This window comes from Phaseolus vulgaris, chromosome 3, assembly GCF_000499845.2.
Source record: "Phaseolus vulgaris cultivar G19833 chromosome 3, P. vulgaris v2.0, whole genome shotgun sequence".
NCBI classification, from domain to species: domain Eukaryota; kingdom Viridiplantae; phylum Streptophyta; class Magnoliopsida; order Fabales; family Fabaceae; genus Phaseolus; species Phaseolus vulgaris.
This window is the reverse complement of record NC_023757.2, coordinates 37,307,687-37,377,468: the sequence shown is the minus strand read 5'-3', so window position 1 is coordinate 37,377,468 and position 69,782 is coordinate 37,307,687. Positions and strand designations below refer to the sequence as shown.

At 31.7% G+C, this 69,782-nt stretch overlaps 5 protein-coding genes and 1 long non-coding RNA gene across 11 annotated transcripts; 4 read left to right on the top strand and 2 right to left on the bottom strand.

Moving 5' to 3' along the window:
• The first annotated feature begins 2,195 nt into the window (after positions 1-2,195).
• On the top strand, positions 2,196-5,075 carry LOC137807455 (uncharacterized). Of its 3 annotated transcripts, none has more exons than XM_068608110.1 (3): positions 2,196-2,373; positions 2,865-4,291; positions 4,392-5,075. In XM_068608110.1, exons 2-3 carry the CDS (start codon positions 3,024-3,026, stop codon positions 4,882-4,884), a joined length of 1,761 nt encoding a protein of 586 aa, XP_068464211.1. In that variant the 5' UTR covers positions 2,196-2,373; positions 2,865-3,023; the 3' UTR covers positions 4,885-5,075. The 3 variants fall into 3 exon arrangements, with proteins under 3 accessions (XP_068464211.1, XP_068464212.1, XP_068464213.1); XM_068608111.1 differs by having other exon boundaries at positions 2,241-2,373; positions 3,037-4,291; XM_068608112.1 differs by having other exon boundaries at positions 2,270-2,373; positions 3,082-4,291.
• A 1,756-nt stretch (positions 5,076-6,831) lies between these two features.
• On the bottom strand, positions 6,832-8,216 carry LOC137807464 (uncharacterized). Its single transcript, XM_068608125.1, has one exon. The coding sequence runs from the start codon at positions 8,107-8,109 to the stop codon at positions 7,030-7,032; it is 1,080 nt and encodes a 359-aa protein (XP_068464226.1). The 5' UTR covers positions 8,110-8,216; the 3' UTR covers positions 6,832-7,029.
• A 16,981-nt stretch (positions 8,217-25,197) lies between these two features.
• Positions 25,198-29,850, top strand: LOC137807463 (NADP-dependent glyceraldehyde-3-phosphate dehydrogenase). The gene is made up of 9 exons (XM_068608124.1): positions 25,198-25,818; positions 26,188-26,381; positions 26,480-26,608; positions 27,562-27,681; positions 27,913-28,049; positions 28,148-28,303; positions 28,654-29,032; positions 29,136-29,252; positions 29,422-29,850. Exons 1-9 carry the CDS (start codon positions 25,671-25,673, stop codon positions 29,533-29,535), a joined length of 1,494 nt encoding a protein of 497 aa, XP_068464225.1. The 5' UTR covers positions 25,198-25,670; the 3' UTR covers positions 29,536-29,850.
• Positions 29,851-33,686: 3,836 nt separating this feature from the next.
• On the top strand, positions 33,687-36,918 carry LOC137807454 (bHLH transcription factor RHL1-like). 2 transcript variants are annotated; one of them, XM_068608108.1, is made up of 7 exons: positions 33,687-34,237; positions 34,326-34,433; positions 34,543-34,653; positions 34,912-34,977; positions 35,515-35,580; positions 35,789-35,857; positions 36,300-36,918. In XM_068608108.1, exons 1-7 carry the CDS (start codon positions 33,785-33,787, stop codon positions 36,615-36,617), a joined length of 1,191 nt encoding a protein of 396 aa, XP_068464209.1. In that variant the 5' UTR covers positions 33,687-33,784; the 3' UTR covers positions 36,618-36,918. The 2 variants fall into 2 exon arrangements, with proteins under 2 accessions (XP_068464209.1, XP_068464210.1); XM_068608109.1 differs by having other exon boundaries at positions 33,720-34,237; positions 34,350-34,433.
• A 5,301-nt stretch (positions 36,919-42,219) lies between these two features.
• On the bottom strand, positions 42,220-43,352 carry LOC137807453 (uncharacterized). 3 transcript variants are annotated; one of them, XM_068608106.1, is made up of 4 exons: positions 43,195-43,352; positions 42,957-43,094; positions 42,797-42,872; positions 42,220-42,460 (listed from the first exon to the last, which is right to left on the bottom strand). In XM_068608106.1, the coding sequence occupies exons 1-4, from the start codon at positions 43,267-43,269 to the stop codon at positions 42,453-42,455; spliced, it is 297 nt and encodes a 98-aa protein (XP_068464207.1). In that variant the 5' UTR covers positions 43,270-43,352; the 3' UTR covers positions 42,220-42,452. The 3 variants fall into 3 exon arrangements, with proteins under 3 accessions (XP_068464207.1, XP_068464208.1, XP_068464206.1); XM_068608107.1 differs by having other exon boundaries at positions 42,957-43,061; positions 43,195-43,333; XM_068608105.1 differs by lacking the exon at positions 42,220-42,460 and having other exon boundaries at positions 42,611-42,872.
• Positions 43,353-67,887: 24,535 nt separating this feature from the next.
• Positions 67,888-69,363, top strand: LOC137807451 (uncharacterized). The gene is made up of 3 exons (XR_011080524.1): positions 67,888-68,030; positions 68,113-68,200; positions 68,962-69,363. It is a non-coding gene; the product is annotated as an uncharacterized lncRNA (long non-coding RNA).
• Positions 69,364-69,782: the final 419 nt, after the last annotated feature.

Sequence of the window (69,782 nt, the reverse complement as noted above, 5' to 3'; positions counted from 1 at the left end):
GTACTGGCATAACATTGTCGCTGAATGCATGTACCATGGCTCGTCGGTGTGGTCAAAACCCACCCTGAATGCATGTACCATCACAAACTACACAACATTTTCCATCTCTAATCCAATTTTAGAAGGCATAGTCGAAATATGATTTATAACTATACGCGTATAAAATAATAATTCTAATCCCAATTATAAAAAAAGGCTGATTCTCCCTGGATCATATCATTTAACCCAACATGATTATGTAAAAAACTTTTTTACCCATAATGAAATAAAACGTAATTAAGCACCGCATTGCACTGCATATTCACCTATAAAAGTTATAAATATGAGTTACATAACTTTTAAGTTAGCAATATCACTTAGTTTTCGTAAGACATACCTAGACAAATGATTTCTATGCATGTGTCCAATTGCAATTATTCGATGGTGAGTCAAATTACTTGGTGCTTGGGTTCTTAAAGAGAAAATAGTGGATGATTGTATCATGGAGAACAAACAATTTGGAAAAGCATTGACACGATCTTCAAAGGCCTTAACAATATCACAATCCCCAAGCTTGCACTACTTGATCCCATGCCTCTCTTGGATGCACCAATATTTTACATTTTGCTTTCACATTTTTATCAATGTGAAATCGACAAAACAAATTATAAGCTTCAAGAAACACAATTATGATTACATTCATTAAGGCAATATCTCTATCACATACCACTAGTTGATGTATTCCCAACAATCTCAAGTAACAACATCCTATACTTGTTCATTTTGTAAGTACTATACACCAATATGACAATGTTAAAGAAGTTAATTAACTTTACTAAATTTGGGCGTGTCCAAAATATATCTAATAATAACCTACACCAATGCACAACATTTGACACATTTTCACACCTACACCAATGCACATATATGTCTCGCTCCAGTAACAACATGAATTGTTGCATTTTTGTTTTGTGACCTTGTTGTGATCTTCAATGAACTCTAATTGCATTATAAATTGTTTTATCCTCGTCACATTCTTCTCATATCTCTTTTTCATGGTTAGTAAAATATTTATTGGCTTCACTAAAATCTTAGTCATATCCTCAACCATAACCTTTTCCTCAACACTTAACCTTCCAGCATATGCATGACCTACTAATGTCTATGCCAAATCATGATTGTGAGAACCATATATTAATTCAACCATCTACCCTTGACCACCTTTGACGGGTTTGCCTCCCAATCTGAATGGACACTCACATTAGTTCCACTTCGACTGATATCTACGTCTTATTTATACTATATGTGTTTACCTCCTCTATCGCAATCTAATAATATGTACGTCATCCTTTTTCATTGCCATGTCCATGTATCTGACATTAATATAATAATAACAAATCCATAACTATAGTCAACACTTATCGTCCACTCTAACAACTCATCTCGATTACAAAATACCTACAATAACATATGCCAAGTTTATAAATCATTCATAAACTACAATTCACACGCCTAACATTTACCTTACCTCATTTGTAGTAAACACCTCACTACAATAATGTGTCCTATGTTCATTATCTAACGCGTTATAGGTTATTGACAGTCCACTGTATCCATTGCCACTGCTGCAAAAAAAAAAAAAAAAAACCACGTATCAACAACCTTTGCTTTCCGGATATTGATATCCATAAGCTTAAGCACACAATTTTGGATATGAGAATCTAAAACTAAAAAAACACTTATGGATATGGAAATTCAAAACTCATAACTCACTTTGAGATATGGTCATCCAGAAGCTTAAATGGAGAATGTAAATGACCTTCTGAATTTCCAAATCTGGAGGGCGTGACAATGAATTCTGGATTCCTACATCCATAAGCATACATGCAGGCTTCCAAATATCGAGATTTGGTGACAACTCAACACAAAAAAAAAAACACAAAACGAAAATGGTGGTTGGTTCCTTATCTCATAAGAGATATGCATTGCAACAACTAAGAGTGACAACTTCGCTCCACCACCACAACAACCCACTACACCACCATCTCTATTCAAAACACACACCACATTACCACAACGCTCCTTTGAAGCTTTTTTTCAAAACAAGAAAGACAAAGACAATATTAAATTTTATGTCGGGTACATATCTTAAATTATTAAATGATATGGTGCAGGGAGAAACAACATAAAAAACTGTAAGCCCATCATTCAAATTTGGGTTAAGGCCCGTATGCGAAAACGGTAATGGGGCCCAAATGGAAGAAAACAGTTGGACGCGTGCCTGGTCTGTGTCTGAAACCTGAAACGAGGGTTTAACGTTAGTTGCATCTTTTTTGCACACACGTTCTCACTTTGCAGTTCAACCCAGCAACCATTCTCCCGCTCATTCCTCTGGTAATGCCTCTTCTGCGCTCCTTTGCTTCATTCTCCTATTCTCTTTCTTCTCTGGAAAATATGATATGATATTTAGGTGCCATTTCTTCGCTTTCTTCCAAGTGGATGGGTATTGTGGAGTTCAATCAAATCTCGTGCTTTTTGGGCACATGTTCCCAATGATCCTTGGGTTTTTCCCATCTATTTTTATCTGAATATTTTCGCTCTTTAATGCGGTTTCAATTATAAAAATCAACTGTTAACAGCAAGCAATAATACACGTTGTCGCTTGTGTATTAGTAATTCTCTGTTCTTCCAACTTGCTAGTTGCAAAACATGAAAAAGCCCTAAAAGATTAGAGATAACTGTGATTAGTCGAGTTCGTTAAAACTTCATGAAATTGAAATTGCATCCGAAGCTATGTGTAGAAACTATAAATGTACTGAAAGAGCCTCTATAGTATGGCTGAGGGTTTATTCATTTCTGAATTAATAAATCAAATTGTTGTTTAGGTTTGTGGCGTCATGCTGGTGTCAGTGGTTTGATAGTAGTTGTCCCCTGGCCTGGCCATTGACTCTCGAGTCTTGAGCCAGTCCCTTTTTCCGGTTGTTGAACATTCCAGATTTTAAAACATTGACTTCTACCAGTCATATTCTTGTCACTTCTAAAATATGGAAAACTCAGATACAGCGCTGACAACTTCATCCCTGCCTCCACCACCTCCATTAGCTGCGGAGGAGCCAGAGCCCAAGAAGTTGAAGATGTCCACCACTTCTGATGATGAAGAATGCACAACTGCCCCAGGCGCTAAGAAAAGATACAAACGCCGTAAGATTGCCATTTTCTTTGCTTACTGTGGTGTTGGCTATCAGGGTATGCAGAAAAATCCTGGTGCAAAGACCATTGAAGGTGACCTGGAAGAGGCCTTATATGTGTCTGGAGCTGTTCCTGAACATGATCGTGGAATTCCTAAACGATATGACTGGGCTCGCTCAGCCAGAACTGATAAAGGTGTTAGTGCTGTTGGTCAGGTTGTCTCCGGTCGTTTCTATATCGATCCACCTGGCCTTGTTGACCGCCTTAATTCAAACCTTCACTCTCAGATAAGGATCTTTGGTTACAAGCGTGTGACAGGTTCTTTTAATGCCAAGAAGTTCTGTGACCGGAGGAGGTATGTCTATCTCATTCCTGTCTTTGCTCTTGATCCATGTTGTCACCGTGATAGAGAGACTGTCATGGCTAGTTTGGGATCTACAAACGAGCTTGTTAAATGTTTGGAGTGTTCTGAGAGAGGCCGAAAGGTGGTAGGATTAGTTGGTAACCGTAAGCACAATCTAGAACTTGAAGCTATGGATGTTGAGGCTGGTATTTCGTCAAACACAGATGTTGTGCTTGATTCTGTAGTTACAGGGGATGTGGAAGCTTCTTTGAGCAAAGGTGATGATAATCATTTAAATGGGGAGTCTGGGATTGATAACAAGGGTAAAGTTTTAGTTGATGGCACAAACCTTAAAACTGGTATTGAGAAAGGGATTCCTGTTCAGGATGAGGTTATGCCTTTGAATGGCGAATCTGTGAATAATTCAGATATTATTGAGGAAGAAAAAATGAATGGAGAGGATAAGTCTACCAGTGGAAGCATGTTCTGTTATGGTGAGAAGGAGAGGGAGAGATTTAATAAGATTTTAAATTGTTTTGTTGGGACTCACAATTTCCATAACTTCACCACCCGAACAAAAGCGGAGGACCCTGCTGCTCGTCGATACATTATTTCATTCAATGCTAACACTGCTTTTGCAGTTGAGGGCATTGAGTTTGTAAAGTGTGAGGTTGTGGGGCAGAGCTTCATGCTTCATCAGATACGGAAGATGATGGGGCTGGCTGTGGCAATAATGAGAAATTGTGCACCTGAATCACTTATCAATAAAGCTTTGCAGCAGTGAGTACAACTTCTATTGTTTGTGTTATCTATAAGTTTCCATTTGAAATGTGTGATTCTCGTTAGATGCACTTTTTTACTTTTGTTTTCCTAAACGCAGGGATGTTAACATTAATGTGCCTACTGCTCCTGAGGTTGGATTATATTTGGACGAATGCTTCTTTTCTTCATATAACCAGAAGTGGAAAGATAGCCATGAAGAGTTGTCAATGAAAGCATACGAGAAAGAAGCTGAGGAGTTCAAAATGAAGTACATATATTCTCATATTTCTTTCACGGAGCAGAAGGAAGGAACTGTTGCTCTTTGGTTGCATTCTTTGAACCATAGAAATTATCCAGATCTGCGTGTTGTCAACGAGGAAGCCATCACTGATAACAAGAGTGCTGATCCTGAACAAGCCATTTCTGATCGCAAGAGTGCTGATCCTGAAGAAATCACTGATAACAAGAGTGCTGATCCTGAAGAAGCCATCGCTGATAACAGGAGTGCTGATCGTGAAGATGCCATCTCTGATAACAAGAATGTTGATTCTGAACAAGCCATCACTGATAACAAGGGTTCTGCTGATCCTGAAGTAGTAGTGACTGAGTGAACTGTGTTCCCAATCGTTTAATGAACCTCTTCTTTCTAGATTTGGGCCTGACTTTTCACTGCTTCCGATTCATTGTTATTTGTCTATCTCCCCTGCTTCGCAACATATACAATATACAAACTATGTGATGTGGTTCTGAGTCCATCACTCGGTAAAAAGAAATGAAAGAATATATCTGTTAGATTTTGTTATTTTTTTAAGTCTACAGTATGATATTTACTTATTATTAAGCCATAGCTGAACAATGATCATCTACTTATTTACGTATCATTTTTCGAGAATGTACGAAAGTGATGTGTTGTTTTTATCTCATTCCTCTGTATGTTCTTCGTATGCATTTCAAATTTCCTATCAAACACTACGTAAAGTTTGCAAACAAGCAGAATTGTAAAAAATTGTTTAGCTTTCAGATTTACGTTCTTTGAATGCAACAAAAACTTAGGTTAAATAAGTACATTTATTACGAGTGGATTTCGTTGTTGACAAGAAAACTGATTTTCATTTTATAGATAACCTCGATGCCATAGCTCAATAGAAACTGCTTTCATTAACATGACATCCAAAATGCTTTGCTGATATATGAAGTAAGGGGACCGTGGTCTAAATACCGGATCATTCATTCAAAAGGACGAAAAAGGAAATAACAGTACAATATAAGTTCAGTTTAAATTGCATTCCTCATATACAAAGAAAAGACAGTACAGATAAACAAAAGTAATCAATTGGAATGTCTCAGGTTCAACCCTTCAAACCCCAACTTAGATTATGTCTCACTTAAAATATTGACTACGTGAGCACCAGGATTACAAGTTTTCATCTAAATTCTGCCTCCCAAGTAAGAGGCCGAATAAACAGATTTAATTAAAAAAAACTCTTCCAAAGCAAGCTTAACGACAGTGATATGTTTGGAATGAAATCGGTAAAACCATCACATGGAAAGTCAATTTTTTTTAGAGCTTGCACTAAATTTCATTCCAATCAACAAAACAAACATTTTTTTAGAGCATGAACTATACAGATGACACAAGTAGTTCCTACCAAAACCTAAAGGTAAAGTTCTCTTTAAGTTCAGACTTTTAAGTGAAAATGGATGCATGCTCATCCTTTATACCATTTGTTGGGGGTAAAAGCAGGCCCTGAAATGCTTTGTAGCACCACTACCACATCACTGTCAACATACATATCAACAATATTACTGTCAACCCACTAATCGACAATATCATATTAAATCTTAAAAAAATAAAATAACCATTGGTCTGGTTGCAGAACAAACAGCCACAAACAAAATCACAAAAAATTTCTTGATTCTACACGAGTTTGCACGAGCCTTGACAGAAACAACTAATTTTACAAGGGTTTCAGCTTGGTACAGGCACCTAGGATCGCAAACTCGTGCGATTCTACAGAATTAAAAACTATAGTTTAACAACCTTCCACATAACCACTCCATCACACAGGTTCATCCTGTACAAAACTTCATTAACAGAAAATCCACCATTTGTTTTGAAGTCAAATTGCTTTACAGAAGCATTGTAATTCAAATAAAGGATCCAAATATGCCATTCGGTGATAGGTTAACAAGGAATAAGCTCACAGAAGACATGTAAGGTTTAAATGGTAGATTAATTAGCAAAAATTTCAATAGCTTTACAAACGAGAATTTATGGCGTATTATTGGAATAAGCTATCTATAATCGCTTCCAAAGGTACTCTCACATTCCTTATCTACAGAAGAAGAAAGGGTAATACTAGTGCAATACTCTACTGACTACGGAGACATCACTGACCTACCCATACCGTCATTCATGAGAAACAAAAGTAATTATCCTGAATGTCACATGTTCAATCCCTCCCCCAACATAGATGACAACTCTCACTTAAACATTATCTATAGCATAATGCACAAGCGGTATATAATCAGAAATATAGGAAAATAACGAGTACAAATTCTAAAATCTATCTCTTTCCAAATAATACATGTTGTGAACAAAACTCCTTCCGAAGCATGATTAATGATAATAATCTGATGGGAATGAAACCAGTAAATCCATCACAGGAAAAACCAATTTCTTGTATAACAAACTAAAATTCAGTACATTCCTCAACAATAAAACAGTAGCGACACCAGCCTACTAGATTCCTCGATCAGTTTCTACCAAGTGGAAGGGACCTACAACTATATGTTTCTTTAAATTCAGACTTCTTAGACGAAGTGAAAATGGAAGCATACACATCCTTGGTAGCATTCGCTGGTGCCAAATCCGTTGCCTTGAAACGCTTCGCAGCAGCAACACCACCATTCAAACCAACATTACCATTAGCAAACTTCCCATTTCCTTCTACCTTAGCTGAGACCCTCTCCACAGCCTTACCATCAACACCATGCTTAGTGCCACTCAACCTAGCTCCTTCCAAACTCACGCCATCATCACTATTCTTAACCTTCCGATTCTTCTTCTCCCTTATCTTAGCCCTCTCCTCCTCCATCCTCTCCCTCAGAACCGCCACCTCCTCATCAGTCCCATTGAGCACAATCTTATCAGCGTCAACATACTCCTTGTGACAAACCAAACACGACGTGGACTTAACCTCCCTCAGAGCTCTGGCACTCAAAACATGCCCACAACTTCTCAGCGCGAAAAACCTATATTTTCCGTTGAATTCAAGCCCCGCAACGGGGCACTGAAACTTTGACCCATCATCAGAGCCAGGAATAGAACAAAGCTGAATATTGATCATGTCTTTCAATCCCTTGATGTACCCAAATTCTTTAGGAAGCTTCTTCCCCAACAAAGCTTCCACCAGCGCTTCCTTGTTGAATATATTCCCCAATTTGTCGATCACGCAGGGCTCCCTCAGGGGCTCGTTTGAGAGAGAGCAATTGTGCCACTTCGAGAGCCGCTGTTCGTGGGGGTCCACCTTATCTGGCTTCTTTTCGGCATACATGTTGAGGTAGCAATCGCGAGACTCCGCGCCGGTGGCTCCGCCATCTCCGCCGCCGCCGAGGAGGCGAGACCGTAGGGAGAGCGTGGAGAGAGGCGCAATTCTCGTGAGAAGGGTTTCGTCGGGGAGGGGCTTGCCATTGAGGGTAAAGTAGTAGGATTGGTATGATTGGGGGAAAAGGCAGTGCTTGACATCGGAAAGGGTTCTGTGATTGGTCGTGGATTGAACGGAAATTCCGAGGTCCGGTGACTGCACCAGGATTTGGAGCGATTTTGGATGCATTTGGAACGATTTTCTAGGGTTTGTGATGTGGAATCGGAGATTGAAAAAGCGATCGATTGGGTTTTTTCGATATACAGCTTTGGTTGAGAATAGGAGTTAACGTGGACACTGCTTCTTATTTATATATTTTTAACGTTTTATTCTCTCAAATCTATTATTATATAATATAACGTGGACAAATATGCTGAAGATTACATATTACTTGTTATATTATTACAAACTTTATAAATTAGTTATAAATTAGTTTTCCCCTTATAATTTAGTTTCATTAAGATTGAGTTAAAGTTAAATTCTTAATAGATTTAACCTACTAAATTATTATTCTAATCTATCAAACATTAATTTAAATTATATTATTATCCTAAATTATTTTTTTCTAATTTAATTTTTTTAAATTATAATAAAGTATATGTAAACACTACAAGAAAATCATGAAATAGAAACCAATTTTAAAAATAAAAAGTAATTAGTTGTTGTAGTGACTAGATTAGAGACTATTTTAAAAACTAAAACTTTTGGTTTTTAAATTAGTTTCTATGATTGTTAAATGGTTTTCAAATTGATATCTAATTAGCTATCAAAGTTTTTACTACCAAAATTTAGAATCTAAATAATTGGTAGTTAAAAACTTAGTTGCTAATTATATACAAATTTAGAAACTATTTAATAATAATAGAAACTAATTTAGAAATCATTTTTTTAGTCTCTAAAATGATCTGTAATTTAGTCAGTATATCAACTAATTATTCTTTATCTCTAAAATTGATTTATATTTCATGATTTTCGTGTAGTGAAACTTTAAAGATTAAGAGGTTAAAGATGTAAGGATCTAGAAAATAACCTTAGAGTAGAAGTGATATATTTTAAATGATACCTGAATATTTTATTATTAAAATGAAAAAGGGCATATAAATAGAAAAATCAGTTATTCAGGTTTCATTTTAAAAGAACCACCAACTCTCTATAAGTTTTATGTTGTGGTTTCCTCATCTTTTTATTAAATACATGTTGGAATTAGTTATTGCTTGTGCAAATTGGTGTGCAAATTGGAAGAAGTTGAGAGCTGTTGGATATAGTGGTAGTTGAGAGATAAATTTTATTTCATTCTCCTTTTATTGTTTCAGATACACTTTGGAACCCTTTTGATTCAAGACATTTATATGATCAGTAAATGAATTGTTGTGTGTTTTGCAAATTCTAAATTGTGGAATGATTTGATTGTTTGATGTTGGAGATTGTGATGTTTAGAATATGAATTTTTAATCAAAACATAGTATTTTCAGGAAAGAAAATACCGTGTTAAGATTGTTTAGGATGTGCATTGACTAGGGATTCGTCTAGAAGGAGATATCCTGACTCTCCTGAGATAATGAAATCATATAGATGAAGTTATTCAGGTGGTGAGAGTCGAAGGAGGTTCATATGAATGGGTAAGTTGTTTGAAAGATAACTAACTTGACCTGTTATATGAGTTAACCCTATCATACTAGGAGAGATATGATATTGGGATTCTTTATGCGCATAACTGGGTGGATTTCACAGTGAGATAGTATGACATGTGCAAATCTCTGAGTCTAAGTCAACGCACGAGTCTTCCGGAAGTAGAGTTAAGTGTCTATGTTATATGAGTCAGCGGAAGTCTGATATGTGAAAGATGAATATAGAATTTGTATGACACTTGATGATTTGAGAAATTGTATGACATTTGATGATTTGAGAATTTGTATGAGACTTATGATTTATGTTTTATTTATTTCAAAGTGAAATTTTATAGAATTTTGTTTTATATGACTAGCTGCTTACCCTGTTATTTGGTTGTGTTGTTTCTCTAACTGTGATGATCGTGTATTTACACGGGAGCAGATGAGATTGCAGGTAATAGAGCTCCTCAGTGAGCAGCAGAAGGATTAAATAGATTTAAATTGAATGCTTTGCTTTGTTTTGTTTTTAAACTTTTTGGATGTATATATTAAATCCCTATGAAGAGGGATATATTTTGAGATACAAATATGAGAAAACAATATATGTTTATATGTTAATTAGATATTGTACGCTAATTAGATATTGTACGCATTTTTATTTTTTTTTAAAAAAAAGAAGGTAAAAGTTAGGGATGTTACATTAAAGTTAGGGATGTTACATTATGGTATCAGAGCTGTTCGAACCTTAGGAGACCTAAGGGTTATGGGGTTGTTTATGTGTGCTTTAGTTTGTTAGTTTAAAATTCTAAAGATTTAGCATAAATCTTTTTTGTGTGTTTTATAGAATGGCTCCTAGACCTCCTACCCCTCTCCAACCTTCTTCTGAGATGAACCAGATTGCCAGGGCTATTGAGATGATGACAAATGCTATCCAACAACAGAATGTGGCAATGACTCAGAATCACCAGACAACAATGCATCATTGGGAGAATGCTAGATCTGCTGCAACAGCTTCCCATGTCAGTTTTTCCCAGGAACAGATGGGACTCACAGAGTTTATGAGGCATTCCCACTGAACTTGGGTGGGTTATGCCACTCCTGATCAAGCAGACCAATGGATAAGGGAGCTAGAGAAGATCTTTAGGGCAACCTCCTGCCCTGAGGATAAGAAATTGGTTTTTGCTACATATTTGTTGTCTGGAGAAATAGAGTTCTGGTGGATGGGAGCTCAACAAATGATGGAAGCCAGAGCTGAAGTTTTGGACTGGGGGTGTTTTAGAGTGAAGTTTCTGGAGAAATATTTTCCAGATAGTGCAAGGTTTGCAAAGGAAGCTGAATTTCTCAAGTTGGAACAAGGAGAGATGTCAGTGAATGCTTATGCTGCTAGATTAGAGTATCTAGCCAGATTCTACACCCAAGCTACCTCTGAGGCTTGGAGGTGTAGAAAGTTTAAAGAAGGTTTAAAACATGAGTTGAAGAAGACTATATCACCTATGTGCATCAGGGAGTTTCCTGCCTTAGTGGAGAAGGCGAAGATGGTGGAGACCTTGGAAAAGGGTGATTCCAGGGTAATGAGATCACACCCAAGAGGATCTTCTAGTGGGAAGGTCAAGGTACAACATCAACCACACAAGCCTTATGCTAGATCTCCACAGCATAGGACAGGTGCAGCTCCACCCCAGTTTCAGCAGCAACAATCATGGAAACCTAGATGTTTCCATTGTGGTGGACCACATACCACTAATATGTGCACCAAGGGAACTCCAGAGAAAAGATGTTTTACATGCCAAAAGATGAGACCTTTTTCTAGAGATTATCCTAACAAGAATAGGATGACTCTATCAGGCGATTTTCAGCAATTTAGGAGTGAAGGCAGTAGACCTCAGGCAACAGGGAGAGTTTTGCTATGTCAGGAGCTGAAGCATCTCAGTCAGGTAACTTGGTACAAGGTCTATGTTATATAGCTGGTAGATGTGTTAAAGTTTTGTTTGATTCAGGAGCGACACATTCTTTTGAATCAAGTTTGTGTGTAGATGAGTTGGGTCTTTTAGTGAAAGAGTTGTTGTTTGAACTGATGGTCTCTACACCTACATCAGGAAAAGTATTGACCCCTACAGTTTGCTCTGAATGTCCACTAATAGTAGAGGGACGCAGGTTCAAAATAAATTTGATCTGTCTACCTACCTCTTCAGGATCTGGATGTTATCCTAGGAATGGATTGGCTATCTGCCAATCACATTCTCATAGATTGTGGTCAACAGAAAATCATGTTTTCAGATTTCAAAGAGTCAGATGTGATATCTGCTCAACATGTGTGGTCAGAATTGAAAGAAGGATCAAGATGCTTTGTAATCTTAACTCAGATGAAAGTGAAGAATGAAGAAGAAATGAGCAGTATACATGTGGTGAAGGATTTCATGGATGTATTTCCAGAAGAAATACCTGGATTACCTCCCAAGAGAGAAGTGAAATTTTCTATTGATCTGGTACCTGGAGCTGGACCAGTGTCAATGGGACCCTATAGAATGGCTCCAGCTGAGTTGATTGAACTAAAGAAGCAAGTTGAAGATTTGTTGGAGAAACGATTCATCAGGCCTAGTGTATCTCCATGGGGGGCTTCGGTGCTTCTAGTTAAGAAGAAAGATGGAGGGTCTCGATTGTGTGTAGATTACAGACAATTGAATAAGTTGACCATCAAGAACAAGTATCCTCTGTCCAGAATTGATGATTTGATGGATCAGTTACATGGAGCTTCAGTGTTCTCAAAGATTGATCTGAGATCTGGATATCACCAGATTTTGGTAAAGGCTGAAGATGTTCAGAAGACACCCTTTAGGTCTCGTTATGGACACTATGAATATGTGGTGATGCCGTTTGGAGTAACAAATGCTCCAGCTCTGTTCATGGATTACATGAATAGAATTTTTCGTCCTTTCTTGGATAAGTTTGTTGTAGTCTTTATAGACGACATACTTATTTATTCAAGAACCAAGAAAGAACATGAAGAACATCTGAAGATAGTGTTGAAGATTCTGAGGGAGAAGCAATTATATGCTAAGTTCTCTAAGTGTGAGTTTTGGCTGAAGGAAGTCAACTTCTTAGGGCACGTAATATCAGCTCAGGGGATCTCAGTAGATCCAGCCCAGGTAGAGGCAGTGCTTCAGTGGGAACATCCTAAGACAGTCACTGAGATAAGAAGTTTTGTGGGTCTAACTGGCTACTATCGGAGGTTCATTGAAGATTTTTCCAGGGTAGTAGCTCCTTTGACTCAGTTAACCCGCAAAGATCAACCTTTTGCTTGGACTGACAGATGTGAGCAGAGTTTCATAGAGTTGAGGAAAAGGTTAACTAGTGCTCCGGTGTTAGTGATTCCTGATACAGGAAAACCTTTTGAAGTTTACTGTGATGCTTCCTATCAGGGTTTGGGTTGTGTCTTGATGCAAGAAAAAAGAGCAATTGCATATGCTTCAAGGCAACTTAAAGTTCATGAGAGAAACTATCCTACTCATGACTTAGAGTTGGCAGCCGTAGTGTTTGCTTTGAAGATTTGGAGGCATTATTTGTATGGAGCTCAATTTCAGGTGTTCAGTGACCATAAAAGTTTAAAATATTTGTTTGATCAAAAAGAGTTGAATATGAGACAAAGAAGATGGATGGAATTTCTGAAGGATTATGATTTTCAACTGATGTATCATCCAGGGAAGGCTAATGTAGTTGCAGATGCTTTGAGTAGAAAGTCAATACAAGTGTCAGCTATGACGATTGAAGAGCAGAAGTTGATTGAGCAGTTCAGGGATTTAAATTTGGGAGTGGAATTCCATGTTAATCATATTAGTTGTAGTAAGTTAACTATAACTAATGATTTCCTTTGAATAATAAAGGAAAAGCAGTTAGAGGATCCTAGTCTAAAGCGTACTGTGGATTTACTAGGTACAAATCAAGCTAAAGACTTTGTGATGGGAGAAGATTGGATTTTGAGATTTAATGGCAGAATTTGCATTCCTGCAAATGAAGAGCTGAAGAGAATGATTCTAGAAGAGGGTCATAAGAGTCATCTTAGTCTACATCCTGGTATGAATAAGATGTACCAAGATTTGAAGGAGTCCTTTTGGTGGTCAGGCATGAAGAAAGAAATAGTTCGGTATGTTGTTGCTTGCTTAACATGTCAGAAGGCGAAGGTAGAGCATCATAGACCTGGTGGTTTGTTGTAGTAGTTAGATATTCCTGAGTGGAAATGGGATAGCATTGCTATGGATTTTATTACTCATTTACCAAGATCAGTAAGGGGTCATGATGCAATATGGGTAATAGTTGATTCGACTGACAAAAAGTGCTCACTTTCTCCCAGCTAATTTGAGGATATCTATGGCCAAGTTGGCACAATTGTACATCAAAGAGATTGTAAGATTGCATCGGGTGCCTTCTAGTATTGTTTCGGATAGAGATCCCAAATTTACTTCACGGTTTTGGCAGAGACTACAAGATTCTTTGGGAACTAGATTGAGAATGAGCTCTGCATATCATCCTCAAACAGATGGGCAGTCTGAGAGAACGATCCAATCCTTAGAAGATCTGTTAAGGACATGTATCTTGGATCATTTGGGAAGTTGGGATGAGATGTTGCCTTTGGTGGATTTACTTACAATAATAGTTATCATGCCAGTATTGGGATGGCACCATATGCAGCTTTGTATGGGAGGAAATGCAGAACTCCTTTATGTTGGTATCAGGACGGTGAAACAGTTTTGGTCGGGCCAAAGTTAATTCAACAGACCACTGAGAAGGTGAAGCAGATACAAGACAAAATGAAAGCTTCTCAAAGTAGGCAGAAATCATATGCAGATCAAAGGAGAAAGCCTTTGGATTTTGCAGCTGGAGATCATGTGTTCATGAGAGTGACACCAACCAAGGGTGTAGGACGAGCTATCAAATCAAGGAAGTTATCTCCTAAGTTTATTGGACCATATCAGATCCTAAAGAAGATAGGTCCAGTGGCTTATGAGATTGTTCTACCTCCTCAATTAGCAAACCTGCATAATGTCTTTCACATATCACAACTAAGGAAGTACATCCCAGACCCTAGTCATGTGTTGGAAGTGGATAATGTGCAAATCAAGGATAACTTGTCTTTTGAAGTAATCAGAGTAAACAGCTCAGAGGCAAGACCATCAATATGGTGAAGGTAGTGTGGGATGATAAATCGGGTGATTCAACTTGGGAATTAGAAGAAACCATTAGAGAAACCTATCCATATCTCTTTTCTGGTAAGTCAATTTTCGGGAAAGAAAATTTTTTCTTGTTGGGAAGAATATAAGGATCTAGAAAATAACCTTAGAGTAGAAGTGGTATATTTTAAATGATACCTGAATATTTTATTATTAAAATGAAAAAGGGCATATAAATAGAAAAATCAGTTATTCAGGTTTCATTTTAAAATAACCACTATCTCTCTAGAAGTTTCATTTTCCTTTCTCTCTCTTCTCTCTAAGATTCTGATCTCTTCGCTCATCAGTTTGACGATCAGAATATACCGTTAGACTCCTGGCAGCGAAGACTACAAGTCTACCCGATCAGAATCTCTTAAAGATTTTGCGATCGGAGTCTGCCGTTGGACTTTTGGTAGTGAACCCTATAAGTTTGCCGGATCAAAATCTCAAATAGAGTTAATTACCTTTAGACTTTTGGTAGATTTGGAGCTCCTAGTGAGCATCAGCTAAAGTTCAGGTAAGTGAAGCTATATTTTTAAATTGCAATAGAACCCTAGGCTAGAAGATCTGGGTGTGGGGTTTACGTGGTCACCCGTTTCAAAATTTTCTTGCAGGATCTCTTGTTTGGTATAGATTGGAAACTGTTTGAGATTGAAATGTAAAATTTAGATATAGTAGATGGTGTAGAATGCATATAAGTTTGGAATTGAATGAATTACTGAATGTACTTGAAAAATGTTTGTGATGATTTTTTTTTCTTAACAATTTCAGAGCATATATTTTGAATACTTCCTGATGATTCAGTTTATGAACTAAAATTGTTTGTGACAATTTTTAAAGTAAATTATGAGTTGATTATTTTGAGAGCTATGTTGATTGTAATCCGAATTCTGGTGTTTTTGAGATAAATTAGTTGTTGGGTTTAACAATTGGTGATCAAACTTTAATTGTCTTTTTCATGTTGTGGCTTCCTCATCCTTTTTATTAAATACATGTTGGAATTAGTTATTGCTTGTGCAAATTGGAAGAAGTTGAGAGCTATTGGATATAGTGGTAGTTGAGAGATAAATTTTATTTCATTCTCCTTTTATTGTTTCTCTTTTGGATAGTAAAACTTGACGTTATTCCGATACACTTTGAAACCCTTTTGATTCAAGACATTTATATGATTAGTAAATGAATTGTTGTGTGTTTTGCAAATTCTAAATTGTGGAATGATTTGATTGTTAGATGTTGGAGATTGTGATGTTTAGAATATGAATTTTTAATCAAAACATAGTATTTTCAGAAAAGAAAATACCGTGTTAAGATTGTTTAGGATGTGCATTGACTAGGGATTCGTCTAGAAGGAGATATTCTGACTCTCCCGAGATAATGAAATCATATAGATGAAGTTATTCAGGTGGTGAGAGTCGAAGGAGGTTCATATGAATGGGTAAGTTGTTTGAAAGATAACTAACTTGACCTGTTATATGAGTTAACCCTGTCATACTAGGAGAGATATGATATTGAGATTCTTTATACGCATAACTGTGTGGATTTCACATTGAGATAGTATGACAGGTGCAAATCTCTGAGTCTAAGTCAACGCACGAGTCTTCCCCGGAAGTAGAGTTAAGTGTCTATGTTATATGAGTCAGTGGAAGTCTGATATGTGAAAGATGAATATAGAATTTGTATGACACTTGATAATTTGAGAAATTGTATGACATTTGATGATTTGAGAATTTGTATGAGACTTATGATTTATGTTTTATTTAGTTCAAAGTGAAATTTTATAGAATTTTGTTTTATATGACTAGCTTACCCTGTTATTTTTGGTTGTGTTGTTTGTGTATTTACACGGGAGCAGATGAGATTGCAGGTAATAGAGCTCCTCCTCAGTGAGCAGCAGAAGGATTAAATAGATTTAAATTGAATGCTTTGTTTTGTTTTGTTTTTAAACTTTTTGGATGTATATATTAAATCCCTATGAAGAGGGATATATTTTGAGATACAAATATGAGAAAACAATATAGGTTTATATGTTAATTAGATATTGTACGCTAATTAGATATTGTACGCATTTTTTTTTTTTTAAAAAAAGAAGGTAAAAGTTAGGGATGTTACGTTAAAGTTAGGGATGTTACAAAAGATGTTTCATTAAAATTAAATTACTAGTAGAAGATGATAAATCTTATATAAGTCTTAAACACGGTTAAAATAATGTGATGATAAGGATATTTTATTAGTTTTGCATAATTATATTTTATGATAAGGATTATTTTTTTTAATATTTAAAATTCATAGATTACATACTATTATGAATCTTTCCACTCATTCTATTTGGATACATTTTTATTGTTATTTCGATTAGGGAGAGGACATTTGAGAAAATAAATTTATATTAATTTGGTATTAGGTTGTTTGAATTCAGGGATGTAGATTGAATTTGTGGTCATTGAAGTTTGTAAATGATATAATAATTATTAAATATTTTTTAATTTTTATTAAAAAATTTAAAATGTAAGTTTATATATGGTGAAAATAACTATTTATCATAAATTACATTATATTAACAAATCTTATAATATGTTATGGTTCAAAGTTTAGATTACCTTAAAAATATTTAAGATTTTTCCTCTCTTATCCACAAGGAGAGAAAATATTTATACAATTATCTTCTGAATTTTAATTAATATTGTTTAATATTTAAAGTTTATATCTTTTTTAAGTGATTTGAAATATAATATAACTTTATTTGACTAAGATTTTAAATAATTTTATTAAATTTTATATTATTTTACACTGATTATATTCATGTGTAAGCAAAATAAATATTTATCCACAAATTTTTACTCATAAATTTATTGTTATTATTTCAAACTAGAAAAAATATGAACGGTATGGATCCAAATTTTTTATTTTATTATTTATATATAATATAATTATATTTAATATTAAAAATGAATAAAAAATGTTATATGTATCTATTTTATATTTAATAAGATTTATTAAAATTAAATCCATCAATTAAATATACAAATGAAAAATAATGTTTTAATAACTTTAATGTCACTATTAATGTTATAATCGAACAAATACAAATATATGATTGCATTATCTTCTAATAGTAATCTTTTTTTCCTTTACATAAAAGAGTCGATGGAAATAAATAAATAGATAAACACTCTTTGTTTCATCTTCATTCTTGAGTTTCCTCTTCTGGGTGTTCTTTATCCTCTGGATTAATGACTTCTACACCTTCGTATTTAAGAAGTCTAAGAACAAAACAAAAACATGTAAATAAGCTTAATAAAACATTTATCTCGTTTTAGTTTTAAAGGCTTAAAAAAATTATTTTTTAAGACAAAAAAAAGAAGTAGTGAATGGTTAATGTTTATAAAACAATCATTTTAGTGCTCTTGATAAGAGGAAGAAAAAAAGCACATTTGAGTCTTTTGATAAAAGAAAAAGGATTTTCGGAGAAAAATAGTGATAAAATAAGCAACTTCACCGTGTGGGTATCTGAAACACATAAAACAAAACATGGTTAAGTTTATACTTGTTGTACCTTATGAAAAAGAAATTGAGAAACTTACTCATTTGAGAGTGGAGGAAACAAAATGAGTGAGGGGAATTGGAGAAGAGAGCGCGTTGGACGAATTATCACTTGTCTTAATTCAACCAATGGACCAAACTTCATGTGTTTGATGACGACAACGGTAAACCAATACAAAAACTATATACAAAATCCGATATACACCCAATTCAAACAAATATTTAAATTACTTGAAAAAGTATAAACATAAGAATATTCAAATAACTTTCTTTTATCCAAGTTTGTTAAATTATTTATTTATTTATTATATATACATATATTTATATTTCTTGAATTATAAAAGATGATATCTAAAATATCTTTTATAACAAGATATAAAATAAGAGTTAAAACAATGACTTTTAAATAATTAGTTAGTTATGGGTCTAAATGCCACTCGAAAAAAAATTAAATAATAAAAATATAAATGAATTGAAAAGAAAAAAACAAGTATATTATAAAAAGTAAATTAAATAATAAAAATGCAAATGAATATAAGGACCAATACATAATTATTGAAAGTAAGTTAAATAACACAAATATAAATTAAAATATAAGACTAATACATAAATGAAAATAAATCAAATATCATAAGTATAAATTAGACTAAATACATATTTTCCTATATTTGCACATTTTTTAATATAGTCCCATGATTTTGAGATATATCAATTTGTTTTAATTTATTTAAAATAGTCAATGTGTGGTCCATTCTATTTAATTCATGTTAATGTCGTGATAAGGTAGAAGAATAAGTATTGTGGGTGACTTATTATGGGACAACAACAACTTACAGGAACACAAAAAAAAAAAAAATGCAACAAACATGCAACATGCCCAAATACTTGGGACATAAAATAATGTTGGTGATATGCCACAACCACAAAGGTTACTTAAATAGTTGAATGATCTCTTCATAAGAGTAATGATTAATAAATCAACAAAACGACCTATTGAATATGCATCAAGAGTTGGGTAATAATGTCCTTGGTTACAATCACTAAATGTCACCACAATCTATAACTCCCTCATTGTTGCTTTACTCACAAATCAACTTTCTTTCATGTTATTCATCTTCTTCAAGCTCATTCGAAATCCACCATCATTGAGACTAAGTGCCTCTTCGTCTGTGCTAGCCTCTTCTCCATCTCTACTCCCTTTTGCCTTCTCCTTTTCTCCCTCCCTAGTATTTTTCTCGCCAATGTACCCTCATCGCCACCTTCTGCCCCCATGACCTTTGGCCCCTCTCTACACCAACACCTTTATCCTCGATGACTACCACCGCCATTTTGATCCTTATATTTTCGATTTATCCTTTTCTATCGATACCATCTCCATCATCTATGCAACGTTGGATACTTATTCTTCCATATCACCACTCTATCAACATTGTTAATATGAATTTAACACAATGATGAATCTTAATAAGGGTGGAGAGAGCCTCGACCCCCTAACCTCGTTGTCGGATCCACTGTTTTCGAGTTTCTTTCTCTGAGAAAGGGGTTAGTGTTGTCGGTGATTAATGGTAGTGAAATTGTTACACATCCTTTGTTCACGTACAAGGTAAGGATGATGGTGCCTTCATGATCTTTGGTAGATTGACTTCTCCCTCTACGCTAACACCTTCATCTTCGACGACTACCACTCTTTTTTTTAGTCCTTATATTCTTGATTTGGTTTTTTCGATCGAGAACATCATCATCATCTTCTCTTATTCTGAATGGTGTCAGTAACCATTGGAATGTGTGAAATATGTTAAGAAATAGTGTTTCAGATTAGAGAATTTGTATAGCTAACATCTTGCTTTAGGAATGATGTAGCAGTGTGTTTTGCAAGTTTGAGGAGAAGTTCTTATGTTAACTAAAGTGTACTTTTGGAGGAGTAGCAACTTTTTGTTGGCGGAGTGCAAGAGGAAAGAGTTAATTTATAAACGGATATTTCTTGCTTTTAATTGTCTGGCTTATTTGGGACCATTGTTATGTTTGGTTAGAGTTGGTGTCGGTAGATCATCATGATCCTTTTTCACACTTCCAAAATTTCAAACTCGTTAATGTATTTGTTTATGTCAATGTTGTTTGGGGAAGTGTCTAGATTGTAGTTGTTGGTGAGATTTAGAGACATAGGAATAAATACATTTTTAAAGGTGGAGTGATTGATCATCCTGAAATTTTTTCCTTGAATCAATTAAAGATATGGTATTGGATTACTTATACATTTGCTTCTGCATGATTTTTTTATTTTAATTGATTCTTTGATCATCTAGTTTGTATGTATTTGATCAAGAGACTTTGAAACTCTAGGCCTTTTGTTTTTTAGAAGGTTGGGATGAGGTTTTAGGTTGTTTCTGAGGTGTCTTTATTTCAGTTTGTTGACTTGTTTTTTAGTTTTTTAAGTAGGATATTTGTGGTAAACTTTTAGGAAAACGTGTTGTACGTTTCTGTTCAGTTTTGTACAACGATTGAACCACTGGTTCATATTTTTTATTTTTGATAAAAAAAAGTATCTTCATTGTCTCTGCCACGTTGGATACTCCTTTTTGCATATCATTACTCTCTCAATGTTGTTAAGTTATGAACTTAACGCAATGGAGAATCTTAATAGGGGAGGGGAGCTCGACACCCCAACCTCATTCTCGGATCCACTGCTTCTTTCTCCAAGAAAGGGGTTTGTGAGCTAGCTCACACTACCTTCTGATGTGTGAAGAATTAACTCTAGTAACTTTACATAAAGACCTAACATTAAAAATTATGTTTAATTTGAGTATATTTACTCATTTTAAATTCATTACACAAAAGAGATCAAATTAACTATTTTAAATAAAATTAAAATTTAGTTATTACACCGTGAGCATATATTGAAAAATATTTAAATATTAAAATTAAATAACCTATTTAGTATATAAATTAACCAAAATACCAATACACAACTCAAAAAATAAATTAAATAACATAAATATTAATGAATGAAAGTATCCATATATATATGGAAGTAAATTAAATGATATAAATATAAAGAACCAATACAGAATTAGAAGTAAATTAAATTAAAAATATAAATATAAAAATTAAATTAATTAAATAATTAATATGCAAAATAAGTATAAAAGAACCAATGTATTACTAGAAATAAATTAAATAAAAAATATAAAAATAAATGAAGTAAAACAGGAAATGGCTAAAAAAAAAATATCAATAAATACACATAAGTTTATTAATATGAATATGAAAAAGTTTAACGTCCTACATTACTGTAATTCTTCTAAAAATAATTTTTTAGAAGATTAAAGTTTTTGACAATTTCCAGCTTCAATTCTTTTACTCACAGTCTACCTCTCCTTCATTGTTTCCTCCTCTTTTCTTTTTTCACTCATTTAAAACTTTATTTAAATAAAACACAAATAATTTAATTTTAAAATATGAAATTATTTACAAAAGTTAAAGCTTAAAAAACCCTAACCTCTATATTTAAAATAATAATAAAATAAATAATATAATTATATAAAATAAAGATGACGCACAAAAAAATCAACATTTATCTTTTATTTATAGAAATTGAATATGGAAATAGAGAGGTTTTTAAAGACATTCACACACATTGTACAATATTAGACCAATTGAACCAAATATTTATTTTTTAGAAAAAGACATATTAGCTAACTTAAAGGCTTATCTTGAAAAACAATTAAAGCTTAAAAGTCATCATTCTTGTGCTATTTAATAATTTATGATTCTCCAATTCCAAAATAGTCAATCATAGAAATGGATATTCTTTGAGCACATCCTCTATAACAGTGAAATATTACAACTTATTTTAGACTGTGAATCATATTCAATCATTCTGTGGTGCATAAGAGTGAATTGTTAGTATTTGAGATGAATCTTTTTATGTAACTTTATGAAAACTTTCAACTATCTCTACACATACACTTAAAAAAAATTCATTAAATAATAATTAAATTTAAAAATAAAAAATAATTAATCACTATATTAACTAAATTAGATACTATTTTAGAGACTAAAAAATTATTAGTATCTAAAATAGTTTATATTATTAATAAAAATTTACAAAATGGTTTCAAAATTAGTATCTAAATTAGCTACCAAGATTTTAGATTTTAAATTGATCTCAATTAGTCTTTTAAAAAATAATTTAAAATCTAAAAGATTAGTAGATAAAACCTTGATAGTTAATAGTTAGATATCAATTTAAAAACTCCTATATAAATTTTTATTAGTAATATAAACTACTTTAGATATCATTAATTTTTTTAGTCGCTCTCTAATTTAATCTAATAATAACTAATTATTTTAGTTTTTAAAATTAATTATAATTTGATGATTTGTTTAGTACTGTTTTGAATGTATACAAAATTTCACCACCTAAAAAGTTGTTGAACCAGCAAATTTATTTTGAAATAAAGCAATGTGAAGGTGGTCCATAGCCTTTTTTGGAATAATTGTAAGCTCATCTCAAATGGGTAGAATATGAAAATGGCCCTCAGCCATAAATCTGCAGAAATGGAGTTAGATATGGTTTCAGCCATTGATAAAAGTAGTGGCTCTTGCTTCATCTCAAAAGAGATAGAGTTCATCTTATATCAACTATCTACCACCCGATATACCCTCAACAACCCTTTCTTTTCTTGTCTGCTTTTGTGTGGTCTTCAATTAAATCACACCTTTGCCAATTTGTCAAAATTTCATGCACACTTTGCTTCTATTCAACCCTAATTTGTTGAGATATTACCACAAACTGTTTTTTACACTGTGTTCCATTTCTACTTAAAAAAAAAAACTAACTACATATTGGTTTTTCAAAACATAAATATATAATTAACTGCATTTGTTGTAAAGTTCTACTGATTATACATTTTTATATATAGTTTCAAATTATATATATTTGTTAAGATAAAATATTTATAAAGTATTTTTATTTTTTTATATAATATTTTTAGTTTGTTATTACCAGGAAGATAAACTACACTTTTTTTTTAATCTAAATGTTTGATTTACCTTTTCTAGTTTATATTACAAAAATAATTATACTAATTTATTTTTCAAAGAAGACATTTTAATAGCATTTATTTTTAATAGTATCTTTTTATCATTTGTTAATTTATGAGATGAAGAATTACCCTTACAAGGCCTCATCATTTTCTTTGTAAGATAACTTCAATCAATTGCGTCAACGAGGAAATCAGTAATTATAAAAAAATGGTAAAAGGAATTAGACCTCTCAAGTATTTAGATTTTAATCATTTGTTCTTTGAATGAAATTACAGAGAATATTTGAAATATTTGGTGAAAAAATAATATTATATAAATAAATTGTAGTATCTAACGACATAAACAAAAATGATAAAAAGTTAAACTCTCAAATCTTTTAACATCTACGTTGGTGGTTTTAGAAAAAATAAGAGTTCAATATGTTTTATGTTTTTTTTTTCTATCAGCGAAATTAATTTAAACCTTAGACTTCCAGACTATTTTTAAATAAGAAAATTATTAGAATATTTTTTCATACCTAATAAATTAATTTTATTATAATATTATAACATCCACGTCATCAATAAATCAACATAAAATTATGGGTGGGGTTGTCTGATAAGACCAACAAACACTTGTTGGGACAGGCTCGAGATGCCTCTGATATACAATAAAATATCATAATCTCTAGTCGATATGAGTTTTTTAACATAAATATATTTAGTCGATATGAGCTCTCCAACATAAACTACATTAAAAATATGTTTAACTCAAAAAAAAAAATCACATAAAAATTCATGGAAAAAAAAATATTTAATCCAAAAAAATATATAACACTTAGTGTTCTCAGCCTTCGTAAACCAATTTTGATGAGTACCAACTGTAATTTCCTGTCAGTAAGAAAGTTCCAAATTGTTGTCCCCCGATTTCGGTTATGTTTAAGTAATTTCTTAGGAATGTTTCCTTTCTCTTAGATTAATATGCCCTGGTTTCTCTCCTACATTTTAGCTCACTCTAATGACTGTCTATTGTATAACAACCTTTACTGTAACAACTCTGAACGAATGAATCACCATCATTCGATAATTTTCTGATTTTCTCTTTTAACATGATGTCTTCCTGGACATCATGCATCAGCTTCAAAAGTGGGAACGGTTTAGTTCTGAATAAGGTGCCAACAAAGAAGAGAGATAAATTTGTGTTTGGGTTATTATCATTTGTTCCTGCACAACATGTCAACTGCATGCGATGTACATTGGACAATCAACGTTCTGCAGTTTCTAAAGGATGTATGTTGGACAATCAATGTTCTGCAGTTTATAAAGGTGTCTTTTGGGTTTGTTTTATTCATTATTCACTGTTACAAAACTCAGTTTTTCCCTATTATTTTCCATTGTCAATGCATGGCTGTGTTGAGTATTTCCATTTATCAAACTAACATTTTTTGAGCCTTTTTGAGTGAAAACATTAAAAGTGTCCCAATAATCCATTAGGGTCAATCTGCTGTTAGTACAAGGTTGTTTTTGGATTTGGATTAATATTTTATGAACAATCACCGTTTAATTACCACCAGGGAAAGATACACTCAAATACCAGCCACCCATATGCCTGCTTCTTTGACAAAATACATTTCTCACATGTGGAATTTAAAATGTTGGACCACACCAATTATTTCACTTCATACTTTTTGTATGGAGATATATTCAAATTATGATGTATGTAAATCTTATTCTACTTAAATTTTTGTACTTTTTTTGTACTAATAATATATGAAAAATAGAGTTAAAAGAAATAAATATGCATGAGATGAGTGAATGCTATAGTATGCAACTTAATTAACAACTACATCCATCTCTGCAAGAAATATTTTAAGAAATTTTGTGTAGTATTGTATTGTTTCTGCTGCAGTAGCACTTTCTTACTGACATACCCACCTCACAATTTTGATGTTACATATCTCTCTCTTCCTCCAAGAAAAAAGGAGGTACCTAAGTTTGAATACTTGCCACAAGCGATGATGAGATGCTAATTACGACTAAATTATGAAAAGTTTAAAGATAGAGAGGACAAGGTGATTAAGATAATCAAACCACACTTGGCAAACTCAGAACCATACACCAAACCAATTCTTGTTTCTCCCACTTCACAGGACATGTACGACAAAACCATGCGTGGCTCTCCTTCTCCTTACATATAGGACGCATGTTGTCACACAACACCAAATCATCACCAGAAAAAAAAAAACCAGACCAACCATACTACACCAGACACTCCTCCTAACCTTCAAATCTCTACTTCCTCTTCATCTCGCCGTTATAAAAACTTCTCTTGGTTAGGACTTTTGCATTTCACCTGCATCTTTTCTAACATGGCTGCCGGAACTGGACTCTTTGCAGAGATTTTGGATGGAGAAGTGTACAAGTACTATGCTGATGGGGAGTGGAAGAAATGTTCTTCTGGGAAAACTGTTGCCATCGTCAACCCCACTACCAGAAAGACTCAATACAAAGTTCAAGGTAAATTTCCTAAAATATCTGACATGTTAGCACTTATCACATCACTATAATTTCCCTTCTTCTCGGATATGAAGCCCTTTATTTTAGTCACTTTCGTGTTGATGTTGCTTGAAGCTTGAGAATTATAATTCTACATATCAGTTAAAGTCAGTAGTGAAACAATTAATATGTAATTTTTACTAAAATTTTTGTGACTCCAGAATGAGTGGGGAGAAAGCAATTTCTGTGACTAAAGTTGTTAATTTTAGAGCTCAAGTTCTTGTGTTGTGTAACCAAACTAAATCTTGAAAGCAAGGTTCTTCTTTTGTTTATTCTTACAATAAGTGAAGATAAGTGTGTCTGATAAGCTCTAAAATGATGCTCATGCAGCTTGCTCACAAGAGGAGGTTAATAAGGTCATGGACTTGGCAAAATCTGCACAAAAATCATGGGCAAAGACCCCACTATGGAAGCGGGCTGAACTTCTTCACAAGGCAGCTGCTATCCTTAAAGAGCACAAGGCTCCAATTGCAGAGTGCCTGGTGAAAGAAATAGCAAAGCCAGCCAAAGATGCTGTTACAGAGGTGCATATTGTGTCACGGGTTATGTGAAACAAGTTAAATTATTGTTCTGGACTGTTACTTTGAAGGATGGAGATAAATGGTTTTGTTTTTCCTTGAAGGTTGTAAGATCTGGTGATCTGATTTCTTACTGTGCTGAAGAAGGGGTGAGGATCTTGGGAGAAGGAAAGTTCTTGGTGTCGGATAGCTTTCCTGGAAATGAAAGGACCAAATATTGCCTCACTTCCAAGGTTTATCTCAACATTTCCTTAAAACTTAAATTTTAACATTCACAGGTTAAAATTCACTTATTACTGGCTTGTCATACTTTTTCGTCATGAAGCTTACATTTTAACATAAAAGATTTTGTTCAGGGTGAAATATCAAAGAGAATAGATTAAAGAATTCTCACATTTAAAGGGTGTGATGGAGTAGGGACATTATAAGCAAAAGAATCATTAAATTTTGACACTATTATTATTTTAATAACTAGTTTCAAAGAAACTTTTTTTCTCTTTGTTTTTCTCAAGCACCCATTCTTCATGGGTAGCAAAAATATACTTTGACATCTAAAAGAATGTTATACAACTCTTGATCTGTATAACATTTATTGAAGCAATACACAGTAATATCAAAAAAAGAAGGAATGCTTTCCTATACTCGTGTATAGCATTTTTTGGTGGAGAAAGGACAGAATAATCAGGTCAAGGAGAAATACATTTTATCTTTTAAAATGTACTGGAGGAATCGAGTTCTTGTTCATGATTTCTTTCAAGATTTCCACGTGTAAGAAAAAAATTAAATCAATTAAGAAAGGTTTAAGTATAAGTAGTGCAAACATCAAGGGAGGTCAACTTAGATAACACAAATAAAGCAGAACTTGCTCACAGGACATTGGACACCATAGACCATAGTCATTCCAGAAATATTTTATTATGGAAAAGTTCTTCTGTAATTCCTGGACACACTCAGCTACATCTGGAAAATCAATGTAATAAAATATTTTACTAACTCACTTACAAACAGACACAATGTCAAAACCCTGAGTTCATATTGTTGTGTAATATCTGCATCAGAATCCATTATGTTAGTAAATCTAATGACTAGCAAATTAAATGACTGTGATGGGGCGAGTAGCCAAGTGTCTTCATGTTTTCTAGATTTGGTTTTCATGCGATCTAAGAAAGTTTCATTTGATTTTCAGATTCCACTTGGAGTGATTTTAGCCATTCCACCTTTTAACTACCCTGTCAATCTTGCTGTCTCCAAAATTGCTCCTGCACTGATTGCTGGAAACTCCATTGTGCTCAAGCCTCCAACTCAGGTAATTATATCCTTCATTGTGAAACTCTTCAGAGGTACAACACGTTAGATCCACACTCTCACAGTAACAACTAGCTCATGTCACAAAAGTGCTATGTCCAGTGTCAAGTGTCTTGCAGCAGTTAAACAGACCACAACAACAATCGTTACATTCCAGGATCTTTATGTCCTTAGTTTATTCCCTTCTTTCCTTTATTACTCCTTCTAATTTTTGTTTAATGATCCATTTAAGGGTGCCGTTTCTGCTCTGCACATGGTTCACTGCTTCCACTTGGCTGGTTTTCCCAAAGGCCTAATCAACTGTGTCACTGGCAAAGGCTCAGAAATTGGTGACTTCCTAACAATGCATCCAGGAGTGAACTGTATAAGGTGACAATTTGCTCCCTTTTGATGACGCTGTGCAAATTCTCAATTTCCATGCGCTAGTAATTTTTCCTCCACTGACTTGTGTCTATGTTGCTTGTCAGCTTCACTGGTGGAGATACTGGCATTAGCATTTCAAAGAAGGCAGGCATGATTCCTCTGCAAATGGAGTTGGGAGGAAAAGATGCCTGCATTGTACTTGAGGATGCTGACCTTGATTTAGTTGCAGCAAACATTATAAAGGGAGGCTTCTCATACAGGTAATGCCATAACTAAATTAGTACTTCTGGAACAAGGGTTCCTTCTACGGACTGATTTGGTAAAACTGCGTTCTAATATTAATATAGACAAACAGACATCCTCCTCCACACATTTGCATGCATGATGCATCCTTGTTTTCCATCTTTCGGTGAAAAATATAGAGTTTGTGAGGTATTGCTTCTAATATCATTGTATTCTACCACATGAGATGAATGCTAAATGGTTAGAATTTCAGCATCATGTGCTTTTCTTTATGGTATATGTCAGATATAATTCAACAACAAAAAAGTCACATTCTTAAGGAATTTTACTTGAATTATAATTTCATATTTTTTTCTTTCAAAAAAAGTGGTCAGAGGTGCACTGCTGTTAAGGTTGTCCTGGTAATGGAGTCTGTTGCTGATGCTTTGGTTGAGAAAGTGAACGCTAAGGTGGCAAAACTAACTGTTGGACCACCAGAGGATAACTGTGATATCACTCCAGTTGTGTCAGAATCATCATCCAATTACATTGAAGGCCTGGTCTTGGATGCTAAGGAGAAAGGAGCAACATTCTGCCAGGAGTACAAAAGAGAAGGCAATCTCATTTGGCCTTTGCTACTGGACAATGTGAGGCCAGACATGAGGATTGCATGGGAAGAGCCATTTGGACCAGTTTTGCCAGTAATTAGGATCAGTTCAGTTGAAGAAGGAATACATCATTGTAATGCTAGCAACTTTGGACTTCAGGTAAGCAAATTATTGCCCTCAAACTTGCACATCACTTGCCCTTTATACAACAATGTTTTCTCATGATAGACGTAACTTGTATCAACAAATTGAACTTGTGCAGGGATGTGTCTTCACAAAGGATGTAAACAAAGCAATAATGATCAGTGATGCAATGGAAACGGGAACAGTTCAGATAAATTCTGCCCCAGCTCGTGGGCCAGACCATTTTCCCTTTCAGGTGAACCCTGTCTAAAACCAACCGAATTCTGCTAATTCACAATTGCTATTTCCAAAACTTAGAAAAATGAGACCAACTAAAATTCAATATATTTTAGTTACATTGAAATTATATGAATTTGTTTATCCTAATGTGACAGCTATTATTAACAACAAATACTGTCTGACAGGGAATAAAGGACAGTGGCATTGGATCTCAAGGTATTACCAACAGCATAAACATGATGACCAAGGTTAAAACCACTGTGATCAACTTACCCAGCCCTTCCTACACCATGGGCTAGTCCTATTATAGCTATTCATTTTGCGTGGCAGAAAATCAATTTATAGTGAGTCTCATAAGTCATGGTGAACGTAGAAACTGTGTGAGTTTAGCATTTGGTTCTCTGTTGCAGCTGTGAATCATAGAGATGAATAACGAGTTTGATTGAAGGGTCACGTAGCCACTTCATGTGACTGCTTCTCATACTCATCTTTAGCATCATACCAATCTCAATTATTGTCTTCTACCTTCTCCTTATGTAAGGAATGCAACTCTGTTCCAGTTAAGTTGAATGTTAAATCATTGAATTCAGGAGAAAAAACTCTGCATTTAAAAACCTGGTGTCTTTTATTCTATTGATCTGATTAAAATAATAATAGCAATGTTATATAATACACACATATAAATAATTGAAGATAAGAAAACAAAGTGTGATTAAAAGCATTAATATATATGGAAAGAAGCACCCTTTGAATGGATAAAAAACAGTAGAAACAAATGGCAATGAGTATCAAAAGTTTCCCAAATGGTCTTAGGGATTTCCTTAACATAATAAAGTTAGGTTAGTGAGTGGAGATTGAGTTGTAAAGAGAGTCCTATGATAGGAAGGGATTTGGGGATGTGATTGGTACAGGAGAAGGACATATACCTACATCTTTTTTCCATTGCCAAGCTAAGCTTTAATAAAGATTTATTCATGTCTAGTCTAACATATCAACATTCTATGTTTTTTCAAGTTTCTATTGTCTCACTTAAGAATAATTAACTAGGTTTATTTGCTTCTCATCATGTACAAAAGTAGAATGGTGGGATTTGATTCTATTGAAATTTGAAGTTATGTAAGAGATTTATACATTATGAAGGGATTTGGATTTGTTGACATCACCTAATAATGACCATTGCTCCTTTCAATTCATATTATGTCACACACATAAAGTATATGCCTTTTTGAGAATAAATACAAAATTCCACCAGGGAAAAAATGGTATGATTTTATTCTATTATATCTATTAGTTAGACGTAAGTATTTGCACTTTATATGAAATTCATGTAAATTATTGTTTCTATAAATTTCATAATCTCACCTAAATCACCTCATTCATAAAAAAAAAATTTCATTAAGTTATATTATTGCGACTAAGTTCATCTCACAATTGTTTACTAATATCACTTCAAATTAAGCAAATTACTTATGTTTCGGAACCCATTAGTTTTAGGAGTCAAAATAAAAAACAATTTATATACACATTCTTTTAAGAACAAAATTGTGATGGAGTTTCAAACTTAAAAGCGGACAATACCTTGAAACGGAGTGATTGACCCTAATAATACTATCTCAACATACTTAAAGTCAGAACATCTTAATTAAACAATCATGCATTATTAGCGATTTTTGTGATCAAAAGACTATAAGATATTGTCATGATAATAGAGTTTGATTTTTCATTATTGTCATGAAACTCAATCATGCACTACTTTCCTTTTAAAAAGTTTATTATGATAATATTTGGCTATAGATTTTTTTTTCAAATTACAAAATTTAAAATTGGAAGATAATGAAGAAACTTATTTGAGATTTTAAAGACTAGACTCATTTTTTAAGTTCATAGCATAATTTTGGATTTTTTTTCTTTTTAAAACAAGTTGTATGTGATCGTTATATTTATCATTTTCCATATAAATTTTAAAAACAATAAAACAAAGCAAAAGTAGTGTAATATTTTAAAAATAAGTTATAAGAAAATAAAATAAAAAATTCAACTCGAAATTATCCTAAAACCAAAATAATTTAAAAAAAAATACATGGATGTGTTAATATATAAATAATAAGATGTGGATGTTTACATCCACTTATATACTATAAAATGTTTTTATCTGTATTCTATGTGGAATTTCCATAATTGGTGATTTAATAAGGCTAATAAATTCTCAATAAGATAAACTTTAGATGATTATGATACCATATTAAGAACTAAAAATTCATTATTGCTCAACTTAAGGTTTTGACTTGAGTTACTTCAAATGTTGTATGAGTTATCTTTAAAGTGAATAATTTATGTTGCTATAGGTCTCTTTTCATGCCTCGCAAGCTTGGGAGAGCTTGGGAAAGGTGGATGCTTTCTTTTGCAGGTAACAGGTTCAGGTGGTAATACAACGTTATTGCTGAAGTGTTGGTATCTCATCTAGGCCTTGTCTTGGGTTGAAGAGGCTAAGAGGAAAAGTGAGAGGACGAGTCATGGAGTGCTTGTGCTGTCAGTAAGAGGCAATAGGCTGAAATTATTTTGGCTCCTGCACGGCTTATATCCGAATACGCCTATAAGGGGAATGCTGAGAGAAGGTGCAGAATAATGCAATGGATTTCAGAGTTGGTTTTTTCTGTCAATTTAGGTATGTTGAGAAGTACTTTGATGACTTGCAAAGTTCTTTAAATTCTTACATATTGTTGGCTTTGTTATACATGATTAAATAGTGTACAACATTACAACAAGTTTTCTGTTTTGTAATTAAGCTAAGGTGAGTAGAACAAATGAAAATTAAAGCTCATAGTTGCGAAGGGGGTGTGTACTATTGTTTTTTTTGCAGGGATAGATGGTTTTAATTGTTGTGTGTTTGATCTTAGATAACACCCACAGTCACATGGGCTTCGTTTTCTTTTTCGTGCCTCGAAGGGCTCAAGATTTGTTTTGTAAAATAAGACAAAAATTTAATCTTATAAAATCAATTTACAAGATGATGTTTACACTCATTTATGTACTATGAAATGTTTTTATCTTTACTTGATGTGGGATTTTTAACACACTCCTCTCATACTGAGACATGCCAACTCGTGTGTTAGATTATATATTATGGATGGTCTGATACCTGATAAGCCCAACAAACTTTAGGATAAACTCTAGATAACTTAATATCATATTAGCTTCCTTTTAGAAACTTTGTATCGATATCCTTTGATAATAAATGAGTAAAAATAAATAACTTTCCAAAAAAATTTTATAAAGATATTGAATTCAATAGCCTCCTCCCCTAATAATCATTATATTTTTGGTGAAAACAAGAAAACAAAATCAACTTACAAAATAAAAAGTGGGAAGGGCAGAGCAAAGCAACAATGAATAGGTATTTTTATCATCTTTTCATCCATATCTTTATGATCTTTATCAAATCTTACAACAAAACGTGATTAGATTTTCACTGAACTTATAAATTTCTCATCAAGCAAATCACAATCAATATCTTTTGAATGCATTATTCTCAAAAGCATACAATTTTCCAAAACAAAAAAAAATTATGTGACAAGCACACAAATTAAGCCTAATGAATTCTTTGATCAATTTACATTAAAAAAATGTTAAATGTTGATAAAAATGTCACGTCTCTCAATTTTGTAAGTGCCGTGTTATTATAACGAATATAAAACTTTTATGCTTTTATGAACTCAAACCCAAAGTAAGATTTGTTATTAGAAGAAAGTCGAAAACGCAATGTTTTCCCTTAAAATGGTTATCCGGAACCAAAAACTTGATCATCAATTTGCTTATTTGGATTGTGTTAGAATGAATTATGTATAAAATTTGTAATTAATTATAAAATTAGATTCCACTAATAATTTTGATAAGGCTCATCGAATTTTTGTTGTAATGATGGTCGATGTGAAGAAAGACGGAACCAATATAAAAACTTAATCAAGTCAAAAGCCCACAACATATTTAACACTGCCTCTATTCCACTCACAACCTTCACAAATTCTTAAGTGTAACACATAATATTTTTTTCACATATGTTTGAATATTGTTGTTTTTATTTTATTAAAAACGACGTTAATTCACGTCTATCGCTATCTTCTATTATTATTTTTGTCTGATAAAAAGTCGCACCTTGGACGCGTGTAACCGTTTGCAAACACGCTTTGTCCAGATTTGTGTTATTTAATAAAACCCGACGAGTAGAACTCTTAAGATATAGGATCAAATATCACTATAATGAAAACTAAAATCAGTTATAAATTATTTATGTAAGTAACGTTAAAGTTTGAAAGAAAAAGATGAAAATAATGAAATTCGAGATATTGAGAAACTTGATGGGCAAGTCGCAACTGAAACGCAACACTTGGCAGGGACGGTTTGAGGAGAAATGAGAAATAAAAAAGAAAAGAAAATGAAAAGAATGTATTATAAGTGTATATAGCTTGGTGGTGAGGCGCGTATTTAAAAGGTACCTCTCACTCTTCTCTTCTTCAAACTTTTCTTCTCTTTTCTTCTCTTGTGCTTCTCATGCAACCTTGTAGTGGAGAAATGCAAGGCCCTAACAATAACTCTCTCTTTAACGGCAACAACAATAGCAGTAACAATGAGCAACAGATTCAGTTTGACGCAGCTTCCAACGACGATTTCCTCAAACAAATGCTTTCCAACCTTCCTTCTTCTCCATGGACACTGGACCCCAAACCCAACCCCAACCCCTTGTGGGACCCTAATTCCGACGAAACCACGCCGGAGAATAACGTCCTTTACCCCTACGACCTCCAACAAGCCAACTTGGCCTCCAAGTTTCGCAACCACCACATCACCGATGACAAAGCCTCCGCTCTAATGCTCCAACACCACCAACTCCTCCTCTCCTCCGCCGCCGCCGCCGCTGCCGCTGCCAATTCTCCCCTTCTCCAAATGCCCGTCTCCTCGCTAAACGACGTCGTTCATGCGCCCTCCTTCAAATCTCCCACTCCAGTTAGTTTCTTCATTTAACCCCAAACCTTTTTCTCCTCCCACTACCCTCGCTCTCTTCTGCTTCATTCTTTTCTTTTTTCTTTCGCAGAACGCTGACGCTTCTTCTGTTCAGCCTCTCTACAACGCCTTCTCCGCCTCTCTCCAAGGCGCCGCCCAACCCTCCAACCAAACTCACCATTTTCAACTTCCTCAACAGGTTCTTCTTCTTTTTATTATTGTTGTTGTTGATGATACAATTGAATAAAACAAACACTGATTTTATGTTGTGAACCTATTCTGATTTTGTTTGCGCTTGGAATTTGAAGGGGCAGAGTTTCGGAGCTTCGGCTCCGGCGAGTGGCGCTTCCGGTCAGCCGAAGCAGAGGGTTAGGGCGAGGAGAGGTCAAGCCACGGACCCACACAGCATCGCCGAAAGGGTACGTTTCTCTCTGGCTTCGCAAAATCTTGTTTCCACATTGAGCTCAGTGATTTCATGTGGCTTGTTCGTTTTAACCATACACTTTTCACACGTAGCAGTGCATTTTTTCTGTACAAATCAGGGGAAACGCCGGAATAGGACAGAATCGCTTTGGTTTTTCATCTTTTCACGTTTGATTTGATTTGTAAGGAGATTTGGTCATTGTCTTACTTTTGTTGTTCTGAAGCTGGGTTGGGAATTTTGTTGTGTGTGGCAGTTACGGAGGGAGAGAATCGCAGAGCGAATGAAGGCCCTACAGGAACTGGTTCCCAACGCCAACAAGGTAAACTTCAGTTGTCTTATCTTTTGTTGATTGGTTGAAGTAATGTTAAGCTTAATTATGTGATCTTTTGGATTAATTGGAGTATAATGAATAATTACATTAAGCACTTTCCAATAGGAAGCAGTAGTTTTGGTATGCATAGTGTAGCGGCAACACCCTAGTTCCGTCCGTTAACATCATTATATATATATCTTTCCGTGCGTGCCTGAAACATGAAGCTGGACAGCACTAAGGTTTGGTACTTGCAACAAGTGGGATTTGTAGAATTGTTGTTATCTGTGAGAATGAGACGACTAGACGCAACACGTGAACAATATATAATAATAGTACTGTATATGCACCATTCAAATATGCAAGGATCAATCCATGGTAAAAAAGAGTCCTGCAATCCCTTTTCTCTGATTCTTTTTATCATACAAACATCTTCATTATTTTTTCCTTATTTCATATCTATATCACTTTACTTTAAAAAGTACAAAATGTAGCAAATAGTTTTCCATGTTAATTAAAATATGTGCTATGCTCATGAATTGACAGACTGATAAGGCCTCCATGTTGGATGAGATCATCGATTATGTGAAGTTCCTACAGCTCCAAGTCAAGGTCAGATCCCCTCTCTTTTCACATTTATTTCAATGGGTTTAATATTTTTCATTGTTTTTCTTTATATTGGTACATCTCAATAGAAGGAATGCAGAAAAAGTTAATAAAGTGAAGCGATAATATAATTAAATAATTGTTTTAATGAAACACATGTATACAACTTTTCAAATTATTATGATGCCTGCATAATTAATTAATTGGATTACAGGTTTTAAGCATGAGCAGACTGGGAGGTGCAGCCGCTGTAGCACCCCTTGTTGCTGATATATCTTCGGAGGTAGATTACTCCTATTTTTTCCACTTTAATTAACACCACGATTATCCCAACAACTATATGCCCAATGAAAAGATTGTTTTTTCTCATTTTCCCTTCAATGTTCCTGTTTTATGAATTGGTGAATTGTTAAAGGAAAAATAAGAATAAAAAAGAGGAGACAAGAAAATGAGGAAGATAATAAAAAAAACATGGGAGGAATTCCATTAAGAAGAAATAGAATGGCAGAGGCAGCACCCATAAAATATTGTCGGAGTGAGTAGTCTTTTTGTGTTGTCTTTGGCTTATTATCCATCAATCAATCAATCCCCAAATTCTCAATCACCACAAAACGACAATCCAAAAGCAGCACGCGTGGCCACTTTCGCAGATTCCTCTTTTTCCTCTTTCTCTGCACCCTATTGTAACTAACGCTGTCACATGGTGTCGTTGTTTGCTACTGCAGGGAGGCGGTGACTGCGTTCAACCAAAAAGCAACAACGCCAACGGTAACTCAAACGACACCCTAGCCACGACGGAGCAACAGGTGGCGAAGCTGATGGAGGAAGACATGGGGTCCGCCATGCAGTACCTGCAGGGGAAAGGTCTCTGCCTTATGCCGATTTCTCTGGCCACCGCCATCTCCAAAGCCACGTGTCACGCCAGGAACCCTTTCATCAACGGTGATGGGCCCTCCTCTCCCGGAATGTCCGCGCTCACCCTGCACTCTTCCACTCTCAGCAATGGCCTCGTGAAAGACACCGCCTCCGTTTCCAAGTCCTGATCACGCCGTTCGTTGACTTTGTGGTCAAACACTACACCAAACGACGTGACTACCTCAACCAAATCAAGAACAACCTCAACAAACCAAATGACGTGCTTTTCTAAAGTCTAGGAAAGCCTATCCTCTACGACGTCGTTTTTAACTTGACTTTCCTACCCACACGCTAACTTTCATGCTTCTACACTTTCCAATCCTATCCTATCTCATTTCTTTGTTTTTTTCGCCTCTTTTTCTTTTACTTTATTTATTTCTCAAACAGTTTCATCATTTTTTTAACACCTATGCTACTTTTCCTTTTTCATCCCACTTTCCTGCATTTACCTTATCTTTTGCATCCATAGGAAAAAGACTAAAGTTTTAACAACTGTGTTATTTAATTAAAAAATTAAAACAAATAGTAAAATTCATTAAAAATAACTAACATCACTACTTTTTTTATAGTTTCCTCGAAGGAATTATTGTTATGTGATTTTTATTTGTCCACTTTTGTAACTACACTACTTTTTTGTAAAAGGATTAGCAGACATTTTGTACATTTTTATTTTTTTTACAATCAAAACGTGGCCTCGTCACGAATTAGGTTTATATGAATTATTAGGTCAATTAAGTCAGTAACCAAAGATTTGAATAATTTATATCAACATAAAGTTAAGCTTTATTATTTTGATTTAATCACTTTTGAGACATGCAAAAGTAATTTAAAAAAATAAAGTGAAGTTTGTATTACTGTTACTACTGACGCTGATATAAAGTAAAATTTAATCTTATATAATAAAATATCGAAAACCCAAGCCAATAATAGCTTGCAGAAATTGAGAATTGTGTTTATCAATTGGATAGTACAATATAACGTAGTGCCTCGTCTTTATAAATTGCTAATTTCTTCATAAAATGTAGCTCTAAATTATTTCATCATTTTTTAATGTTTTAACTATTACGTTTTGAAAAATAAAAACAATAATAAGAAGTGAATACTGCAACAGTTGGACACGAGGGGAAATTAAGTCATGCTTGAATATTGAAGGAAATGAAATCATATACCTTGCGAATAATTAATCGAGTTATAATTAAAAATGAAAAAATGAACTGTTTTTATCAAATAAAATCACTTTGAAATGGAAACCATATACGAGTAGTTGAAAAAAAATCCAAATATAAACTGGTGGGTAAAAATTCACTACTCAAAAAGGTACACAGCTAGATTAAAAACAAAAAAAAAAATCTAACAATAGTTAGCATTGAATAAAATAATATTTAACAGAAAGAGACAAGAAAAATGTGGAATAGTAGAAGAAATAGAATTTTGGGAGTAGATGTTGAATGAGGGTGAATCTTGGGGATATAAGTGAAGTGGAAATGGTTGAATATGACGTAGATGCGTTGAAAGACAATGGTATATCACAAATTTTCTTGTGTTCTATTATTTCTTTTTTAGTGCATTTTTTGTGATCTCATGTTTATCCAATTATTGTGTGTTGGTTTATTCTACTAAAGACAGTATATTAAACAAACTAGACTTTGATAGTGGGCACCAACTAATTTTATCCCCAAACACCCACCTACAACAAATAAACTCACTTTAATATTTTATACTAGGTATGGCTTCCACGTTAATACACCATTTTCTATGTTTCATTAACATTATAATATAATCTAAGTTAATTAAAAACAAACATTGCAATACTGTTTTTTTATCAAACACAGCCAATAAATTTCAATTAATTATGCTGAATTTTCTTTAATATTAAATAATATCTTAAAGATTCTAGTTAAGAAAATGATTAAATATCTTTTGTTAACAGTGACAGTGGAATTGCTTATTTATTATTTATGCCACAAATTAATAATATATTTTTAAACAGTATTTAACAGCTGTATACTCAAGATTCCAATTTGAGATCATTCATAAAATAAATCTGCAGCGATTAATTTATACCAGCAAAATAATATGTTTAGTTGTTTGATTAATATTTATTTGGTTAATATCAACTGATCATATGTATTTTGTTGATAGCATTAACTTTTATTATAATATACTCATTCTTTTAAAATTCCTCTTTACGATTTTTTTTGTTCCCAGTCTTATTATTTTCGTAACTTAAAGTCAAGTTTTATCTACGTATTTTCTGAGGTATTTAATATTCTAATTAAGTGCATTGTTTTGTTATCATTGATTTTATTTAAATAGTAATTGTTTTTACTTGCATAAGCATCCCATAGTTGACAATCGTCTGAAGAAAGAATTTAAAGTTTAAAATATTACAACGTATATTTGGATGGAATTGGTGAGAAATTGGTAAGAATCAATTTGATGATGAAGATTAGTGACAACGTGAAATTCACCTTCCTCTGATGGAAATAGTTAAAGAGGAGTGAACATGCTTCTAATAGTCACCTCCTAAAAAGTCAACACATTACTCAATTAACTACTAGATTTGTTGAAAGTTTTGATGGTAAAATGGATATGATTATGATTGATTTTGGAAAGATGGTAGAAAAATTACTTTTACAACCAAATCCTTCAAGAAGAGATTTTAGAGGAGAATTAACCAAAATTAACAAGTGTTCAAAAGGCTTAGATGATGAGTATAGTTGAATATCCTAGTAGGTAGCATCTATAAAATAATATCAAAAGCTTTGTTCTTAAGGCTGAAAAATATTCTACATAAAGTTATAAATTTTTGGAGGGTGGAGGATAAAGTGTTGCTTGATAGTGTATTAGTAGTCAATGAAACTATAGAGGATGTAAGGAAGAAAAAGAAGAAATGTATAATTGTAAAGGTGGAATATGATCAAACATATTAACAAAGTGAGAGTTTTTTGCTTTACATGATAAAAAAAACCTAGGATTTAGAGTAAAATGGATCAATTGGATAAAGAAATGTTTACGATCATCAACAATTTCAATTATTGTTAACGGAAGTTTAACTAAAGAGTTTGGCCGATAAAAGACCTTAGATTAGGTTAATCCCAAACCTATTCTTTATTTCTAATTGCAACCGAAGATTTAGCTAGTATGATAAGAGATGCAATAAAGAAAGAGTCATTAAAAGAGATTAAAGTTGGAAATTAGATAATACTAAACATGCTACATTTTGTTAATGACACTATATTCATGCATGAGACAAAACTGCAGAATATTTTGGTGGTAAAAAGCATCTTCATGTGCTTTGAATTAATATATGATTTCAAGATAAATTTCTCTTTTAAGGTTAGAAATAGATGATAATATGATAATAAGATTTTCATAAATGTTAAATTCTTGAATTATGCAAATGTCTTTTACTTATATGAAAATGCCAAGGGTAACCCAAAAGAACTTAAATGTGAAAAGTTTGAAAAGTGGTAGTGCTTTGCAGGATGGGCAGGTATGTACTACAACATGAGAGTAAGAAAGAGTTGTTCTCATCTCTATAATATTTTGAAATTGTATTAAAATTATCATAAACTTAAATTTTTTTTTTTTTTTAATTCGACAGTTAATATTATATGCGTGTCCGATATATGTCCAACACAGGTAGACACCAAAGCATGTCAATGATCACTTCCTAAATATGAACACATTACTAAATTATCCAATGTAGTTAGAATCACAATAATCTTGCAGTTCGAATTCACAATCTGTTACAAAATTCTTCAATCGCCATATATATCTTTTAGTGGATCGTTTTGTACACTTGAATGGAGTGAATTATATGTTAATGGCGTGATTTGCGATTAAGTTCCTTCACGGATAATTAATAAAAAAAAACTAAAAATGAAAACTCACATAAATGTGATGAAAAAAAACTCAACAAAGACGAAGTTGAGTGTAGAAGAAAAAGTTTAAAAAAAACGAACCGCAAAGGAAATGAACAATGGAGAAGACAAACATCAAAAAATAAATAGTTAAAAGGGAGTAAGAAAAGATAATCAATGCAAATTTGAATAGTGAAAAAGAAGAAAAGAGAAGATGAATAGTGAAAAGGAAGAAAAGTGTGGATGAATAGTAAAAGAGAGTCCTGAATAGCTTTTTTTATCTTTTTTCCCCCTCATAGTTTTAATCTTAGTAACTTACTTTTAATGATACCAACTTCCGTAACAATAATATTTTATGTTATTTTTTATTTTTGTTTGTATAAAAAAAATAATATGATCTCTTAAGAAAAAAATATTTATTATTTAAATTACATATAAGTGTTATTATATTTTTTTTATATAAAATTAGTTGTTATTTTTTTTTAAGTTTCACAATAATATTTAAATTAGTATATATTTATTCTTATATTGTTTATTTTTATTATATTTTAAATAGAAAATTAGCTGTTATGAATAATATTTTTTATTTCTTTTTTAAAAAAGAAAACAGGTTTGAATTAATATACAATTTGTATTATATTGTTTTATAAAAAATAGTAATTGTTTAAGAATTTTGTTTATTTTATCTTTTAAATTATTATAGTTATGTACCTTAGAATTTATAATAAGATTCTATTTAGGATTCCAAATACATGATTCACCATTTTGAATATCGATTCAATAACCATAGAATTTGAAGTTTTGATAATAAAATGAATGTCATGATGACTGATTTTAGAGAAATAGTAGACAAATCACCAATGCAACCAAATCAAAGAGATTTTAAAGGAGAAATAACCAGAATACCAATGATTTTTTGGGAGTATGAGGGCAAAATGAAGAATGTCTTGTGGAGAAGATATTGGAATAATAGAATGAAAAAGAGGTTGACTTTGATATTTAGATAGGATGTGACAACAAAATTTATGTATTTACTTTTTTTTTATTTTGGATATTTTTAACAATATATTCTATTTTATTGATGTATGTTTGGATATATTTAACTTAACTTCTAATAGAGAGTAAACTCATTGAATTATGTGTTTTTTTATGTATGTTGGTTTGTGGCATGGAGTCTAGTTTTATTTTTTCTTATGATTTTATCTGTAATTGTATCAGCTGGACTCTACTATAATATGTAGTTAAATGTAGTTTAACACATGAGTGTTATAGAACAACTTTAGCATTGAAAAATAAGGTGCTTTAAAGGAAAGTTCAAAATTTTCATAGAAATTATGCTGTGATTTTTATATTAGTGTCTCTTACTGCCACACTCTTGTGGACAAATCACATTTCTCTGACTCAACCTCAGATACAATATTTACACAAGCACACTTCTAATACTTCATGAGCGAATTTTAGTCTATCTCTCAAGCCTATATGAATGCAATTATAGCTCTATGAACGAACCTATTCTATATATATGGATTAAATCTTGGTCAATGTAATAGGAAACAATGCTTAAAGGGTTGAATTTAGGATTACATAAAAGACCAGTATGTGAATTTGATCACTTACCCATGTCTTTTTCTGGTAATTAAAAAAGAGAAAAGAGCATATAATGGTAAATTCTTCATTTTTTCATTTGTCCAGTACCTCGTTACCCATCAGCTTAAATATTATTTTGACCAAAACTGAAAAAAGGTACACATATGTAATGCTTTCATAGTGTAAAAACCCCCAAAAGGATCCTTGGGTTCTCCATTTACCATTTTAAATGCATATTTTATTTAATGCCAGAGCAAAGAAGTGACTATAAACAATGTTGCAGAAAAGAATAAACCAGATGTGTGTCATTTCATTTATTCTAGAGTTTTGACCAATGCAGCATAGATACCAATTGGTCACAAACTTTTACAATAATTTTACAATACAAACCTTGCCAAGGCGAGGGAGCCATAGATTTCTCAAATAAAGAACTGTCAAACCAACAGCTTGAGCATCCCTCAAAAACTGAAAATACTTCTTTTAGAAGAGGGCAAGGTGATCCGTAAAGTTTTACACCCCTGCCAACATGAATAAACAATGAGAGTATTCTCCACTCAAGTGCAAATGACACCAAGACTTGTAACTCCTATATACAGTTACTTGTTCAAACCCTCTAATTGATATTAAAAAAGAGAAGGGAAATCATTGAAGCCAGCATCAATAGTAAGAACTCAACAGGAGCAAACACATACATGTATAGAAATCCTTTATCACATAAGGAAAACACACCCAAAGAATCATGCATGAGCTATCAGGGAAATCAACATGACTCATTATCACTACTACTTCTAAGTGAATAATTGATAAAAATTAAGTACTGGGTTTGAAAGTGTAAAGGTGGGGCAACAACAGACCTCTCGTCGACCCTTTGTCATTCAAAAGTGTCTGAACCCTCTTGTTTTGGCAGTATTGCTTGTCAAAATGCTTCACCTGGCACACGATTAACATACCCAATTTAGAAAAGCATCGATTTTTACCAATACAGCATAAAAATTGAAGAAGGGGCTATGTTACCCAGGAAGATCGACACTGTTTGACGTATTCATTCCTAAGTTGTTTGCATTCTAGAGGGTACAACAAGCCCATAGATGCAATCTCTGTGGGCTTCTTGTCAGATTCCTTTTCCAAGCAGGCATAGAAAGCATCACGACCCTTGTTCAAAAACACATAAACAATTCAACGTGTGTGCAAGAGAGAGAGAGTGAGAGAGAGATTGCAGAAACCCATTTTCATGAAAAGGAAAAGAAGAGACCTTGTAACAAGCTTCCCTGGCTTTGGTGAGAACATCGGTGTGGATTTTGTCAGATTTCGCTGCAGCATAGGCCATGCCAAGCGAGTGAATAGACACGATATCTAAACCTGCGTTGCAGTCACAAACAGCAACGTTTATGGACTCGCCAAAACTGGGCTGGGCTTTATCAGAAATAACTTAGCCCAGTTAATGGATCGTGGATTTGGATCTCCTCACAAAGGGAATTGCTTTTTGAGCCGCATAGTTTCCTCTTGCAACTTCATAGGAGTGTGTAAAAGACAAAACTGCCTCATCCCCTTGCTCGCACACCTTGTTAATGCTATCTTCTTGTCGTCATCACCTCCTTCCCCATGTGTTAGTATCATGCAAACAAATATTTTTTAGATTATGTAATTTGTTTTTAGATTTCATAATTCATAAGCTTTTTTTTTATGTAAAAACAAATAATTTTTAGATTATAAGAAAGATTTTTTATGAAAAAAAAAACGACTATGAGATTCTATAATCCAAAAGTATCTTTAGATTACATAATATATAGAATCTTTTATTAAACAAAAGTTAACTTTCAAAATTGTACTATCTAAAAGCTTCTTTTATAAAAAAAATACTTACATATTGGATAATCCAAAAACTTGTCTTCATAAATTTGGAAATTTATTTTGGACTGTATATTGTATGAATCAATTTTTTTTCCATAAAAAAACTTTCAGATCTAGAATACACTATTGACTTTCAAATTAAACAATCTAAAAGTCAAAATTTATTTTTAAATTATTATTATAAATTATGTTATTCGATGTACTTTTTCTAATTTCTAGATTATATAATCTAGAAAATTTTCAAATTATACCATCCAAGAAAAAAACATTAAACAGGAGGGTAAATGAAAAATTTAATACTTATAATGGAGCAAAATAAAGTCGGGATCACAAAGAAATCTCTATTAATTGTACTGCATGGGATATGGAGACGGTAGAATTCTAAACCTGATGGAGACTAATTTTTAAAAGGAATTGTTACGTTTTACTAATTTAATAAAAAAAATATAAACGGTTAATATTTGTGTTGTTCAAAATGCAGCTGCAGAAAATAAAATAAAAATTAATTGAAAGTTTTGAAATCAAAAGCATACAGCTAAGAATTATCCATTTTAAGTTGTATTTATAGTAAACAATTGGTGAAAAAGATAAAGTTTTTTGGAGTCATTCTTCACGAACTCTATCATATGTGGGTGAGTAATTATTAGAAGGGTTCTTGAAGATAAAGGAAAAGTTTTTTCCCACATCCCACAGTAAAGGGAAAAAGTAAAAAATGTCTTAGTTTTTTTTTTTATCTTTAAACTTAATTTTTCCTCAATTTTCTTCAGCCTCCGTTTATTTTGGCTGTTATCTTCTTTACTATGACTGATTTGTGGGGGTGCATTCTTGTTTGGATAAAGTGATTTGACATGAAATACAAGTGCAAAAAAGTGTAAAAATACAAAATTGGGACCCTCTTTCAGAGGTTGTTAAGAAAGAAGAGGAAAATCACGTAGGTTCAAGTGAAAATATCAAAATAATCTTATTTTTATTTTTCTGAATTTAAGCTCTGTGTCTTCTATTATTTATGGTCTAAATTACTAAAAAAAATTTATTTATTTACATATTAATTATTACATACATTTACATATTAATTATTACATACATATACAAATTTGTATGTAAATTGAGTGTTACATAAGAATTTATTTTAATATGTAAATACGGATTCACGTCATGAAACGAAAATAATTATATATGAATCATATTTATATATACAATATTACATTTTTAATTAAAAAAAACATAAATTGTTACATATCGATTATATCCGTATATAACGTAATACATACTTAATTAAAAAATGAAAATAGTTACATACAAATTCTATACGTATATAAATAAGGTATTACATATTTAATTAAAAAAAATTAAAATATTTACATACGGATTATATCTGTATGTAAAGATTTACATACAAAATTTAAAAAATAAAGTTTTTTCTAAAAGTATGTCATGTTTTGTTAAACATGAACCCTGCTCTTTGAAATTCATAAATTCACGAACCCTACTGTTTCAAATTCACTAAATCCACTGTAAAATTGAAAGCAAGAAATCGAAACTCCATTCGCAATGCTAGTTATGTGGAGCATAATGTATTCAAATAAGTCACTCACACACTTGAGAACTCCATAACTCGTGCTCATGATCATCCTCTCCAACTCGTGCTCTTCTCTCAAAATCTCTAACCTTGTTCCCCAAAATCCCCCTCCCAAATCCCTTGTCGTTGTTGTGAGGTTGAGAACCTAGTAAGTAATTTGTTAAATGACAGTTTTGAATTAGTGACACTATAAAAATAACACTGATTAGCTACCATAAATATGAGTGGGTCATAATATGGACACTAATAGTGTAGGCTAAGTGTACACTATTTTTTAAAAAATATATATAAAAAAAACTTAATGTTGGTTAAAGAGACATTAAACCCCACACTATTTTTTTTTAAAACAAAATAATAATAAATCATTAACATTGTCCTTGGTAACATAAATAAAATAAATAAATTTATTTTAAAAAAAAAAACATTTTAGTGTAGATATTGATAACGCAAATATTTTTTTTATAAAATTTATAATATAAATAAAATACATTAAATATTCACATCTATTAAACCCACATAAGTTTCTCTCTTTTTTCTTTGGATAATATATGTATCTACAAAGGCATTTGCATAAAAAAGAGGTATATGAATACTAAAGTCTATTTGGATAATTATTCAAGCAATTAATTTTAATACAAACATGTTTAAGAATCAGTAATTTTTTTATTTAAAATTTAATAACAAATGCAAAGTTTCTGCTTTTAATTTTTAAGTAAATTATTTTTTTTATCAAATTTTAAATAAACTAATCTATATATAGACATAAAATATAGTATTTGCGAATTTTTGCATCTTAGGAACACAATCCATTATATCAGTTTTACGAAAAAGACAACATTAACACTAAAAAAAAATTAAGAAATTAGCTGCCTAAAAAATAATGTGCGTCAAGTTGAAGACACTGTTAGAATGGGTTAATTCCATTCTAAACTTACACTATCAACTTTTAAAATGAAAAACTATTAAAAAAAATAATTTCGTGACAATTAAAGTAAAATATAACTTATTTTTTTAATTAAATAAGAATGAAAAAAAATAAAGGTCGTTGTCTACTATATTGATGTAAGAAAATATTGTTTTTTAAAAAATTTATGGATTTCACCAACCCTAAACTTTCATGGACTTGGTCGATGATATTAGATACATTACAACACTTTAGTTACCAAACAAAATTGTCTCCTAATAAAGAGACGTAACTCGAGTAGGCTACACCCACTCTATATTGATGTAAAGGAAAAAAAAAGTGACTCAAACCCATTTTATACTAACACAAGCCTAAAAACAGAAACCCAAACAATAAAATAATAAGACTTTGCGTTAATGAAGCGAACAAATAGTTTGAACTCTTTAAAATATATAATAGAACGTTAGTTAAAATTCGAAAAAACAAATAATTGACAACACTAAAAATATTATAATTTTAATATTTTTGAAAGGTAAGTATGGGTTTGACGGACAGAAACAATAAAAACGTGGACTAGGCCAAAACATATGAGTTTTCAATTTTTTAAATCATAGAATGTGATATAATTTTTGTTATTGATGATAAATAAACACAAATGAGTTAATTATTAAGTTGTTAGAAGTAGATTAGAAAATTAATTTTTAATATAATTAAAGAAGATCTTTTAATATTAAAATTATAAAAAAAATGGAAAAATGAAAACAAATATTAATATCAATAATAATATTTCATATTAATTAATAAGCATATTTAGAAGAAAAAAAATAATTGTTATAAATGATAATTATATTTATTAATATTAATGTTAGTATTACTACTAATAATAATATAATTAATAATATTATTCATATTAATAATAATAATAATAATATAATTGTAATTATATTTTTTGGATAGGATTGTAATTAATATAATTATTATTATAAATAATAATATTAATATTTATCGATTTTTATTATTGATATAGATTATTATAATTAAGAATATTAGAATTGTTATTAATAATTTAGTAATTGGTAGTTAAAACTTTGGTAGCTAATTAGATACCAATTTACAAACTATTTAACAATAATATAGTTTAATTTAGAAACTAAATTTTTTTTAATCTCTAAAATGGTCTCTAATTTAGTCACTATAACAACTAATTATTATTTTTTTATAAAATTGGTTTCTATTTCATGATTTTGATTTTCTTGTAGTGTTTTATCTTGTTTTAAACGGAGTGTTTCTTGTTTATTTTTATTAATCAAAATTGTAAACAATAATTAGTTGATAGAATTTTTTTATTAATGAATGAAATTTGTAATTATTATTTTCATTATTCATTTTATTTTAAATTTATAAATAATTGTTCTAATTTTGATAATTATTTTTTCTTTATTTTTTTTAAAAATAGTTTCATGTAAAAATTTGTTGTTGAAAATGTAACTATATTAAATCCTAATCTTTTAACCCCTAATCATAACCCTATAAATAAATCACATTTTATTTATAATTAATTTTAATGATAAGGTTAAAATTGTAATCTTACTTTTTTATCAATTAAAAAATTTATTTATCAATCATATCTACACATCGCACAAACTTTCACAAACTCTCTTCTCATTTTTTTTTACTTTCTACTTACTTTTTCTTAATCCAAACAACTTCACTTTTCACTCACTTTTCCCTCAAACTCATTCGTTTCCTCTCTCTTAAATTCACCTTCAAATTCAAACAAAGATTTAATGTGATTGTCGTAAACCATTTGTCACTATAAATTGTATGTTGACTCTTTGCCACCACTATGTCGTTGTCTTAATCTCCTGTTAGTCGTCAACGATACTCCTAATCATTCTTTCCAACCTCCCTTACTTATGGTGAACCCGATGCAACAACATTGGACGTGGGTGAATATTTGTCATTGATCCCCAACAATATGAAATTAAATATCTTCAACGTAATTTTATTTGATGCACAAATACATGGAGGGGTTGGCAAAAAAAGCGAGACATGAATAACGATGACAAATGAGTTGTTGTTTGGGTTTCTGACGAGATAAAAGTCGATGGTTGCACAAATAGAGATTTTCCCCACCTTCAAAATTATATGTTTTCATTCAAGATTCACCAATCCAAAACGCAATTTAAATGTTTTTTCAACTAGGTGCTATAGAGTATTGTATATTGTGAACTTAATTTAGAAATGTTACTCTACAAATATTTATTTATGTAGTACTCATTCATTATGAGCACATAAGTTTTATGAATTAGTACATAAATTAGTATAACTATAACTATAAAATAAAATCATTCATAATTTCAGAATTCATCTATCTTCAAACCACCACTAAAGCTTGTTGGAACAACCAAGCACGGACTAAAACAGTCACCATGAAACAAAACTAAAGGAAAGAGATCCAACATTCAAATAAAAGAGTAAGGATAGTCATTTTAAAAGTTATAATAATACATGTAGCAATTAAGGAGGTGCTGGAAGCAAAAGCAACGAAAATAAGTTGTTGGTGCTGGGCCGTTTTTAATAAGAAAATCTCACTTTCTTTCTTATTTTCTTATAGCAAATTCTCATTGCACCTCCATATCTTCTCCCCGCACCTCCATATTAATTATGAAAAGCCGATTTTAACCTTTTAAAAAAATTAAATAACCATAAATAAAGTATAATCTCAACTTTTTAAATAACCTTAGCTACACCTTCGTACCTCCATACCTTCCTTCCAACTGCAACACTTCCGTTTTTCTTCAGCCGCAACGTTTGAAAGAGCAGTTCCATCATTTGACATATTTTAATTTACTCCATAGATAAATCTACACTTACTTGAGAGTTTGAGTCTTTTATAATTATAAGTTTTTCCTCAAGCAACATCACGGAAATTCTATCAACAAAATAACTATTGTTGCACTTGCAATGGTTCCATGAAGTGGATGGTTATTGTAACTAGAAACAAATTGTGAATTCTCGGAATCAAAAGTTTTTCTTTAGTTTTGTACTCTCATTTTGCACATTGCTATTTGTTTTCTTATAGGTTTTGTGACTTCTAAATTATATACTAAAAGAATAAAAACACAGTCACCACCAATAAAAACACCACAAAACTTACCTCAACCGCCAATTTCACCACCAGCCAGCACAAGTAACCACTACTTATTGAAAAGGTAGAAGAATTCACCATATTCCCTACTATACTCCGAAGGATATTGTTGAAATTAAATAAAAAGTATGAAAGTATAGGAAGAAAGTATGAAAATGTGAAAAGAATTTCCTCTTCTTCATGATTGGCCACCTTACTAAAAGACTATCATTTTATCATATTCTAATAATGTATTAGAACAAAGATTAAGTAATAAAGTTTTTATATAATTTTATTTGTGACTAATATAATATGAATGAGTACATAAATTAGTATAACTATAACTATACAAATAAAGTCATGCATAATTACTAAAAGAAAAATCTATTATAAATAGGTCATGTTTAAAATTTGGTGATAAAAAAACATATAAAAAACTTCTTAAATTCTTTCCATATAAAAATATAAGAACACTTCAATTATCTAGAGTGTGTAAGAACTTAAAAATGAAGATAAGAGATAACTATTTAAATTCTTATATTTGAAACATTCTCCACATGTGAAAAAAAATATATTGTAAAAACTCATGTATTAAAAATAAATAACATACTATGAAACTAAGAGATTTTCTTTTTAAAAAATGGAACATAATAAGTGAGAATGTAGAAAAATGAATTTCTGTTTTCCTTAATATTAATATATACAAAAATATCTTAATATTCTTTTCCTATACATTTCATCCATTTTCTTATTCTATATTATATTTAATTTTATGTTTAATATTCACTAAAATTAAATAATATACATTATAAAATAAATTAAAAATACTCCTAGTTTAATTCTTAATATAAAAAATTTAGGGAGCCACTCCACCCTCCCTCCCCTATAATCCTTTGTCACTAACTCCATTCATTTTAGAAGCCTTAATTTGGGAGATAGGTTATGGAGTCTTGTTCTATGAGTTTTGTAGTATACTTCAAATTCCCATGGTGTGGTTTTCATCATTTTTAATTCTCAAACATTTACATTTTATTTTAGTTAATAATTTTATAAGAGCATAAAACTCTTTTTAAGACTCAAAGAACTTCATCTTTCTTTCTTCATGAATATACCAAAACTCAAGGAGTGATAATAAATTAATATAACAAAGTATGGATATGCAAAAATCAATCATTCATTTTTTTAATAAAGTTTAATTAAGTCCCAAGTATGTTAAGAAAATTATATTTTTAATTAAATTTTTATTAAAAAATATTTTATTTAGTATTCAAAATATTTTTTTTATTTAAGTATTTTCCTATATGTCTCTGTTATTTTCATCTTTAACTTGTTGATTAATTTAGAATTTCTTTTTCCAATTTCATTTAACTTTCTCATTGTATCGTTGTTTGCCTGTTAGAAAGCATTTATTATTATTTCAGACATTGTTTTGTTAGGATGTTTATATATTTTTAATATGGCCTAATCTTTTGTGCTAAAATTCCTTTTATACGTTTTAAAAAACTTTTCTTTTCTGTATTTTTTTTATAATTGATTTTTTTTACAATTTTAAACTCGAATTTCGTATTGCTTAATTTACTTGAGTAATGAAAATTTAGTCTATTTTTGGCATTAGCCTTTGAATTTTTTGATTAAGCTTTTTCTATATATCTTGGCTATTTATTTATTTGCAACAGAATCTATATCGAGTTATATATATTTAACTTCTTTTACAATATTACTAAAAGTGACCATGAAAATGTCTCAACTCTCAAATAAATAAATGAGAAAAATAAGATATTGCTACTTGTGAGATGATTTTTTTTTGTCTTTGATTCACAATTACCTTTATAAGGTATTCAAATATTTAATAATTTTTTTTTGGTAAAGGTACTCCAATTTTACTAATTATTGTTTAACTAAGTAGGCTTTGCTCATTGGCTTCTTCTTTGAATCAACAATCACAACTCATACACCAAAATTTGTGGGTTTATGACTCACCTTTTCGTTTTCTTGTCATAATTGGGAGGTTACTCAGCACAATCAATTGCAATCAATGGGAGGTTAATTGCCATAATCAATTGCAATCAATGAGAGGTTAATTGTCACAATCAATTGCAATCAATGGGAGGTTAATTACCATTAATTGTATTTATTATTGTTGTCTCCTAGAACCACTATATATAGTGGCTTCCTTCAAGCAATGTAACACACAACAAACATCAACACACACTTGTTTCCTCTCTTTTTTCCTATACTCTTTATTTCTGCTTTTGGGTGTAAGTGTTTAACCCATATAGAGAGAATTTTTTTTGGGGCTATTTATCTATTAGCCCGAGAGGAATTTATTGTACTCCAGTACCATTGTAGTGGAAGTTTTGGCTCTCTCGCCGGTGGTTTTTTAACTCTATTTAAAGGGGTTTTCCACCTAAAAATTCTGGTATCATTCTCACTTTATTTGTTACTTTAATTTCTCATAATCTTTGGTTGAAATTATCACGCTTCCGCACACGATATCCCTACAAATTGGCATCAGAGCTTTTCGATAATTCAACCAGGATCTATTGTTCAATAATGTCAAAATTGGATATTGAGAAATTTGATGGTAAAATCAGCTTTGCTATCTGGCGAGTCCAGATGCTAGCTGTTCTCACCCATAATGGTTTAAAGAAAGTTCTAGCAGGTAAAATGATGAGACCAACCACTATGACAGAGGAGCAGTGGGATGAGATGGATGAAAAGGCATTGTCTGCAATCCAGTTATGCTTGTCCCGTGAGGTGTTGCGTGAAGTCATCAACGAGAAAAGTACAACAGGCATATGGAGTAAATTGGAGTCTCTATACATGACCAAAAGTCTTGCAAACAAACTCCGGTTAAAGGAGCGGCTTTTTACACTCCGAATGTCCGAAGGTACTCCCATCCAATCTCACCTTGATGAATTAATTCCATCATAATTGATTTGGAAAATTTGGATGTTAAAATTGATGATGAGGATAAAGCACTTCTACTTATTGTTTCTCTACCACCCTCGCATCGACAATTCAAAGAAATTATGTTATACGGTAATTATCTTACCTTAAGCTTTGATGATGTCAAGACTAATTTACTAGCCAAAGAAAAATTTGATACTCAAATTCATTCTGAAAGTTCTGGTGAAGGATTAGTAGTTAGAGGGAGAAACCAAGAGAAAGGTAGGAACACTAAACATAAATCTAGGTCAAAATCTAGAGGTAAGAACTCCAAATATTGTCGTTATTGCAAGAAAAAGGGACACGAGATCTCTAAATGTTATAAATTGAAAAATAAGCAAGATAGAGAAGATAAGGGAAATGGTAAACAACCAGAAAAATTTGCCGAAGCTAGTATTGTTGAAACTAAATCTGATGGGGATTGTTTTGTAGCTTCCAACACTGAACAAAGGCCTAAAAATGAATGGATTCTTGATTCTGGTTGTACTTTTCACTTGTCTTACAATAGAGATTGGTTTACCACATATGAACCAGTTTATAATGGTATTGTTTTGATGGGAAACGATGCTCAATGCAAAGTTGTTGGTGAAGGAACAATCAAAATCAAGACACATGATGGAATTGTTAGAACTTTAACAGGTGTCAGATATGTCCCTGAGTTGAAACGGAATCTCATTTCCTTAGGCACCCTTGAATCTCATGGGTGTAGATACTCAGCTGAAGGTGGAGTTTTAAAAGTGTCTAAAGGAGCTCTTGTGTTACTAAATGCAATTCGATGTGATAGTTTGTATGTGCTGGAGGGTTCAATAGTTACAGGTTCTGCAGCTGTTGCCTCACCCAACAAAGATAACACCAAGCTGTGGCATATGAGATTAGGCCACATGAGTGAGAAGGGAATTCTAATCCTCAAGAAGAAGGGTCACCTTGGTAACCACTGTACTGGAAAGGTTGATTTCTGTGAACATTGCATTTTTGGTAAGCAGAAAAAGGTTAGTTTTTCTAAAGCTATACACAGAACCAAAGGTACTTTGGATTATATTCATTCGGATCTTTGGGGTCCGTCAAAAGTTCCCTCCAGAGGTAAATGTCGTTATATGATGACAATTATTGATGACTTCTCACGAAAACTGTGGGTGTATATTCTCAAACATAAGAATGAAGCATTTTCCACTTTTAAATAGTGGAAATTATTGATTGAGAATCAAACTGGCAAGAAGATAAAGAGGTTAAGGACAAACAATGACCTTGAGTTCTGTTCGAATGAATTCAATGATTTCTGCAAGAAGGAAGGCATTTCCAGACACTTCACCATCCCAAGTACTCCACAACAGAACGGGATTGCAGAAAGAATGAATAGAACTATCCTGGAGAGAGTTCGTTGCATGTTCTCCCATTCTGGTTTGAGCAAATCTTTTTGGGCTGAAGCGGCTTCAACGGCATGTTATCTGATAAACCGCTCTCCTAACAGATCAATTGATTGCAACATTCTAGAAGAAGTTTGGTCAGGTAACCCTGTTGATTATTCTAATCTTAAAATATTTGGTTGCCTTGCGTATTCTCATGTAAACGAGGGAAAATTAGAACCTCGTGCTAAGAAGTGCATTTTCTTGGGTTATGGCTCAGGGGTTAAAGGCTATCGTTTATATGACCCAGAATCTCATAAAGTAATTCATAGTCGAAATGTGACATTTAATGAAAATGCTATGCTCTCTTCTGCAAAAGATACTGTCATTTCCTCAATTGATACAGGTGACCAGGAAGATGCTCGAGAGAAGGTGGAGTTTGTGATTAAAACACCCGCTCATGAGGAAGACGTTCCCAATTCCTCCAGCACTCAAGATGATCAAGTCACTGTGATAGTTGTCGTTTTGCTGTCAAATTAATATGATTCTAGCGTAGACTTGTCTAGCACTAGAGAGATGATAGTATAATTGTGGACAAATGTCCCCAAGTCGTCTCCCAACGAATCCAATAGTAAAATCAGCTGATCACGGTTTAGAATCTATCTGCAAGCAATAAAAGTTAGCAATAACAATAAAGAGAAAAAGGAGGTTTGAGATAGTTGTGCATAAAATATAAAAGAGATTAAAATAGCAAATAAAAAGCGGTTGATCCCAAGTTCTTCCACCATTGAATTCTTCACAGGTTCTCTAAAGATTAATCTTTTCTCAATCCTCAAACAGAGCTAAACCAGATTGAACATGCGCCGATCTGATTCAACTGAAACTCACTAGTAAAGCATGCGTCTACTAGTTTAATCAATACCCACTTTGTTCCATGCATATACTCCATGGGAATGCTTACCTCCTCTCCCTTGAATCATGCGCCCAAGAAATTAATTAGAACAATGCGAACTAACTAAGAAACCAAAGTTTAAGATAAGGAAGACTCTCAATCATGCGTTCAAGTACAACCTCTCACAAAAACCAGTTTTCCAGGAGATTAGACAATAAAAACAACTGCTATAGAGAATTAAAAATCGAAACTTTTATTGGAACAAAACCTCAGAACTCAATGGGGAATTACAAAAGAATCAACCAAAAAGGTTTAGCCTTCCATGTGGAGGCAAAACAAAAGAATTACTAAGAAGAAAATAAACTAAGAAAACCCTATGAAGCTCTCTCTTTTCTCCTTGATGCTTGTGTCCTTTTATAGGCTTTTCTGCTCCAAGGATCTTGAGAGAATATTGTAGTTTATATTTTGTTAACCGTTTCCAAGTTTCTATCTTTCTAGAATTCTTGTATTTTGCAGAACATTTGCTTCCAATTCTGTTTCTGAGATATTGTAGATTTTATTTTCTCTTTCTTCTCCTCAGAATTTGTTTTCTGTCTTGGTTCAAGAAGCAATTTGGACTTTTGCATATTTGGCCCATTCACAAAGGTATATGCTTCCTCCGGATAATTTACTCTAAAAACACAAAATTAACAATAATAATAGTTAAGGCCCAAATAAACCCAATTATAAGAATATTAATTAAAACAATAGATTTATTTATTATTATAGTCCAATAACCTATGAATAAGGCTAATGAGTGTGAATAAATATATGCTCATCACACTGCTATTGATGGTACAAGTGAACATTTGAGTCCACATGAGCAATGTCCACCTAAACGACGAGGATTACCACAGCCGTGGTCTATGGCTCAAGAACTTCCACAACAAAGACCAAGAAAACTGACTCAAAGATTAATTGCAGAATCTGCCAACATTGCTTATGCTTTAACTATTGCACAAGAGATGGGTGAAAAAGGTGAACCCAAGAATTACTCTGAAGTTATCTCTAGTGACGACTCAACAAAGTGGATTGTTGCTATGCAAGAAGAAGTTGAGAGTCTTCTCAAAAACGAAACATGGGAATTGGTGAAGTTACCATAAGGAAAACGAGTCATTAGTTGCAAGTGGATCTTTAAGAGAAAAGAAGGGATCCCTGGTGTTGAGAGTACAAGGAATAAAGCAAGATTTGTTGTAAGAGGTTTTGATCAAGAGAAAGGTATTGACTTTAATGAAGTATTTTCTCCTGTTGTTCGTCATACTTCAATACTTATATTACTTGCTTTAGTTGCCTTGTATGATTTGGAGCTGGAACAGTTAGATGTGAAAAATGCTTTTCTTCATGCTAATCTTGAGGAAGAGATTTACATTCAGCAGCCTGAAGGGTTCGTTGTTCCTGGAAAGGAGTGTTGGGTTTAATAGTGCCAAAGTTCAAGAGGGGGGTGAATTGACCTTTTAAATCTTTCTCGCAAAAACAGTGTTTAACACAGTTTACAGAAAATAAATCGATTTATGTGAAAATGAACAGATTTATTTTGGCACTGTTTGTGTTTGAAAAGCGTTTATACAGCAAGGTTAATCACAAGATTATGCAGATAGATTTTCCAGATGCACACACACTGATATTAGAACGAAAACTAGTGAAACACAAAACAACAAACTTCAATTTCAAGCAAGTGATTAAGGTTGGATTGATAGCATGCCAATTAATTGAGTAACCTTTACAACCAACCTGTTCCAGTGGCTTTTAACAAATTATAAGTGTTCTTCTTGAAATCAAACAGTTTTCCAGAAATTAAGAACAGTGAATCACATAACAGCAAGCTTCAATTTTAAGCAATTGATTAAGGTTCAATTAATAGCTTTGACAATTTCTTGAGCAACCTATCACAACCAATCTGTTCCAGTGGCTTTTAACAAATTTTATATGTTCTTATCAGAATCAAACAACTTTTCCAAAATTTAAGAACAGGATGAATCGAGCCAAAAAAAAAAAGATTTATTATTGATTGAACAGATTTATTTCTTCGCTGTTTTAACAGTTATGCAGAAACTTAAGTGCAGAGATTAAGGGAGAATGAACACAAGGCAGTTATACTGGTTCACTCAACTGAGCTACATCCAGTCTTCACCTACAACAAGGTGAAATTCACTAAATCACAATACAAACAAACACAATTCCCATTGTTCTTGAAACCTACAAGAACTTAGGTACTCTTGCTGAAAAAACCTATTTCAGCTCACACACACTCTTCAAGAAAACCTATCAAGAATAGTGTTCAACCAAACTATTACAAGGAATGAAAAGTGAAACGACTACACCTGATTGAGGATGCAAAGATCTGCCTTAAACCAGTAGGCAAGATTGCTAGAACAGTAGCAGCACCTCACACCAAGCTTTTGGAACCAAACCAAGAACAAGCACTTTGTGATTTTCGAAATCTTTGAAGAACAAATGTTAATCCTTTGTAAACTCTTAATTCTCTGCTATAAAACTTGTTTTTACAAATGTATGAACGATGTTTAAACTCAGAAACAAGTTTTCATTTTATAGAAAACCAACTTATAACAGAATTTTGAAAAATAGTTAAAGTTGTTATAAAATGAACAGATTGAAAATAAAATGAACAGATTTATTTTCAAAAGCAGTTAGAGAATTTGTTAAGTGAGGAGACTTAGTCAACCATTCTGGTACAAAGATAAAACTGAAAAACGTTTAAGCTAGATATGGCACCAGAGACAAAAAAAATCTATTCATTTACAGATGAACAAATTTATTTTTCAAAACGAAAACAGAGAAAGTTTAACTATTTAAAACTCAGTCGTTTTGAAAGGTAGAAGACTTAGTCAAAATACATGATGCACAAAATCTAATTTTCACAAGACTTAGCCAAGACATCAGTTTAAAAATGAATTTGTTTATTTAGAAAAGAACAGATTTATTTTTATGAAGTAAACGTGGTTTTTGTAAAACATGTGAAAAACAGTTTAAGAAAACTTATGCTTGTTCTTATCACATGGCCAGTGGTTATGAGGTGAGTTACTCAGCAAAAAGCCCACTCTTAAACCACCTCTAAGCACTACCTAAGACACACTTAAAGCAAAGCAAAAATAAACATGAAATGTACATAGAAGTCTTCATCAAACACAATCTTGAAGGGGCAGCAACCATCTTCAACAAGGAGGACCATGTATGTCGTTTGAAGAAATCTCTCTATGGCTTGAAGCAATCACCAAGACAATGGTATAAGAGGTTTGATTCTTTTATGGTTGGACATGGATACTCTAGAAGTAGCTATGATAATTGTGTTTATTTTCAAAAGACATCTGATGGGTCATTTATATACTTGTTGTTATATGTTGATGACATGTTGATTGTTGCAAGAGATAAATCTTTAGTTAACAAGTTAAAGGCCCAGCTTAGCAGTGAATTTGATATGAAGGACTTAGGTCATGCTAAGAAAATTTTGGAAATGAAGATCAACAGAGATCGACAAGTTGGAAAACTTTTTCTATCACAAAAGAAGTATGTTCTTAAGATGCTTGACAAATTTGGAATGCGAGATTGCAAAGTTGTTAATACTCCAATTGTCGCCCACTTCAAGTTGTCATCAGATCAGTGTCCAAAATCAGACAAGGACAAAAGACGCATGTCACATGTCCCGTATTCAAATGCAATTGGAAGTCTCATGTATGTTATGGTATGTACTAGACCTAATTTAGCTTATGCTGTTAGCATTGTTAGCAGGTTCATGCATAATCCAGGCAAGGCACACTGGGAAGCCGTTAAATGGATACTTCGTTATCTGAAAGGTTCTCCAGATCTTGGTTTGGTATTTGATCAACATAGAGCCGATCCCGAAGGAGCAGTTGGCTATGTTGATGCTGACTATGGTGGTGATTTAGATCGGAGAAGGTCACTTTCAGCTTACATCTTTACCCTATGTGGGTCTGCTATCAGCTAGTATTCTTCACTTCAAGCCATTGCGGTTTTGTCCACCACTGAAGCAGAATATATTGCTGCTACAGAAGGTATGAAAGAGGCTATATGGCTTCGAGGCTTGGTAAGTGAACTTGGTCTTCAACAAGATGTTCTTGTTATATTTTGTGATAGTCAGAGTGCTGTCCACTTGACCAGGAACAGTAAGTATCACTCAAGGACCAAGCACATTGAAATTAAACACCATTTTATCCGAGATATTGTTGATACAGGAGATATAATTGTTGAAAAAATTCATACGGCCGAAAATCCTGCAAACATGTTGACCAAGCCACTTCCATCGGCTAAGTTCGATCATTGCCTGAACTTAGCTGGTATTATCCATACTTAATCAAGGCTTCATGGAGAGAGAGTGTTCCAGTCAAAGGCAAGTCAAGATGGAGATTTGTGGGTTTATGACTCACCTTTCCGTTTTCTTGTCATAATTGGGAGGTTACTTAGCACAATCAATTGCAATCAATGGGAGGTTAATTGCCACAATCAATTGCAATCAATGAGAGGTTAATTGCCACAATCAATTGCAATCAATGGCAGGTTAATTACCATTAATTGTATTTATTATTGTTGTCTCCTAGAACCACTATATATAGTGACTTCCTTCAAGCAATGTAACACACAACAAACATCAACACACACTTGTTTCCTCTCTCTTTTCCTATACTCTCTATTTCTGCTTTTGGGTGTAAGTGTTTTGGGGCTATTTATTTATTAGCCTGAGAAGAATTTATTGTACTCCAGTACCATTGTAGTGGAAGTTTTGGCTCTCTCGCCGGTGGTTTTTTACCTCTATTTGAATGGGTTTTCCACCTAAAAATTCTGATATCATTCTCACTTTACTTGTTACTTTAATTTCTCATAATCTTTTGTTGAAATTATCACGCTTCCGCACACGATATCCCTACAATATAATATACTTGAAGAAGATTTTGATGAATGTATTTCCATATCTTAACCAATAGATTTTGATTTTGAAGCTCTTTGTCATTGTTATCCTTAGTTTTTCTTTTTGAGAAATTGGTTCATGCACATCCTCATAATATAAAATGATTTTTTATTTCCATTTTTGAATATAAAAAGTTTTCAAGACTTTTCTTCATGAATACCAAGACTTTTTCTTCTTGAGTTATAAATATAACTCATGAACAATGCACAAAGTAGGTTTCTAAAAAATAAAAGTGCATCAATAACAAATAAACTTGATATCAAGTTATTTTTAGTTATAATTTTCCTAAACACACAAATTCATTGCACCGATTTTCTTTCGCAACTATTTATTCTAATATGTTAAAATCTCACATCGACTAAAGATAAAAATATTTTATAAAATATAAGTGACGGGAAAATTTAATTTATAAACCTATTTTTAAAAGTTTAGTTAAATTTAAAGTTCATTTTTTAATATGATATGAGAGTCATTTAGAGTCTACCATAACAATAATTTGTTGAATTGAATATCACATCTAGGGATAAAGACATTTTATAATATACCTAAACTTATTAACTGATTTTGTAAGGTTGAAATAAATTTAAAGCTGAGTTCTTAATATTATGTATAAATATATATTATTATTTTGATGTAAATATAATTTTAATTATTTATAAGGATTGTAGAAGAAGATATAGTTGCCCACACCAGGGAATACATTGATATATTTATCTCTTAACATATGAGAGTTGAATTGAAATTGGAAAATGGGAGTTGACTTGTTTATAAGTTTTTGTGTGTTGAATATTTGTGGAAGTAGCACTGAGCCCTGTGGATATCCACTGTGATTAATATGTGACCCTAAACCCATAAAAGAAGCATCCCATAGTCAACATATCAATGCACTATGACATGCAAACAATTAAGAAACAGCAATAAAATCTTTATCCAAAATAAAACAACAAATAACACATTATTTTACTTTCATTATCTCTGTGATCTGGACAGTGTGTGAACATAATCCTTATATACCCATGCACTGAACAATTACATATGACTAATAATGACTTTAGTTTCTGTAAACAAAACTTTTTATACTATCAATTAATTAAAATATATAATTTTTTAAAAATGTTTATAGTAAAGATTAACAAATTTATTACACATATCAATTGTTAAATTATTGGGCGACTCTAAACATATAAAAATAAGTTAAATTATTATATATGGTCAATTATTTTTTAAGTGAGGACAAAAAAATTATAATATTTATATAGAAAGAAGTATTGTAATTTATTTTGCCTTTATAAGAAGATAATACTGTTTTTCTTTCTTTAGATGCCTTTTTTTTATGTTTTAGTCTTCATTGTGAAAATATTTGCCGATAAAAAAATAGTGAAAAGATTTATATTTTTTTATTTGTTAGGTAAAATACGCAAGTTCAAGGCTCAATTCCCTATCTAGCACCATTTACACTTTTATTTCCCTATCTAGCACTCTTTTGTTTTTATTTCCCTATTTAGCACCTTTTTTTTTATTTCTCTATCTAGCACCCTTTTATTTTTTATTTCCCTATATAGCACCATTTCAAAAATAAATAAAAAATTAATTTTTTTTGATAATTTTAATTTTGAATATATTAAAAAACAAGTATTTTTAATGTTTAAAATGTTAGAAATATAATTAATGAATAAAGAAATGAGTTTTTACAAAATAAAAATAAAAAAGTAATAAATTAAAAATGTTTAGTTTAATTTTTTTTGTAAGAATGAAGAAAATAAAAAATTAAACTCTACAACAACTTAAAAGTTGAATTTATAAACATAAATTAGTATTTATTTTTGTTATTATTGATAATGTAATCATGTTATTTTCAAATAAAAAATGCAGGACTTAATTATAAAAAAATCAAAGTCAATTAGTATTAATTAATATTGAACGCAGAAATAATATTGAAGTGTCTATCTACCCTAAATGCAAAATCCTAAAAAAACACTAATGTAATTGCTACACTTAATGCTTAAAAATGAGAAAAAGAAAAATGTAAAAATAAATATATATAGAAAATAAAAACAGCAACATTGCAATAGATCTTTCATGTTATGAAACACTATTTGATGGAACTCAGAAATGAAGAGTATTGGTCTGCATACACTGGTCAAATACTATGTCCAAGTCCTGACATGAAAATAATCTCAAAGAGGAGACTTAAGTCAAGTCGAATAAAAACTGATATGGACATAAGAGAACAACATAATTGAACAAAAAAATATTCATATTGTCAAACACTAGGACACACAAAAAGAACATGTCCCAATATTATTGAATTGTGCACTTTTTGTCATTAATTATTACCATTGAAGAAAATATTAAATGAATGATCATCTTTCATTTATTTTTCTTTTTATGATCAACATCTACTTATTTAGTATCGTCTTATATCTCTTATCTTTATCTTGTTTGGATTTTTTTTATATCTTGTATATTTATCTTATTTTGTTTTGCCTTTATTTTATATCTTATGTTTTTAGTTATTATTTTTTTTGCCATTGTTTATTTATTTTTGTTTTTTGTTTTTATTTTATTATTACTATTTTTATTTTCTATACTTATTTATTTTTGTAAATTTTTTCTTCTCATTTTTAAGCATTAAGTGTAGCATTTGCATTAGTTTTTTTTAGGATTTTGCATTTAGGGTAGACACTTCAATATTATTTGTGTGTCCACTATTAATTAATACTAATTGACTTTGTTTTTTTTATAATTATGTCCTGTATTTTTTTACTTTAAATTAACATGATTACATCATCAATAATAATAAAAATAAATACTAATTTATGTTTATAGATTCAACTTTTATGTTGTTGTAGGGTTTAATTTCTTATTTTCTTCATTCTTAAAAAAATAATTTTAAACTAAATATTTTTAATTTATTATTTTTTTTATTTTGTAAAAACTCATTTCTTTATTTATTAGTTATATTTCTAACTATTTTAAACATTAAAAATACTTGTTTTTTAATGCATTTAAAATTAAAATTATCAAAAAAATAATAATAATTTATTTATTTATTTACTTTTGAAATGGTGCTAGATAGGGAAATAAAAAATAAAAGGGTGCTAGATAGGGAAATAAAAACAAAAGGGTGCTAGATAGGGAAATAAAATCAAAAGGGTGCTAGATAGGGAAATAAAATCAAAAGGGTGCTAGTTAGGAAAATAAAAGTGTAAATGGTGCTAGATAGGGAATTTACCCCAATGTACTTTTTTTTCTAATATTTTATTTTAATTTAGTTATTACTATTTTAAGTTTTATAAATAATCGCATTGCCAATCAAAGGATTTTATTCAAATTCACATTTCATTCGTTTTATTATAATTCATTTGAAAAAAAAATATTATCTGTTATTTTTCACTCACTATTCATTTAAGGATTAAGAATTTGAAATTTAAGACACTCTAATAAATATTTTATTTTATTAATATATATTTTATATCCTAAATTCTATATATGTTCATATACATTGTTTGTAAATTTTAGAGAAAAACAAGAAACGGATTCAGAGCAATTATTATTCTCACAATATATCGTTTATTTTTATTTTCATTTATATTTTAAAATATGCAATTATAAAATCTTATTTTAATTTTGTTGTATACAAAGCCATTCTATTTTTTTATATTCCCCTCCATTTTTCATTCTGGTTCTCTCCATGGTTGAATAAGTGGCAATCCCTCCTTATTAATTAAGTAATTAATGAAATTATAATAAATTAAGAAAATTATTAAATTTAAATCAATTTAAAAAAAATAATTAGTTGTTATATTGACTAAATTAAAAACCATTTTAGATATTAATTTTTTTTTTGTTTATTGATAAATAGTTTCTAAATTTAATAGCAATTTTCGTCTCTAAAATTGATTCTATTTAGTTATCTAAATAATTTTTAATACATGTTAAATTTGTATAATTTTCTTTTGATTGTGACTACATTCCTAATTTATGAACAATTAGCTTGTAGTAATAATAATAATTATTCCAATATCAAATTATGATATTTAAGGTATTGTCATTTTTGTTAATAGGTTTAAGGATAAAGATGTATTTAAACTGTTTTTAATCTCAATTATTAAAACATGAATGTGTTAGTATATTTTGACACTGAATAATAATAATATTTTGTTTTGTTTTGTAATACAATGCACCTAGATATCTGTGCAGTCGTTGTCCACCACATGCATTCTGAAATAGGGTTAGTTTGTTTAGAGGATGTCTGCCACATTGGTGCATCAATCAAATAGGTCAAAGACTGGATGCTTGGATCCAAATTGAAGAGCAAAGTGAAGTGCTGCACTATACACCAATCAACAATTTTGTCAATGGGATTTCATTGCTCACCTAAACACATTCTTCAATGTCTATTCATACTCCATTTTTCCAGTCACATTTTCTCCCATCTAAACCTGCTATAGTGGTTGACTCTTTCCGTTTCCCACTACCTCAAAAGGAAGGTGGAATGGGTTGACTCTTTCAAAAATATCCATTCTATTTTATCAGGGATTCAACCATTATGAATAATAAAAATTAAAAATAAGAAAACTGTTTTCGAACGGGTTAGGGATCTAAAGAATGATTGCTTCAGATTCTACCTTTGGTCGGTTTGCGATACTTCAAGTTCTCCGTTACACTCTTCCTTCTCTTGGTCGTCTGGCTCCCAAGATTGGGGGTACCTGCAAAAGGCGCTCAAGTCAGTCGGGGTGTTAGCACTCGGGTGTCAGAGTACTGTAGATGACGTACCTCTCTTTGAAATGCATGCTATTTATATTACCTTGATGGGCCTTAACTGTTGGGCCAGAGTAAGGGAGTTGGTTTGTGTTTAGGGTTGCGTTACTAACCTGGTCAACCTTTGACTTGAACGTTATGGGTCGGTCGACCGCGTGTAGTGATGTGACCGTCTCTTTATTGCTTAGGTGGCGGCAAGAGTCGAGTGCTGACCAACTCGCTGGATCGTCCGATCGTACTAATACAGAAACAAAATCTTTTAACCAATGTAAAAAAAATAAAAAATAAAAATAAATATATTGTCAATGTTCTCAAATACCAAGATCTAGTCTAGTTTTATTATCCATACGTATATGAGTTGAATACAATTATTATAAATAGATAAACTTTTAAGATTGAAAGATAATAAACAATGAATTTTTCACATTTTACTAATATATAAAATTGACTTAAACGTGAAAATATAATTACAAATACTTATCATCAAATTGAAAAATAACCCCGAAGATACATAAGGAAAATCTTGTCATTAGATTTTTTAAGACTTTAAAACTCTCTTGATTTTTTGAGCTGCGATTCATGGATTACACGGAAAGAATTACATTTATATTAAGATGTTCAACCTGCCAAAATAATGATTTAATACATTGATTTTATATGTACACAATAAATATATTATAGTCTTGGTTACATTATTTCTTTATTTTACAATTTTTCGCTATTCATTTTATTTTATTTTTACCATTTTAGTTTACTTTCTAATTTTATATACATTTTGTTTTAATTTTTAATTATTTAAACATGATGAGATACAATGAAAATGGTAACTACGGTTTTTATTAAAAAGAACAAAAAAATGATATTAAAAATTTAAGATTACATCAGGATTATAAATTTTCTAAAATAGAAAAACTAAATATTTTTATTTTACAACGAAGATAGAAAAATTAAAGATAGAAAAATTAAAGATAAAAAAATAACATGTTTTTTTAATCAACTATATATTAATCTCAAAGATACCATTCTCATGCTAAATGCTAAGAGGTCTCTCACGGCTTATATATAAACATTTAAATATATTTTTTAAATCATTCACTCTTATAATTAATCACTTCACATTAAAAAGAGTTTAAATTTCATATCATCTTACACATTTTCCCTATATCTTAAACAAAATCTTTCTTTATTGTAACAAGAAGTAATGGTTATAAAAGTGATAAAAAAGATACTAAAAAAAGACTGTGATAGTGTAAGTTAAAATTAAAAATGAGAATATTTATACAATTTATTTTACTATGATAAAAATTTTAATTAAAAAAAACTAAACATATTTCAGCTCAGTTTAAGTAAACTAGTCTAAGAAACAAGTATAACAAATTATATTATATGTTTACACTACATCTATATCTCTATATCTTTACATAATTTTTACAAAAAACATTTCACAAACTTTTTCTAAATTTCACAACCCATATTCACTTTCAAAAATTTTAAATTTTCTTAAAAAATTGTTTCAATATTCTTCTAGAACTCATATGTTATTGTAATTTATTATATTTATATTAATTTTAAAATGATGATACATTATAACTTTAATATAGTCAACTATGTTGCGTATATTTTATTAATATTTATCTTAACTTTAAATTCATAAAAGTAATTATGAATTTTTCCATTTTTATTATAATAATGATGAAAAATAACTAAAAATAATAAATAAAAAAACTTTTTTATGTATTTATTTTTTGACTTTTTTTCATTACTCCATCCAAATATAGCATTAAAGCTAGTAGCACTTTGTAATTTGGACATTAGTAGGTAATTATTCATTAGAGTGTGCAAGTTGTTGAAGTTCCGTTCTTTATTGTTTTTTATCTGTGGTGTTAATTTGTCGCTGACAACTGACAAGTTTGACCCAAGACAGAGATCATGAAGCAAAGGCTAAATTCATGCACTCAACCATATAATGCCTCATCATTCTTCAAAACAACCATCATCAGCAAACCAAATTATTGTACTTTACAATCCAATCATATTTTTTTATTATTTTTAATCAAATCAACAACAAAAACATAAGTAATTTTAACGGTTTCTTTCGAGATACAAAAAAACTACTATTTTTTGTTTGGATATGTTCTTCTTTCAATCTTGTTGTTTGTTTGTTGTGTATTTAGTTAAATAAATTCAAAAGTAGATTGATAATACACTGAACTATACCCAATTTCTATTTAAATTCTTAAATTTATCATAATATTTTTTTGTTTATTTGAATTTAAAGTGAATTCTTGAAAGTATCACGAGGGAGTGAAATAAGTTGAACTATAAAAGTTTTTAGTGAAAACTTATTTTTATCTGAATCATAAACCCTATGTGATAATAGGTTAAGTCAGAACAGGAGCAGACTCTGGTGAGTTCAACACTTTAGTCATGTACATTTCAATTGGTGACGCAGTCCCATCATGAGCACCCAAACGACACAGGGGATAGTCCCTACATAATCACCATCATATACCTTACTATAGACTTGAACAGCAAGTCAAAAAGTTTTTTTTTTTTTTAAAAGAAAAGAAAAATCTAGAAGTATTTTTTTTCCAAATAAAATAAAACTGGTTGTTGGTGGTTAGAGGAAAGGAAATGAGGGATAGAGACATAAAGGAAGAGAAGAGAAATTAAAGAACCCTAATCTTGTTGGGTGAGTTATTGTGCTGCATATATATAGATCAAGATAGAGGACAACACTATGCCAAAAATGGGAGGTTATGAGGTTTTGGAGTTCAGAATTTTGACTCACTCATCAGAGTTTCACAAAAGAGAGAGCATGTTTGTTTATGATATCTGCATTTGACGATGAAAACAAAGGCTCACAAGAAACTAATGCAATAATGTTGATCAGTGTCTAATAGAGGCAACACACGCTAGAGGCTGACAGAAGAGAGTGAGCACATGCTGATAGTGATTGTATGAGAGCATACAGTTGCGGGTGTGTGCTCACTTCTCTTTCTGTCAGTTTCTTCTTTTTTTGGTGTGTTTTCTTTCATCTCTTCAGAACTTGTGTTCTTTCTGATTCTTGGACCAACTCCTCAGTGTAACCCTTTTAACTTTCATCTCTGATTTTAATTTTCAATCACTTGAGTTTCTCTTTATGGTATAAACTTGTCTTATTCTCTTTAAGTTTGATGGTTCTTGGAGATCAGGTTTTGGTGGTATTTATGTATTATGCAGTTCATCATTATATATCCTTTTCTGTTTCAAGTGCTATAATCTCATCTTAAGTACTTGTCTTTTATTCCGTAATATTGAAAAGCGTGACTTTTTATGGTGTACTTTTTCCTTGATGATGTAAAACACAAAATCCAAATGGAGGCCTTCAAGGTACGTCTTGTTACTGTCTTTCTATTACTTACTATTCATACTTTAACTGAAAACTCTTTTTGATGAAGTTTCACCAAACCCTTGGTTTTTCTCTCCCTCTGCTCCTTGCCGACAGTGTAGATATTTTCTCGCCCTCCATTTTGGTACACAAAAGGGAAATGAGTTTTAAATTAGGAGTTTGAAAGGATCAGAAATAATGACATGTAGCATTTATATCTTCGATCTTTCTCTTGGAAAAACATGCCATTTTTGTTTGTAGCCTTAATTTTAGACAAAGGAAAAGCCTATGGAGAGTGCATTAATTAGTCAGGCACCTGAATATGGTAAGATGTGTTCTTTCCCTTATATATCTTATATTAAATGTTTTATTGTTTTTTCTTTTACTTTATTTCCTTTCTTTTTCAGTACTTTGGACTTGGATTCCATTAGCACATAAGTTGGTTTCTGTTGCCAATATCTGCGGATTAGTGAACTTGAAGCACTAATCACTCGGGTAATGAACCATTTTGATTTTTTTTTTATAACCATTAACCATTTTGTAAGGTATAAGTTTTAGTTCTATTCTTTACCTCTATATTATATCCTGTGTATTGATCGGACAGAAGGAAGGAATGAGAAACAAAAATGGTTTAGTAAGGTAGAAAAAGTACCATTCATTACATGAAAAAATATCTACCTTTTGCCTTGTTTGTACCATGAATGTTTTATACTATTATTAAATCATGTAGTAACACTGAAAACTGTAAACCTGATAGGGAAACTAAGATGAGCCTTTAAATATCATGCAGCCTTGACATTGATAATTGTATTTTGGTTTCATGTTTTGCCTGAAATACACAACAAACAAGTAGTCTCTTTTGAACAGTTCTGCAACAGAAGATATCAGCTTCAAGTGAATGTGATGATTTATTAACTGTTCGTCATGCATTAACTCTACAATCGAGAAGTGAATCAAGCTAGCTAGGAAGAATAAAATCCATGCTTGCTTTGGATTTGATGCAGGAATTATGTTCTAAGTGCCAAGTTTCTTTTTAAGATTTCTTTATATTTGTGCTGTTTGTTGGCCCATATGGACTGCACAATTAGCGAATTCTGTTCTTTCATGTTGTATTAGCAATCAAACTTATAATGAAAGTGTAAATGTTGATGCTTTATGATATTCTAAGATTTGGGAAAGGATAAAACTACAAAAAATATTATATTTATAATCAAAGTTCACTTTCAAACCTTTGTACTGAACCTCTTTTCTTTAAGTTAATTTGCAAGGGGAAAAAATGGAATTCTAATATAGGAGCATAGTAATGTGAGAGGTGGAACAAGTGTGGATCAATGCAGAATGGCAGTGTTCAGATATCACTCATGATGGTGACACCATTGAGGAAGTTGTGAGGCCTGTATGCACAGCCTGAATTTGAGTGTGGAAGAAGAAATACCAGCAACTGTTATAGAGATTTGCATTGTAAAAAATGTGTCACTTAGTAGCTTACACTAATGGTAGTGAGTGATAGTTACTGGTTTTAGTGAGATAGCTAGCATGCACTTATCAGACATATGTGCAAACTGCTTTAAATCCTGTGCTTATGAAGTTTCTCTAACATTTTATTCTACTATAATTAGTTTCTGAATTATAGTTTTTATCCATTTTTGTTTCTGGGATTCAGCTTTCTCCATCCCCTTTTTCTACTACCCTTTTGTGACAAGTCTGTTAATTAGTTTCTGGAGATCAACAAAAAATTCCATATAATTTGGCTTGATCAAGTATTTTATATCTTATTACCATCTCATGAACATTTGGACATAGGAATTGAAATAAAGTTTGAACAATCTTGATCTGATAAGTTCCTAACTTGACTATTTTCCATCTCTGTAACATTTCAAATTCCTCATTTATGTTTCTTGGCTTTGCAAATGTAGTTTGTTTTAGTCAATTGTCATTTTCCAGTATTATAATTGCATTAGGAGGGAGTAATTGAAATATTAAAGTAAAGATAATCTTGTAAAGGAATTAATAGAAGTTTACACATTTAAAAACACACATAGTTTATGTGTGTTTTTAAATCAACAAACTTAATACT

What these genes read in the sequence shown, in the direction of transcription:
- LOC137807455 (XM_068608110.1), top strand. Translation starts at nt 3,024, where the DNA reads ATGGAAAACTCAGATACAGCGCTGACAACTTCATCCCTGCCTCCACCA. An exon ending in ATCAATAAAGCTTTGCAGCA is followed by an intron (nt 4,292 to 4,391) that starts GTGAGTACAACT and finishes TCCTAAACGCAG; the next exon opens with GGATGTTAACATTAATGTGC.
- LOC137807464 (XM_068608125.1), bottom strand. Translation starts at nt 8,109, where the DNA reads ATGCATCCAAAATCGCTCCAAATCCTGGTGCAGTCACCGGACCTCGGA.
- LOC137807463 (XM_068608124.1), top strand. Translation starts at nt 25,671, where the DNA reads ATGGCTGCCGGAACTGGACTCTTTGCAGAGATTTTGGATGGAGAAGTG. An exon ending in CCAAAGATGCTGTTACAGAG is followed by an intron (nt 26,382 to 26,479) that starts GTGCATATTGTG and finishes TTTTCCTTGAAG; the next exon opens with GTTGTAAGATCTGGTGATCT. An exon ending in CCAGGAGTGAACTGTATAAG is followed by an intron (nt 28,050 to 28,147) that starts GTGACAATTTGC and finishes GTTGCTTGTCAG; the next exon opens with CTTCACTGGTGGAGATACTG.
- LOC137807454 (XM_068608108.1), top strand. Translation starts at nt 33,785, where the DNA reads ATGCAACCTTGTAGTGGAGAAATGCAAGGCCCTAACAATAACTCTCTC. An exon ending in ATTTTCAACTTCCTCAACAG is followed by an intron (nt 34,434 to 34,542) that starts GTTCTTCTTCTT and finishes TGGAATTTGAAG; the next exon opens with GGGCAGAGTTTCGGAGCTTC. An exon ending in TCCTACAGCTCCAAGTCAAG is followed by an intron (nt 35,581 to 35,788) that starts GTCAGATCCCCT and finishes ATTGGATTACAG; the next exon opens with GTTTTAAGCATGAGCAGACT.
- LOC137807453 (XM_068608105.1), bottom strand. Translation starts at nt 43,269, where the DNA reads ATGGCCTATGCTGCAGCGAAATCTGACAAAATCCACACCGATGTTCTC. An exon ending in CCAGGGAAGCTTGTTACAAG is followed by an intron (nt 43,095 to 43,194) that starts GTCTCTTCTTTT and finishes TTTTTGAACAAG; the next exon opens with GGTCGTGATGCTTTCTATGC. An exon ending in AACAGTGTCGATCTTCCTGG is followed by an intron (nt 42,873 to 42,956) that starts GTAACATAGCCC and finishes ATCGTGTGCCAG; the next exon opens with GTGAAGCATTTTGACAAGCA.